We start from the raw sequence: 72,089 nt of genomic DNA on the forward strand, positions 1-72,089 counted from the left end.
CATGAAATACAATGATGTAGTAAAATGGTGTTCCTTGTATAAAGTGACAAATCCAGGGTTTGCTTATTGGGGAGATAGACATATGGCCCCACTTTCTACTCAATGCGAAATTAAGAGAAATTCCTCCTGTGTGATAAACTCCTGGGAGATTTCCTTTCCTGCCCTCTATAAATCCCTGAGAGCCCTTTTGGAAGAGAAGAGGAACCATATTCTTAGTGCCCAGGGGCTCATAATAAATAGTAATAAATTGCTCTCAGGTTGTTATTGAGAAAAATTTGAGACAAAATGTGCCAGAAGCCATTGGTCTGGCCAGGCAGCTGAGTCAGCAAATACCTTCATCATGACCTAATCAGTCACCTCAGGCTGCGTCTGCACTGGAGAAATAATGTGGTTTGACGTCACTTTAATTCCCCTGGCTCCATGCTATGGAATTCTGGGAAGTGTAGTTTTGTGAGACATTGAGCCCTTCTCTGTCAGAGAGCTCTGGTACCACAAACAACTACAAATCCCAGTACTCCCTAGGGCAATGAAATGCATTTTGGACTGCAGCTCTTTCATAACAACAAGATCTACACTGCAGAATCAACATGGTTTCTTTATTTATGATTTATTTGTTATCTGTATTTATATCCCGCCCTTCTCCAATGACTGAGACTCAGGGCGGCTTACAACATGAAACAACAACAACAACAACAACAACAACACAATTAAAAATATCCCAAATAGTACATTAAAATAGAATAAAACTACTACAATAAATAAAACAAAGTAGATGCTTTATATGCCACGGTTCCATGCTATGGATTCCTGGGATTTGTAGTTTTGTGAGACATTTAACCTTCTTTCTCAGAAAACCCTGGTTGCTTTGTGTGTTTGTTTAAGTATCTCTCTTTGCCTCCCAGTCCCTTCCCCAGTGCAATATAATAAAATAGGTGTGTGTTGTTGTTGTTTTGGTGTTTGCATGTACAGTCAGCCCTCCTTATCCACTGATTTTTTTATCCATGGATTCAAGCATCCATGGCTTGAAAATATTCAATAAAAGTATACATTCCAAGTAGCATACCTTGACTTTGCCATTTTATAGAAGGGACACCATTTTGCTATGCCATTGTATTTAATGGGACTCGAGCATCCACTGCTCTTGTTATCCACTGGGGTCCTGGAACCAAACCTCAGGGGATAACAAGGGCCCATGTACAATATAATAACAGGGATAAGGAGTAACAAAATAACAGTTTTGAAATACAAAAAAAATAATAATCTAGGGGTAGCTGTGTTAGTCATATAGCAAATACAGTTAATATCCAATGATACCTTTGCGAAGTGGAAGGCTTTCATTGCTGGCATCCATAGTTTTTTGTGGGTTTTTCGGGCTATGTGGCCATGTTCTAGAAGAGTTTGTTCCTGATGTTTCGCCAGCATCTGTGGATGCCATCTTCCCTGAAACATCAGGAATAAACAATTCCAGACACATAGCCCACCAAAATCTAACGATACCTTTCTGGGGCAAACCTACATTCCCAATTGCATGTTGCAAGTTTTCGAAGTCACACTGGCTACTGTATCAATCTGATGAAGAAGCCAGTGTGACTTTGAAAGCTTGCAACATGCAATGGTGCATTTTGGTTGGCCCCAGAAAGGTATAACTGTTTGGATGCCATTGCATAAAATATCATATTTAATGTTATCTATGTATTTAATATAATATTCAATGTTATTGGATTAAATATAACCTTTAATGCTATTTATTATAATAATTAATATAATACTTAATATAATATTTAATGTTATTGAATTGAAAGATAACATTTTCTTCCTCCTTATTCCTACTCCAACTCCTGTAAAAAGCTCTTACTCCTTTACTCCAACAAACCTAACAAGTTACACTTCCCCATAATCCCATAGCATGGGGCCAGGGGAGTTAAAGCGGCGTCAAAGTGGGTTATCTCTGGCAGTGTGGATGTCTCTTCCCCAAAAGCCCGTTGGAAAAAAGGGGGGAAGTCTTCTTTTTGGCCTCAGCGGTCCAATCCCGCTTCGATCGCGCGTTAAAGGATGCGTCCGCACCTCCAAAGAGCAAAGGTATTCGGAAGGCGAGGGGATTGGCTGTCAGAGCTGGCTGCTGCTGAGCCCTGATTGGATTCCGGGCTTCCTTTGTTCCATCCTCCGCCTTTGCTGCAGAAGCAGAGACTAGAGAGAGAGCGGAAGTTTGGCTGGACTCTCTGCAGAAGGAGGAGGAGGAGGGTCACTTGGAGCAGAGAGGGTCCAGCATTGCAGCAGAAAGAGCAGCCCTTGGACTGCACTCCAAGATGGATTTGGAGAGCAAGATGAAGAAGGTAAGCAGGGAGGGGGGAGAGAACCAGGGCGTCCTCCTTTTCCCGGACGCGTCCTCCATCCCCAGCCTGCTGTCCAGGAAGGGTTGTAAAACGTCCTTCATTTGGAGCATGACTTAAGAAGCATGGGTTTACATTTTTGTGCAGGGTGACCAAGACGCGTCCTCCATTCCTAGCCTTCTGGGTTGCAAAATGTCCTCCATTTGGGGCATGACTACATTTCTATGCAGGGGGACCAGACCTCCTCTATTCCCAGCCTGCTGTCCTTTCCAAAATGTCCTCCATTTGGAGCATGACTGAAGAAGCAGAGATCTAGATTTCTAGGAATGTTTTGAGCTCTTTTTTATATTATTTTGCCATGTCCTACATTTTTCTTGGAACCTCCTCCTTGTCGGTGAGGACCCCCCTGGTCACTCGCAGCTTGGAGGCTTGGGGCTCTCTGCAGGGTGATCAGCCACGTCCTCCTTTTACCGGACGCGTCCTCTCCATTTCAGCCTTCTGTCTAGGAGGAATGTCAAAATGCCCTCCATTTTGAGCATGACTTAAGTAGGGATTTCCATTTCCATGAGTGTTTTTGACAGCGCCTCCATTTTCCTTTGAATGTCCTCCATTTTGCAGGGCCTTGTCCTCTTTGGTGGTTGGGACATCTTGTCAACCTGGAAGGGAGACAAAAAAACATGGAGTGGGACAGAATCATTGTTTATGTGTACCTTCAAGTCCTTTTTGATTTAGGGCCACCCTACCATGGGGTTTTCTTGGCAAGAGCTTGTTCAGAGGAGGTTTGCCATTGCCACCCTCTGAGGCTGAGAGAGTGTGACTCGCCCAAGGTGGGCTTCCAGGGCTGAGCCGGATTTGAACCCTGGTCTCCAGAGCCCTAGGCCAAGGCTCAAACCACTACTCCAGGCTGCCTGTGGGTCAGGGAATCCATTGGCAAATTACCTGGATGACAGCCCTTCTGTCTTTTGGGTTCTTTCCATTGTTCTCTGCTTGGCTTTGGAAAATCCCAAACCTAAAATATATGCACACACAGACCTTTCCTTGCTGTCACTTTTTAAGCAACCTGACTCTTCACTTCCTTTAATGTCAGAGGACTGGGGGGGGGGGGGGGGTTGTTGGTTTACTTTTGGAATTTTAATTAATTATTTACTCATTTATTTATATGTCACCTTTCTCTCGGAAAGAGACCCAAGGCAGCTTACAGATAAAATAGTTCAATATTTATTTAGGTGAGAATTTAGGCATTATGTGGTTGGTTGAAGGCCTATTCCTGAGTAAATTGACTGGGGCGACGCTTAGCGGTTATTAGCCCTTTGGATGTGTAGTCACAGACTTAGATAAATGTTGTGTCTCCCTTATCTGGAAATGAAACCCAAAACGTTTTTCACAGGTGGCTGAGAGAGTGACACTTTTGCTTTCTGAGGGTTCAGTGAGCACAAACTTTGGTTCATGCTATTAAAATGTATGTAATGTGTATAAAATGACCTTCAGGCTATGTGTGTAAGATGTGTATGAAACAGAAATACATTTTATATTCAAATTTGGCTCCAAGGTAACACATTATGTACATACAGGTAAATACAGGTATTCTGAAATCCGCAAAAATCGGAAATCCTAATTGCTTCTGGTCCAAGCATTTTGTGTAAGAGAGACTCTCAGCCTTTACTACAAGGCTATGCATGCTTGCTTAGAAATGAGTTGTCATTGAGCTCTGTGAAGTTTATGACCAAGTTTGTAAAAGTTTTTTTGTTAAAAAAAACATACTGGGTAAATGTATGATGGAGAAAAAGCACTGGTACGTTATTTTATTTTATTTGAGTACTAGAGGTAATCATTTCCTCTCACATTCCCTGTCCCCTCTAATCTTTGGCCACTGTTCTCACAGTAGTTGGGAAAGAATGAGTTTTCTTTGCCACAGTGTAATTTTGTAAGCTGTCCCTATTGTAAAGAAAGGAATAGTGGAGGAACTTGGACAGCAAAGGTCTACTATTATTATTTACAAAAGACCTGCTTCTGAAGGCAGAAACTGGTAGAAGAGGTGGCATGGAATGAAACAGCAGCCAACATTTTGATACTCTTCTTTGGGGGGTGGCTATAGGGACTCCTGTGACGAGCACCTATGGCTGCATCTGCGCTGCAGAAATAATCCAATTTGACCCCACTTTAACTCCCATGGTTCAGTACTATGGAATTCTGAGATTCGTAGGTTGTTGTGCCACCAGAGGAATTCCATAGCATTGAGCCATGGTAGTTAAAGTGGGGTCAATCCCGATTATTTCTGCAGTGTGGATGCAGCCTACATCTCAGAATTCATCAGTACACTACCACATACCACAGATTCAGTCAACCATATTAAAATAAGATCAAATTGCAACTCTTCAATATAGTATCACAGCCCCACCTACTCATAATCAACAAGTGCTTCCCCACATGGGAATGTCCTCCAGGACAAATATTTCCTTATCTCCCCACCTAACATCTTAGGTTGGCTTTCCTGTGCCAAAATGTAAGGTCTTTTTCCTCTAGGTGGGCATGGCCTTAAGGACAGAAAGTGATCTGTGCTTCCTTGATAGCTTCTCCACTTTGTGCCCATAGGAGGGTCCACCTGGACCTCTTGACTCCTTTCAGGTTGTCTACTTTTAGGATATTGCTAAGCTACAAACAGCCCAGCTGTCCAGCATTTTGACATCATAATGCCAGTATTCATATCTTTTTATTCTTTTTTAAAAATAATCTTATAGTGATAGCAGTCGTATCTGAGGCTGCAGTCTCAATCTCTAGAGCTACTAGCTTGCTTGGGATGGAGGCAGCATGCCTGAGTTAACAGATGATAGCTCAAATGTGGAAAAGTACTGCCAGATGTGTCCCTATCAATAATACCTGGTGGAAAGGCCTCAAAATGGGGTACAGCAGGACACCACCAAGGTTGGATCTAAGCTATCCGAAGCCCCCATAGATCCACCACTCTCTGGCCTGACCTTGGCTTCTTGGGGAAGCCATTTGGAATGAAATACATATTTGTGGCTTTGACTTTTGAGGCTTTGATTATTTGCGGTTTTTGATTAATATGTTTTCTCTAGGAATCTCTAGGTCCTCCAGTGCAACTCTGCCAGAAGTTGGCCACAGAGATTTGCTATAAAACCTAGAAGTTCCTGGGGAAAACATTTCCATAGGCATATGTAGGTCCTCCAGCACGATCACCTTCTAGCAAATGTTGATCAGAGTTTCACTGGAGGACCTGGAGATTCCTAGCCAGTTATCCTCTCAAGTAAAAAGAATAGTGTTTTTTTTTATTTGTGGTTTTCTCCCTTTCATGGGGGACCTTCACCCCTAACCCCTGTGAATATGGAGGGACCATTGTACTTAGTTTCTCTTTCTCAGATATTACTAGCTTTTTTAAAAAAAAGGCTTCCTTGCAGACAACCAAATTAGAAACCGGTATGTTTTGTTCTACATATACATTTTCTCATACATTTATTGTGGACTCTGGAAAACAGAGAAACAGTTCATCCATTTGCAAGATAAATAATACAATATTGAACAGGGCTCCTCTAAAGCTCACAGATGGTTGTGTGTGTTGTATGAAACTGAGGTGAGTTTATTGCCATCTTTTAGTTTCCTGAAGCATAGCATATATCGATGCAAAATGTGGAAATGTGAATACAGTGGGCCCTTGGTATCCGTTAACCAGTTTGGTTCTAGGACCCCTTGGATAGCAAATTCCGTGGATGCTCAAGTCCCATTAAATGCAGTGTCGTAGTAAAATGGTGTCCCTTATGTAAAATGGTAAAATCAAGGTTTGCTTTTTAGAATATATATATATATATATATATATATATATTAGTCTTTTCAAGCCATAGATGGTTGAATCTGTGGATATGGAGGACCAACTCTACAACCACTTGCTGTGAGTGTAAGCTCATCATCCTGTTATGGATGACTTCAGCATTTTGTTCTGTTCATTTGTCTTAAACATTTAATTTTCCCAAGCTCTGAAGTTAAGTCAGGAAATGGAAAAATGGAGATCTTTTCTGCTCTAGGGAAGCCAAAAGTCTTGATGACAGGAATTTATCTCTCACTGTTTGCTCTGATGGATTCTGCCTGGGTGGCGACTGGGAGTTGGCGAGATAAGCTCTTTCTGAATTTATTATAGTTTTGTAATGCTACTGCATTAGAAGCAGCACAGCTGTTAAGCTTTTTGGCTTCTTATAACCCTGTTATTCTTATCTACAGCAGAGGCAGGAACTGAGTGTCCCTCTAGATGTTGGACTTCATCTCCCAATGACCTTTGCCAGCATAGGTGAGGAAGGCTCTGAGAGAAGCAGTCCAGCAACATCCGTAGAGATGCACAATTACACTACTCTTCTGTAGCCTTAAATCTGGTCTCACTGAGCTACCCAGTCTGTTGGGGTTTGGCAGCCTTCCTTTTTTTAGTGGGCAATCTGGCACAACTTGGGGGAACATGTGGCCCTCCAAATGTTGCTAGATTCCAATTCCCAGTAGTACTATAACTTGGTCAGTATTGGAGATGATGGGAGTTGTATTTCATCAACATCTGGAAGGACACAACATCCTGTTACTTCACCTAGTGTCTGTGTGTGGTATCAGCTTACTTACTGATAGCTAGTTGTACCTTAACTGTTATATATTCTTATCAAACATTTGCTTTGTGGATTCAAAAACCTGTTGGTGGAGCTAGACGTTCTTGTTTTTGAAACACAAAAACATGAAGTCAGCCCATTCTCAAGTGCTTTGAAATCTGGGCCCAGGAAACTTCCTAGCAATTCATACTGGTACAGCTCTGTGAGGTAGCACAAGACAGGCATGGTTTGTGGCTTGGTGCTCAAACCATTCACTCATTCTCCTGATGCAAATAGACTGAATTGGCACCCCATATCAATGGGAGTACAGACTAGAAGATCACACAGCCTGAGCATACTGACATGCACTGAACCACACTCATAGTTATATTTGCATGCTGATCCCTGCTGTAGAGAGAGCTAGCATGGTGTAGTGATTTGAGCATTGGATTAGAGACCAGGGTTTGAATCTCCATTAGGCCATGGAAATCCACTGGATGACCTTGGGCAAGTCACACTCTTCCAGCTTTAAGAGGAAGGCACAAAGGTGAACCCCCCTGAACAAATCATGTCAAGAAGGCCCCATGATAGGTTCATCTTGGAACTGACATAAGCCAGGAAGGACTTGAAGGCACACCACCACCACAAATTCCTATAGAGCTTGCAAATCCCTGGCTGTGTTTGCTGGGGTATTATTATTATTATTATTATTATTATTATTATTATTATTAACCTTTATTTATAAAGCTCTGTAAATTTACACAGCGCTGTACATATAATCTTTTTAATTAGATGATTCCCTGCCCTCAGGCTTACAATCTAAAAAGACACGACACAAAAGGAGAAGGGAGTGGTAGCCCAGAAAAGTACCTTGGGACAGAAAAAGTGGGCTAGATGAACTGTGTGTGGACCAGGTTGTGTGTACTTTCTTGCTCATAAGGCATTGGTATGTAAATTTCAGCTCTTCTGGTATGATTGCACCACATTTCCCATGAACTCTCATTGCCAGTGCCGGAAGGCTGCTGGGAGTTGTGATCCAACACGGTCTGGAAGGCCACAGAATGCTCATTCCTGTCTTAAGACATCAGGTAGATCTGGTAACAGTAAAAACAAAGCAATTGATGACATCACATCTTGATCTAAGACCAACAGATGTGTTCATGCCAAGTTGAGTTCTCTGAATGTGTGTCAGTGATGTCTAGATATAACAAAGGGCTTTCCTGTACCATTTGCACCAACCATTGCTTTCCGAATCACTACCATAAGTAGCTTGAAGTTGCATGACAAATCTTAATTGAACTGACTTACTGGAAGTTGAGGGAAATTGCTCAACATCCTTACTCACCAGAATTTATGAACATTAATCTACTGTAGTTATCTTTAAAAAATACCATTTTATTATCATTGTGCAGGAATACATGCCCATTACATAAATAGCATTTCTGCAATCATTATAGAGATGAACGTGTAATAAATGTTTGGATAACAGGAGGAAACTTGAAAAAACAGAAGTATATAAAGAGGTAAAAGGGAAGAAAAGGCAACTTAGATGATCAATTTCTGTAGAAAGTGGAAATACTCTGTTCTTATCTCAGATGGTTTTGTTTAGTGAAGTCGGGTAAGTTCACCGGGAAATGGCTTTGTCTGTGTACCTTCTTAGAAAGAGGCATGGATATGCAATCTTGTATACATTACATTTTCAGACAGTACAGCTTTTTGTTTAGTATATAAAAGAGGGCTGATATAATTGCCCATAATAGTGAAATTGAGGTGGAGGAAGTTTAATAAAATTGTGTTACATACAGCTTTGACTGGCAATATGTCAGTGTTTATTTTAAGGCAACTTGTGGCCCTCCAGATATCACTGGACTGCAACTTTATGACCCTCATCATTGACTGTGCTGGCTATGCCTGATGGGAGTTATAGTCCATTTGGAGGACCGTCTAGTCCTTTTACAAAGAGAGATCAGGTTTGTGAAGTCGAAGGCTTTCATGGCCAGCATCCAGTTTTTTTGTGGATTTTTCGGGCTATGTGGCCATGTTCTAGAAGAGTTTATTCCTGATGTTTCATCAGCATCTGTATCTGGCATCTTCAGAGAAAGATATCAAATTGTTCAAATTGAGATCAAGTGCAGACTTCCCTCTCCCCAAAAAGTGATGGTTTAGTGATGTAGCTATTTTAATATTTTTCTATTTCCCCAGGATATTTTGCATGGAAACATGGATCTGTTGATGAATAAATGTTTGCTTTTGTATGATGTCACAACTATTATGCATCATGCAGAATGAAGCAATGTGTTTTCCAGCTCTTATTGACTTTATCAGGTAAAGAATCTGGTGGAGGAAAGACATAAGAAATGATATTTTTAAAAAGAGTTTCTTTGGCGTGGTAATACCGCCCCTTTTATCTCCAGGTTGGGGCAGGGCAGCCTCACCGGCAGCCCTGTGGCCCCAATCCAGAGTTTTTCTGGACCATGGAGAAGCGGACCCTTTCTCCCCAGTGTCATTCCCGCAGCCATTTGGTGGCTGCAAGAACGAGGCGCACACCTAGAAGGAGCTCCATTTTGGAGCTCCTTCTTGCGCCGCACCGTTTGGATGCGGCACATGCATGATGTAATCATGGCGGCCCCCGTGTAGATGGGAATCCGCCATGATTACAGCACCGCTGCTACGTACTAGGGTTGTGGGACATGCGGACGCTCCGCACCCAGGCAACCCTTGTACATGGCCTGGCTAGTGCAAAGCACCAGTCTGGATCACGCCTTAGAAAATGCAACTTTTCTTCCACGTTGTTCTTGGGAGAATAGAAAATTGGAAGAGGGGCCACATATTTTTCTTGTAAATATATCTTCTGGAACACTGAAAAATGGCACTACTGAGGGAATATTTTCAAGCTTACCCATAGGAATACAAGTTGCTTATTATGGCAGGGAGAACTGATGTTGCTAGGAAGACCTTAAACAAAAAGGAAATTTATGAATGATATCTTTTACCTTTATGGTCAGCCACACAAAATTTCTGCATTTAGAAATAAATGAAAATGAATGTTTATGAAAAGGTTTAGAAAGCCAGTTCTGGAAGAATATAAAGTCTGGTAAGGATAAATAATATGTCAGCGTATGCATAAACAATAAGGCAGAAAAAAAGCACTCAAGTATAAGCTCTTCTTAATGAATACTGTCCTTGCAATTCACGGATGGCCAGCCTGTGGCCCTACAGTTGTTGGGATACAAATCCCATCAACTCTGGCCAGTAATGGGAGGTGCAATCCCACAACATCTGAATGATTGTAAGTTGCTTTAATTAATTAGAACGACCTTCCTTTTCTCCTTCCTAAATTTCAAGAAATATATTATGAAGTAGATTCATCCATTCCAGTCTCAGCACAGAAACACATCCAAATATTTCAAACAATGTTTGGGCAACTCTGGCTTTCTTTGTTAAAAATAACGACTCCAATGAATGTGGCTGGATAGAAAACGTTGATCCTCTGTAGCCTTTTTCCCCCCAGACTGCCTGGATATAGAAAAATACATAAATCTCAGGCTTCAGTGTCTTCTAGTTACTTGACCTCATGTAAAATTAGAAGACCCAGGGAAAAGTACATCTGGAAAACATGATTATGTTCCCCACCCCCAACCCTTTTCTCCCTTTTTTCTGTCTGGTTTTTGCCTTCATATCGTTTCCAACTTATGGTGACTTTGTCACAAGGTTTTCTTGGCAAGTTTCTTCAGAGAGGGTTTACCATTGCCATCCTCTGAGGCTGAGAGTGTGTGACTTGCCCAAGGTCATTCATTGGGTTTCCATGGCTAAGATGGGATTTGAACCCTAAGCTATATCACAGGGTTGTTTTAGTAGTTCAGACTACTACACCATGCTGGCTCACCAAATAGCCATTAGTATATGGTTCTCTATAGAACAGTCATAAATTATGGCTTGACTATTAATTCTATAAACTACAAGCTGAGAATGAGTTTTTTAATTGGTTTATGGTGTAACTGTAATAGTTAAAAGGCTTGACTGCGGCATGTCCCCATGGAGGCATGAAATTTACTGGCTGACCTTTGAAGCAAACATTCTTCAGATTGAACTACCTCACAGGCTTGTTGTGAAAATTAGGGCTGCTGCCACACTGCAAAAATAAAGCAGTTTTTTAAAACTATCATGGCTCAATGCTTAGACATTCTGGAATTTGTAGTTTTGTGAGATATTTAGCCTTCCCTATTGGAGAGCTTTTGTGCCCCCAGCAAACTACAAATCCCAGGATTTCACAGCATTGATTCATGGAAGATAAAGTGGTGTCAAGCAGCTATATTTCTGCAATGTGACAACAGCCAAAGTGGGATGAAAGAAAGTCTCATACACCACAGAAAAGCAGAATATGAATGTAACAAAGTTAAAACATGCATATTTTTCTAAGTGCCATTACAAAGAAAGACACCTAATTATCTCCTAGGCCACATTTAACTTTCATCAACTCTGGTTCTACACAAGAAAAGGAGAGGGGAGAAGATAGTAAAGCATGTGGGACAGATGGGGAGTAAAATTATCACTTTTGAAGCATTTGTCAAAGATATTACGCTGCTGAATAAAGAATGGGAGGGATGATATGAAGTAAATCAGCTTTTGTCACTGCATGGTTTGTAGTAAGTCAGTTTTTATCCTCTTTCTACAGGAACACTTAGGAGGGAGGTTGAAGTCTATAGTGCCGTGGATGCAAAATAATTAGTAATATCACACATATTAGTTACATTCATGTTTAGTCATACACACACCAGCTTTTTCCTTTTTCCAAGATTTGGGACTAAAAAGACACACACACACACACACCCTGTAAAAATGACAGAGTTCATCTGGGAGAATGTCAAAACTGAACTTCAGATTCAGATGAGGGATAAGGGTGTTTATATAGAAAGAGTACTCTTTTGTTGGGGGGGGGGTGGTTGATGTTATTAGGCCAGATCTTAATTACTAGTATACTATATTATACTTCAGTGCCTTCCCATGGAGGGATGAACAAATGTCAGCACAAAGATTAATGCTGGCATTGGAGGGTTAGGGGACTCAAAAACTTATACAGGATTGCTGCCTGCGTTACTTGAGTGTCTTTACATTTAAGCAGGCTGGAAAATTAAGGTCTCTTGAATTGCCTTCTCTCATTTACAGATACATTACTCCATGAAGACAAATGGCAAGGTATTTATCTTGGGCAGCATCTTTATTGCGGAAATAATCCGGTTTGACACCACTTTAACTGCCGTGGCTCAGCGCTGTGGAATTCCAGGGATTGTAGTTTGCTGTGGCAGAGAAGACTAAATCTCTCACAAAATGACTATTCGCAGAATTCCATAGCATTGAGCCATGGCAGTTAAAATGGTGTCACATTGGATTGTTTCTGCAGTGTGGATGCAGTCTTGGTTACTGATATAAAGAATGGGATGAGCTAGAGATTGAGAAACAAGATGTTTATCCATCACACTGCAATGTCATGTCATGCAAAGAAAGCTGGTTGAATCTTAATAATAAGCCAAAATCAAGTCTCACAGAAAACATCCTTTGTATACCCAGAACTAATTGTTTAGAACTAGCCTGCGGCTAAATAATTATGAATGTGTTATTTATTACTTCGTGCAGTGATTCACTGAGTGCATTAATGTGCTAGGAAAGCCTTTAAAATGAGTCATGCATCCCCTGCACAGATGAAATTTCATATTCACTGAAATCTTGATAATTTAAAAGCTGAAGTGCTAAGCAATGCTCTGAGTATGATGAACACTATACATCTTTGGCAGAGGCTGTAATTTTTCCTAGTGTCTGTGTTTCCCATTAACTTTGCCATGGAGAGTCTGAGAGGGATACAGTTCACGCTTTATGAAACCCCTGCTAGTGGAGCCTTTGTTCTTCACTGGAATTCGCTTTGCCCTGTCTGTGACACTGGTGAACTCCATAAAATGTGTCAGTAGGTCACAGACAGGCATGGCATTTGCATGCTGCAATCACAGAGATTGCCCCAGGAAAGGAGGAATTGGCACTGAGACATAGGATTCCTCTGTACATGAATTGTGGCATTTTTTTCTTTTGCAAAAAAGGATGAATGGGTGAAACAGGTTCCTGCTCAGATGACCACTCCAAATTTTAATGGTTGGTGTCTGCCTTTCTTATATAAAGTGTTTATATTAAATGTAGGTCACATCCAGGATTTCCCTGTCCAGAGAAAATGGCAGAAGGGCAAGCAAAGAAACAGACCTGGTATGAAAAAGAAAATTGGACTGCAAGCCATGCTTAGTTAGCATGCAGCAGGGAAATGTCTGCTCCATCTCGATTTGTTCACTGCCAAATGCCCCTTGATCCTTGTTCTTGTTGTGCATGTCTTCATACTTGTTATTTTGTAGCTGCTACCTTGGAAACCAGCTCCAAGTAAAAAATGGATCTCTCGTCACAGTTCTAATAAATCTTACAGCTAGATTCAGCACCCATCCTAGAGCAGGATGGGAAAGCAAAACCAAGTGGAAAACTCTGTTCTTAAACAATTTTAGAGTTCTTTCATGTGCAAGGAATGTTACGGCAGTGAAATTAACTCTACTTCATAAGTGTTAGAACTGCCGGTTGGCAAGGTAGACCTGAATTTACCTGTGTGTTTGGGGATTCTTTGAAGCAGGTCCCGATATTGTGTGAGTTATCTGTGGGGCACTTACTCAGCAGGGCGGTTCGGTCATAAAGTGACCTCATCCAACTGTAAAGCAAGAAAACCATATGGAATGTTTCCCTTCAACCTACACACCAAGGCAATCATGGTTTCTTCCCATTTTAAACTCTTGTCATTAAAAAAACCTTTTCTCTGTTCTGTTGGCATTGAATGTAATTGCAACAGACCTCTTAATATCATCTATAAAAGCCTCACATATATGTTCTCTCAAGCTGCATCGACACTGCAGAAATAATCAGTTTGTTATCACTTTAACTGCTGTGGCTCAAGGCTAGGGAATTCTGGGAAATTTAGTTTCAAACTGGATTATTTCTGCAGTGTGGATGCAGCCTTAGTGATGATTAAATGGCCCTATTGCAACAACCAGTGCAGTTCTTTTCCCTTCTACTGAAGCAGAAGGGTGCTGATCTGCCAATGTAAAGGGGGTTGTTCCCACTTAAGATTTGAAACGATTTAAAATACAAAGTTTTTAATAAAATCGATTCAAAATAACACTGTTCTTATCCCGCTATCCAAATCGCTTTGTTCATCGTTCCCATCTGGTTATTTAAATCGAAGTTTTTACCTGCAAGCGTTCCTACTTGGCATGAAATCGGTGTTTAAATAAAGCGATTCTTCTCCTCCATACCTTATTTGGAGCTGTCAATCAATAGTACGTCAGAATGACGTAACGTTAATCCGGAATATTTGGAAGCGATTTATCTTTTGGCATCGTTTCCATTTCATTGACTGTTTGTGAATTTAGCGAATTTAGGAAAGCGAATTTAGGAAACCCAAGCTCTTTCCAGAGGAACTATGGGATAGGTTTTGCATGACAGCATCCCCTCTTCATGTCTCCCAAGACAGCCAGGGAGAATCCCTTCAGAGAGCACAGAGATCAATGAAGGAGGCTGCTGGAAAAGCAGGGAGGGAGCACTCTTCCCAAAGATTCTCTTTCCAGGGTTGGAGGAGAAGGCAGATTCCATTTGAGAAAGGGAGGGAGAAAGGCTCTATCCCCCCCCCCCATTGATCAGAGCCCTTCCTTGCCTGGGCGAGATCAGATGCCTCCTCGCGAGGAGCCTTCCCTTCCCTGCCTGGGCGAGATCAGATGCCTCCTCGCGAGGAGCCTTCCCTTCCCTTCCCTGCCTGGGCGAGATCAGATGCCTCCTCGCGAGGAGCCTTCCCTTCCCTGCCTGGGCGAGATCAGATGCCTCCTCGCGAGGAGCCTTCCCTTCCCTGCCTGGGCGAGATCAGATGCCTCCTCGCGAGGAGCCTTCCCTTCCCTGCCTGGGCGAGATCAGATGCCTCCTCGCGAGGAGCCTTCCCTTCCCTTCCCTGCCTGGGCGAGATCAGATGCCTCCTCGCGAGGAGCCTTCCCTTCCCTGCCTGGGCGAGATCAGATGCCTCCTCGCGAGGAGCCTTCCCTTCCCTGCCTGGGCGAGATCAGATGCCTCCTCGCGAGGAGCCTTCCCTTCCCTGCCTGGGCGAGATCAGATGCCTCCTCGCGAGGAGCCTTCCCTTCCCTGCCTGGGCGAGATCAGATGCCTCCTCGCGAGGAGCCTTCCCTTCCCTGCCTGGGCGAGATCAGATGCCTCCTCGCGAGGAGCCTTCCCTTCCCTGTCTGGGCGAGATCAGAGCCCAAGCGGGCAGGGAATGCCTCTTCGAGAGGAGCCTTCCCTTCCTGCCTCTCCTCCGTTAGAAATGGGCTCTCCCCACACAGAGGGGAGGTTGCAAAAATAAAAATAATCCTTATCTCTTATTGAAAGACCACAGCGGACAAAGGGGTGAGGGAAGCAAAAATGGCGACAGCCATGACAGATGGGGACAGAAAGGGCAACTCCCCCAAGGTCCGCTCCTCCCATCCATCTAACACGATTCAAAGGCTGTCGTTCCTATTTAAATACTCCGGTTCCTAACTCGAATCAATGGAAAAACGTAGGTCGGACCCTAGTGTTTTTTTAACATGCGTTAAATGAGGAAAGCTCGAATTAAATTTCTATCCCACTCTATGATTCGATTTGTAGTGGGGACAATTGCGGGTTGCTCTAGAACCGTTCTAGGTTTAAATCGGATCCTAATAGGAACGCCACTCCTTGGATTCGATTCAGAACGCGGGGTTTCACCTAGTGGGAACAACCCCAAGGAAAGTGTTTTGGACTATAGGTCTTATCATCCGCAGACAGCATGGCCAGGAACTATGGGGTCAGTCATGCAGAATTTGTGGAGGCAACTAGGTTGACTACCTCTGGCCTAAGACTTTGCAGGGAAGCTGTTCCTTTTCCTTTAAAAAAATAACAAAAATAAACAAAACATTGAAAATAACGTTGAAAAGAAATCATTTTACATGCACATCCTTCTTCCATTCACAACTTCCTTCCTTATGCATTGGCTTCCACCCTAGCAGACCTTGCCAATTCATTTATACAGTTGTACTGTCCATTATCATGTGCATAAATTTGATTCTATCATAAATTTCCAGTTTTTTGTTTTTAACGCCTTGACACTGAGAGCATTATTTCTGCTTGTGCTGCTCACAGTCAGCATAATTTCTGTATAAAGTATTATTATTTTTTGTTACATTTATATTCAATGGTTCCTTAAGGAATTCACAGTTTTCCTTCTCCGTACTTAATCTGCACAAGACCTCCATGAGATCTACCTCTGGCTACCTGACTTGCCTACTCATATAATCACTAAATTTCCCTCTTTAATAGAGCTTGAACCCCTACCTTGTTAGCATGGCATTTGCCATCTGAAATATCATGAAATATATTCAGAAGTTTACATAGGATGTGGAGCCATATTAGGGTGTCAATATATGTCATGATTATCATCATTTCTCTTTGAAACAGGATATTTGCCTTGGTGGTTCAGGTGAAAAATCCTGTCTGAACTCACTGATCTCCACTCATTCAGCCATTCCTGGAAATTGTAAACTGCAACAGGAATACATTTATCAATAAGTAGTTTTAGCATTTTCCTTTCCCCTCTCCATCGTTTTTTCCTTATCTGCCATGTCACTGCAGGTTGTAAGCATACCAACAATGCTGTCTTCTGTTCATTCATCTTTGCACTGGTCTGGTAGTTTATATCATTGTTCACTCAGAGTATAAAAAATGCTCACTTTTGTATGTTTTTAATTGTACTTGTTTTTAAAATTGTACGCTGCTCTGAGTCCCAGGTGTGGTTTTTTTTTTGAGGGGGGGGAGAGAAGCAGAATGTAAATAAACATAATAATAAATGTATAACTTAAAAATGAGGTGCATTTTATAAATACATTATTTGATAATGTAGATTTTTTTCTCCTGTTATGTTGGTGTGGGAAACCTTTGGCTTTCTACATGTTGGACTATAACTCCCATCATCCCTATAAATGGAATTGGAGTCCTGCAGCATCTGGAGAATCACAGCACCCCCAGCCCTGTATTGATAGCTGATATTCAGCCTTTATTTCCTGAGACATTTGAGTGGCAGCAGGCTGTGGTTTGGTCAGTGCTTTTATATATATATATATATATAGAGAGAGAGAGAGAGAGAGAGAGAGAGAGAGAGAGAGAGAGACTGCTTTGACTCCCCAGAAACATTCCAAGTTGATTAAAACAAGCTTACTTTTTCAAACATTAGACTAGCCTGTAACCATTTATAACACTTGGCTCTGAAGTAATATTTGACTTGTGGAGGCACTGTGCAACAGATGACTTCAATCACTGTGCTTGTAATGCCTTTCATACGCAGACTGCCTTGAAAGCAGGCTGGGCATGTTTGAAATGCCAGATGTTTTAAAAGAATTTTTAGCAACTGACATACAGGAACCTCTTTTGGCAAAATTTCAAATGACCTATGTATCTAACATTCTTCTGTAATTCCATTTATGGAGAAATTGATTCCATCCTCCCTTTTTTAAAAAAAAATCTGCAGGGCAATTTATTATGGTTTTGAATAAATTGGAAGGGAAGTTTAGTGTTCAGTGTTGGGTGCTCAGAATTCCACATAGGTCCAGTATAAAATACTGTTTTTGCCAGTCTCAGCACATGCTTTTGGGGTAGGATAGTAATGATTATGATTAATGTAACACAGCCTGTAATTTAGTCATCTTGGGGCTTGTTTCACAGTGCAGCACTGGGATTATTTCTTGTGGATTAAAACCACATCTTGGAAATGTTATGGAGGGGGGGGAGACTTTTATGGCTCCCAGGACACCACTGACTGGGAGATTTGGGGCATTGCCTGCCAAAAGATAACTTTTCCAAGCTCTGTGCAAAACCTGTTCAATGACTTTTGCAGAAATAATCCAGTCTGATATCTCTTTAACTGCCAAAGCTCAGTGCTCTGGAGTCCTCGGATTTGTAGTTTGTCGTGGCACCAGCACTCTGTGGAGACAGTGAAAGCTAAATGTCTTACAAAACTACAATTCCCAGAATTCCATAGCATTGAGCCATGACAGTTAAAGCAGGAGCCCTGGTGGCGCAGTGGTTAAATGCCTGTACTGCAGCCACTCACTCAAAACCATAAGGTTGCAAGTTCAATACCAGCGAAAGGGCTCAAGCTCGGCTCAGGCTGGCATCCTCCCGAGGTCGCTAAAATGAGTACCCAGATTGTTGGGGGCAATTAGCTTACAGTTATAAACCGCTTAGACACTGTTAGTTCAGTATGAAGCAGTATATAAATGAACTATTGATTTATTTCTGTTTTCTGGTTTTCCACTTAGATGTGGCCAAAAGTGTGCCCAAGATGAGACTAACAATACAAAAATAGCAATATGTTGCATCATTGCAATATACTGCAGGAGTGGGCCCCAAATTGCATCCCATGGGACCCAATTTCTTGGCCCTGGAAGCCACTCCCACTTCCCTAAAGCACCATTTTTGGGAAAAACCCCTCCCCCCAAAAAGCATAATTTTGGAGCAATTTTTGTCAGACAGCTATGGAGAAAGCCCCTAAAACATGCGATAATACACAGACGTACCCACATCTCCAGAAACACAGAGTTCCCAACATTGCCTCATGAAACACCTCTTCTCACAAAAATGGCATTTCCTCCATTTTGAGAGGGACTGTAGACAAAAACAGAGGTATATGAGTTGTTGGGAAGAGCTGGGCCGCAGGGGGAGAATCTGGCTCCCAGATGCCACACAGTTGCTTGCCCTAATATACAGAATTGTCCCACTTCATTTCAAAAAACTAACACAGCAGCCCAGTTAAATAAAAGTTTGGTCCAAAAATGCCAATATCAATCATGCTTTCACTACCTGCCACTTCCTACAGACAAGCTCAGTTTGATCTAATATCAGCTGGTACCTCATAGTGGTTTGAGCACTGGACTAGGACTCTGGAGACCAGGGTTCAAATCCCAACATGGTCACGTAAACCCACTGGGTGATCTTGGGCAAGTCACACTCTCTCACCCTTAGAGGATGGCAATGGCAAAGCCCTTCTGAAGCAACTTGCCAAGAAAACCCCATGATAGATTTGCCTTAGGATCACACTAAATCAGAAATGACTTGAAGGGACACAACAACATCTATTATTTATGCCTTGCTAAAATGCATGAGCTAGGTACAATTTTTAAAGTGTACAGTCAAATAGTAACTATATAATCGGCAACCAGTTTGTCAAAAGGGTCAAACACAGGAAACAGCACTTATTTTAAGCTGTATTCCACAGAAACCAGAAGTTTTCCATCATTGTGTTGTGTAGTATTAAAAATAGCCATTTGTTTTCAAAACCTATAGGCCCTCTTTTGTGAGGGTAAGGATAGGGTTGCCATCCCGAGGACCTCCAAACCAGGACAAATGTAGGACAATGTTTTAAAATGTAGGACCTTTTTAAAAAAAAAATCCTGGCCAGGAAATTAAAAAAAAAAGGTCCTACATTTCAAAACATTGTCCAAGGCTTCGCCAGGGCCTGGGAGACAGTGTCTCCCAAGCCCTGGCGAGGCCTTCCAAGGCTCCGTGATCGCCGGCCCACGCTTCTTCCCAGGCCGGGAAAGAGGCGGGGGCCGCCCCTCATCGCGGCGATCGCCGCTGTGGGAGCCGGCCTCCTCCTCCTCCCTGGCCTCGCGGAGGCCTTGGAGGACCCCGCGGTCGGAGCTCCGACCGCAGAGCCACCTCGAAGGCCTTGCTGGGGCCCGGGAGGGAGCGTCTCCGCGGCTGGAACTCCAACCGCAGAGAGCCTTCCTAGGCCTCAGCAAGGCCTTGGAGCCGCCGCGGGGGCTGAGGTGGTCGCGGTGGGCGGGGCCGTCCCGGTTTGGGCGCCAAACCGGACCGGGACCGGGATGGCACCGCCCAAACTGGGATTGTCCCGCCCCCCGGCAGGAAATGGCAACCCTAGGTAAGGAACAACACTTGGGGAAATACTCAATTCAGAATGTGATGGGTTCAAAAGATTTGTATGATGAAACACCACAGTTTTAATCTGACTGTTGTATAGATTCTGCCTTGCCCTGACTTTTTCTTATCCCAATGCCTCTCGCCAGTGACTATGAACCTTATCACACATGGGGGGGGGGGTTGCAGCTCACATCTGCAGTCACTCCTGTTCTAGCAATGCAAAGCGTGATATTTTTTCACACCAGATCCAGAGTCACTCCTGTCCGACAATGTGAATTAAGGTTAAAACATGATGTTTTACCACACCTGGTTGCCTTTCCGCTGCCCTTCCAAACTGAGGGGGAAGCGGAGTCAGTTCTCTTCCAAGCAAGTCACGTGATGCGGATTCCAGCAATGGGGAGTGAGTGGACATTGTATTACCACAACGGGGGGTCGCTGAGGCCAGGATTGGGATGCAGGAAGAAGGCAGGGGATGATGGGATAGCTCGCTGGGGGTCGCTGGGGCCAGGATCGGGATGCAGGAGAAGGCAGAAGATGATAGAAATGATGGGATGGGTTGCAGGGTGGCAGAGAGGAGGAGATGGCATGAAGGAGGAGGAGGGGAATGACGGAGCAGGACGCAGGGGGCCAAGGGGGGTGACATCGGAGTGGTTTTCCACACCAGACCAATTTGCAGTGCAATCAAAGTGAGCCTGGAGACGAATCCTGTGAAGTCACTTTTTTCGGTTTTACCAAAGTGAGAGGTCACTTTGGAATCACTGCGGAAGCACCTCGCAAGGAGCTCCCATAGAAAAGAATGGCGTCTGAAAACACATTTACATTCTGACGTGAATACGCATCGTTGGAAGCACAGTCACGTCCGAACTGACCTGCAAAAGCTCTAAAAATCTCCATGTGATGAACCTGAAAGTAATGAAATGAATAGGCCAGACCAAAACATGCAGACCGATAGAACCATACAGTACATGTACTCTTATATAAGTGGCCAACATCTAGTGTAGGTGTAATAAATATATTAAATCTGTGTATTAAAATAAAGTGTTCCTAATTGGCCATTGAATCTTTTTGGGGGAAACCTAAATAAATAAATAATCCCTTTTCCCCTCTTTCTTCTGCCCCGTGCCCAGGCTTAGCAGTATTATCAAGAAGACACAGGGGTGTTAAAAAACTGCAAACATTATAATTATAATAAGCATTCACTAGTTTATTGTTGTTATAGTCATGATTATTTCAAAAATTGTTACGTACAGATGTGAAATAATTTGCTGTGAGAGCACAGTAATAAGAACTGGGTGGGGACTGAACTTGAATTTCTTGCTGTTATTCTTCATCACAATTTCAATTTCTTGATTGATAAAGTTAAAATTTAGTGGGGGATTATGTCAACTGTGGATGGTAGCAATGATAAGCCTTCAGGGCTCTCTTTGCATAGTTTGTGAAGAAATCCCTGTTTAGATTTTTTTTTTTTAAAAAAAAAAACTTTGTAATGTAGTACGCACTTACTAGTGTGTAAGATCCATGCGCCATCTTACACAGTGGAGCCTAATCCTGAGAAAATGTACATAGGTTTGTGTTGTAAATAATGAAGAGGGTATTGAAAAGCACATTAAAAGAAGAAAATGGTAAGGAGACATGCTCCATTTTTGTCATTTGTTATACTAGGGAAATACTTGGAAAATAAGTATAAAAATTCTAAATTACTCTAAATTATTTGGAATTCCTTGTTTCTTATTCCCACTCTGTTCCACTTTTTTCTTTAGATGGGCTTGGGACATGAAGAAGGATCTGGAGCCCCGTGTCTGAAATGTAAAGATAAATGTGAAGGATTTGAGCTGCATTTCTGGAGGTAAGAGGAGAAAGCTTCATTCTTTAATGAAATATTTGTATTGCAAGTGAACTCTGGGCAACAGTAAGCGTATCTCTAAGACAGAGATTTTGTTTATACAGAATGTTAAACTGTGGTATATATAGGTCCACAGTCAGAGAACAAACTTAACGTGAAGCCGGGGGGGGGGGGGGGGGGGGTGTTTTTAAGTCATGCCAACCTAGCCAAAGCTCATAAAGCTCAGGGTGAAAGCTCAAAACAGAAGCTGTGCCTCTTGCAGGCACAGATTCTAAATAGAAAAATAAAGTTGACTTACATTAGTATTGTCAAGGGTCATAATTGTCTAGGGAGATGAAACAGGATATAAATAACATATGTGGTCTGGCAACCTACTGCTGTGTACAGTTACTCAGAAGCAAGTCTTGCCAACTTCCATGGTCCTTGCTTACAAATAGGAATGGACAAGGCTTCAGTCTTACTATGTGGAATAATGAAATGCTGAGATTTTAGAACGGCTATGAAGTGTAGCTGAATAGCCAAATGGATGTTCACTATTGTAGTATGTATTTTAAATATATTTTATTGTTTGGGTTTTCTCATCTAAAGTCGGCATTTTCTCATTTCTGTATATCAGACTCATATCTCTGCATTCCTTTAAACACCATGCAAGCTTTCTCGAGTTGCTGTCCAGAGGATGTTTTTTGATTATACATCCAGTCATTTCCAGCCTGCAGGACTAGTGGTTGTCCTTAGAGATACAATCTTGTATATTTGGAGGCCACCACGTTGGTGGTGTTTGGCTAATCTATAGCTAAGCCATTGGGAGGCACCTCCAGCATGTATTCTGTGACTTCCCTCACCCTTTCTCTCCTTAGCTTGCATGCTATGATTCTCTGCCTCATTTCCTAATGGCTGCAAAAATCACTACTCATCTATAAAACAAAATTATTTATTAAAATCAAAGTATTTATGGAAATTGAAGAGTCAGTGTGCTGTAATGGTTAGAGTGTTAGACTAGGATTCCCAGAGACCAGGGTTCAAGTGCCTACTTGGCCATGAACACCCCTGGATGACTTTCGAGTCACACTCTCTCAGCTTCAGACAAATGCAGTGTCAAGCCCCTCTGAACAAATCTTGCCAAGAAATCCTCATGATAGGATTACCTTAGGGTCACCAGCAGTTGAAAACTACTTGAAGGCACACATCAAAAACATTTATTTTTAAAAAACTGGAGATGGCATTTTCTTTTTTTCTTTTTCCCTCCCCTCTACCTCAAGAGAGACTGCCTCTTCTATGAAGATTTCTGCTGCGAGATGCCTATATACACACGCATACATAATGTTGGGTAACAAAACGTTTCAGGGCTTCTGAATGCAAATGTAATCCATCAAGTGATGAGCCTAAGATTTCCATAATTAAGACAAAGGTGGAAATCATGTGGCCCTCCAGATCTTGTTGAACTGCAAATCTAGGCATCCCTCAACATTGTCTCTTTTGGATTTACACTTCAACAGCATCTGGAGGGCTGTATAATCCCTACCTTGCATGCAACAATGAAATAGTCAAGGATGACTTAAATTGGATGACCGTGCTTATCACATTTGTAGATGACACCAAATTAGGTGGAGTAGCTAATACCCCAGAGGAGAGGATCAAAATTCAAAATGACATGAATAGTTTAGAAAGCTGGACCAAAACTAACAAAATGAATTTCATCAGGGAGAAATGTAAGGTACTGCACTTAGGCAGAAAAAAAAATGAAATGTATAGTTATAGGATGGGGGCCACCTGACTTGACAACAATCCATGTGAAAGGGATCTAGGAGTCCTAGCAGACTGCAAGTTGAACATGGGTCAACAGTGTGATATCATAGCTAAAAAGGCCAATGAAATTGTACACTGCATCAATAGAATTATAGTGTTTTGCTCAAGGGAAGTAATAATACCACTCTGTTCTGCTTTGGTCAGACCTCATCTGGAATACTGTGTCCAGTTCTGGGCACCATAGTTGAAAAAGGATGTTGAGAAGCTGGAACATGTCTAGAGGAAGGCAACCAAAATGGTGGACAGTCTGGAAACCATGCCTTATGAGGGGAGACTTGGGGAGCTGGTTATGTTTAGCCTGAAGAAGAAACAGTTAAGAGGTGATATGATATTTGAAGGGGTGTCATATTGAGGATGGAGCAAGCTTGTTTTCTGCAGCTCCATAGAATAGGACCTGGAGCAATGGATTCAAACTGCAGGAAAAGAGATTCCACCTAAACATTAGGAGGAACTTCCTATGAGAAAAAGCTATTCAACAGCCTAATACACTTCCTCAGAGTGTGGTGGAGTCTCTTTCTTTGGAGGTTTTTAAACAGAGGTTGGATAGCCCTCTCTCCTGGGCTGCTTTGATTATGATTGCTACATGGCAAGGGTTGGACTGGATTGCCATTGTGGTTTCTTCCAACTCTTTGATTCTATGACCAGATATTGTCCCCACCTCCTTAAAACTATTTTTTATAAATACAATCAGAGTACAGATTGGCAATTCAAGCATAGCACTGGGGATCTGGAGAGCTCCAGTGCACAGGTGAACTCAGTGTAATTTGAATGGAACATTACCTTGTTCATGTTGTTATTATTATTATTATTATTAACCTTTATTTATGAAGCGCTGTAAATTTACACAGCGCTGTACATGCAATCTTTTTAGTTAGACGGTTCCCTGCCCTCGGGCTTACAATCTAAAAAGACATGACACAAAAAGAGAAGGGAGTGGTGGAGGGAAATGGTAAGAGGTCCAGCAGTTCCTCTCTACCTCCAAGGCCTGGACCAAGTAGAATGGAAAGGAGCATATGCAAGAGTCTGCAGTATGCCTCTTTTTCTCCAGAAGTATGTGTGTGTGTGAGAGAGAAATGTCTGGCCAGGTATCTGATGCCTGCAGTCTATGAATGTAATTCAGCACTGAAGTGATTCATGTCTTTCTCATTATTTGTCATTATTCACCTGCTCTTCTGAATTCATTCCTAAGGAAATGTGAGTCAAAGGACCTTTCCTGTAAGGGCTCATTATTCAATGCTGATATTTTCCTCTTGTGGGTGGAGGACATCCTAGTATAGTGGGTTGTCCTGCTCACCTGCTCTGATAGGCATACAAGTAAGTGTTCATAAGCCAGTCTAAATGTCTTCATGCTGTTTCCTCAAAGCAGAAGGAGGACTTGCATCCAACCCAGTCTATTGATTTCTTGAGCTGTTGCATGTCCTCTCTTTTTCCTCTTTCTTTTTATTCCCTGTTCTCTTACCTCTTTAACCCCCTTTACCACAGCTCCCCCACCTCTTTGAGGAGCATCTGCTGAACATTTTTATAGCATTTGTGGAAGGGGCCAGAGGGACTATTGCAGGAAAGAGAGAGTAAGAAAACCCACTTTCATTTCACAGGCCTTAATCTGGGGCCTATTACACTACATAGCTATAGCACTATCATTCCTCAAGGCTCTGCCAGCATGTTGTTGGGGTTTGAGTGCTGGACTATGGCTCTGGAGGCCAAGGTTCAATTCCCACCTGGCCATGAAGCCCACTGGTGACCTTGAGCATGTCACATGCTCTCAGCCTCAGGGGGAAGGCAAGGGCAAACCTCCTCTGAAAAAATCTTGCCAAGAAAACCCCATTATAGGTTCACCTTAGAGTCTCCATATGTCGGAAATGACTTGAAAGCACACAACACACACACAATTCTGGGCTTGGCATTGTGGAGAGGGACATTTAAAATTCTCAGCGAGTGCTCCCCTGCCTCATCGAACTATAAAACCCAGGATTCCATGAGACAGAACCATGACAGTTAGAGTAGAATCATAGCTGTATAGTTTTGTAGTGTGAACTGTTGGTCCCTCTGTTTCCTACTTCTGATGCTGATAACAGTGATTAAAACCACTTCATTCACTAAATACCCAGCAGTACCAGAATATTCCCAACAATATTATTTCAGTATTATATCATATCTGGGCAAGCTCACCAAAATCTGGCTAACTTTCCCATTTCAGGATGGGAAGCTGCTAACGTTTTACTGTGTTGTTTCTTATTTTAAAGAAAATTCCTGTTAGTCACCAAGTTCAAAAATGGTTGTCCTAGAATTATTTCCCCTTCAGTGTTTTGCTGTATGACATGGTCCACTACATGTCTTTGAAGAAGCGTTCTAAAAGAATCTATAAAAATGGAATGGGGAAAATAATAGTTAAGGACCTATCATACAGTTATTCCCTTTCCCACTAGATGGGAGTGTAACATCTCTGACAATATAAACCCAGCTGTGAGTGAAAGCCTATAATGCTTCTTAAGCCATGCTACATTCTTAACATACCAACTGGGAAATTCATATTACTGCTAAGCAAAAGTGACGAGATGATCATCTCTTAATGCAGATGGCCTTGACGTGTTTAAAGAATTGCTCTGGATCAAATTCTGATTAGTTTACATGTAACCTAGTCCAATCTGGAGCAAAAATCTCAGCCACAGTTTTAAGAAATGAATTCTAATGCTCCCTGCTACCTCTGTCAGTTAGGGAAGGGCCAACCTAAGATATTTTCCTGCCTAGAGAGCCAGCATGGCATAGTGGTTTGAGCACTGGACTGCAACACTGGAGGCAAGAGTTTGATTCCTCAACCATGAAACCCACTGGGTGGCCTTGGGCAAGTCACACACTCTCAGCCTCAGTGGAAGGCAATGGCAAAACCCCTCTGAACAAATCTTGCCATGAAAACCCCATGATAGGTGATTCGTCTTAGAAATGACTTGAAGGCACAGAAGAAGTTGAGATCCCTCTCCCATTCCATGTACAAAAACTGTCCTTGAATCCTTTTTCAATGCTGCCAATGGATCAGCATTCTCCACAACAGCAGGATAACAGGGCAAGTTCTGTGGCACTCCACTGCCTTGCTGCTGTTCCCCCAGCATCAACCTAAGGCACCCCCCCCCCCCACACTGTGATAATGGTAGGGCTGGGCCTGTACCCTGATCCCAAGCAAAGTGTGATGTGCAGCCTTACATACTGCTCCTTGGTTGTTGTGTGCCTTCAAGTCATTTCCGATTTATGGCAACCCTCTCATAGGGTTTTCTTGGCAAGATTTGTTCACAGGAGGTTTGCCATTGCCTTCCCATGAGGCTGAGAACGTGTTACTTGACAAAGGTCACACAGTGAGTTTCATGACTGGGCTGGGAATCGAATCCTGGTCTCCAGTGTTGTAGTCCAACACTCAAACCATTACACTATGCTGGCTCTGCATAATGCCCCTAGGAAACCTTAAATCAGCTAGTGCCACTAACAGGTTAAAAAAAATCATTTTTCTCAGTGTCAAAGGGTTGGTTGTAAACCCACAATTCCAGTGCTATACCTGTACACAAAATATCTCTGTTAATAAAGAGACACATACCTTGTGTTCTACATCCAATAGATTCTGCTAACCTCATCAAAGAGGATGCCAGGATGTATTCTACTACGGCCTATTCACTGTGATTTGGTAACCCAGAAGGCTACCATGGAATGGAAATGGACAGTGCGTCAGCATGTTAGCCAGTGTAGTATAGTGGATAGAGAATTGGACTATGACTCTGGAAATCAGGGTTTGATTCCCTGCTTGGAAATGGAAATCCATTGGGTGATTTGGGTGAATCACACACTTTGAGCTTTAGAAAATCTCATGATTGGGTCTCCATAAATTGGAAATGACCTGAAGGCACACAACAAGAACATATTATTCATTTTAAGAAGAGTACACTGTTTCTTCTAAAGTTCAGTATTGGTAAAAAAAAAAAAAACAGTAGATTACCTCTTTAATTGGGTACTCAAAGGACAAATATCTTCTGGGTATAAATAGAACCTAATTCAATTGTTTTCCAACAGTAGGTATTAACAGGGTACTTGATACCATTTTGGCCTTTTATTAATGTTTCATGCTTCTAATAATTACATTGCTTTGCCTCCAAGAATTTATTTGCTGAGATAGGATGAAGGACTTTTAGCTTCCTATTTGGAATGAAACTAAATATTCCTATCACCAAAGATGGCTGTTCTTTCTACTCCCCCTCCCTCCCCCACACCCCCTACGACTCAATAATAAGAGGAATAAGGAGTACTTGTGTGTAGAGTGGTGTTTCTAACCCCTTATTATACAAAAAGAGAAAATTTAGATGATGCTTCTGCTAAATGTTGTGTAAAGACCCACTAATGTACATACTAGCTCTCTACTGGTGGGTGCATCTTTCAACCTGGCAAATGCAGCTTCAGCTTATCTCATTTCTAGGGAGGGACAGGGATTCCTTCAGAGGTGTGCCTTGGTGATACTTTGTATGCAGTGAGACATCTCTCTCCCTTCTCAGAAAGACAAAGTATTACTTTGAAGATGTAGCTAGCAGTATTGGATGAGTTATTAGTCTTGGCCATTTGTTTTCCTATTGGGGAGGATGAGCAGAACAAGGAGAATTTAAAATGGCAAGCAGGAAGGGTTTAGGGAGAGACCTCTTTCAGACCCCTTGCATACCAAATTCTCTATATAAACAAGCCAAATTTGTCCCACAAACTGGAGGGTTTTCTAGACCAGTATTTCCCAGTGTTGGATTCCCTTGTGTTGTGGGCTACAGCTTCCATCATTCCTGTCCTGGGGTTGACTGGAGTTGCAGTACAACAAAATCTTAAAGGAATTAAGGAGTCTTAAAGGAAAGGCTTTTCTAGAAGAAGCAGATATAAACACTGGGATGCCTGTAAGAGTTAGGATGGTGTGGTGGTTTTAGTGTTAGACAAGGACTCTGGGAGACCAAGATTCAAATCCACACTAAGCTACAGAAGCCCTTGGGTATGTCACACACTCTCAGCTTTAGAGGGAAGCAAGGTCTTTTGAGTTAACCTTGCCATGAAAACTCTAGGATATGGTTGCCAGAGGTCAGGGTCAGCTTGAAGACGCATAACAACAGCAACAAATGCTTGAGTTGAATGATTCTCCTAAACGCTAGCAAAGAAGGGAGAATTACAGTAATTCTCCATTGTACTATCTATTTCAATCTACATTTTTGAAACTATGTCCTCTTGAATTAATTTACAAAGAAGAGGTTCCCCCCCCCCGCCCCCCAAAAGGAGAGACAGAGTCAGTGGCAAAACAATATATTTTGTGCTCAAGTATATTCTGTGTTCAAGTTAGTTTCATGAGGTATTGAAATGAGATATAATCTGGAAATCTGTGCACATCACTGAAGTGACAATCTCATATCAAAGCTGCATATCATTTTTAGCTGTCATTGTATAGCTTTATGCTAATTTCATACTTCAATCTGTTTGGATTTGTTTATATGCACACAGCTTAATAATGCTTTTCTCCACTACACTGCTAGAAAAATATGTCGAAACTGCAAGTGTGGACAAGAGGAGCATGATGTTCCCACCAGTAATGAAGATGACCGTAAAGTTGGGAAGCTCTTTGAGGATACCAAATACACAACCCTAATTGCAAAACTGAAATCAGATGGGATCCCTATGTACAAGCGCAATGTGATGATACTGACTAATCCAGTGGCAGCCAAGAAGAATGTCTCCATCAATACTGTAACTTATGAATGGGCACCTCCTGTTCAGAACCAGACCCTGGTGAGATATCTGAAATGACAATAAATTATGCTTCATTGTGAAGGAAAGGCTAAAGAGATGATTTAGGATAAGTGTTTTATTTTGTGTAGCAGAATCTATTTTGTTTTGAGACAGAACAGCTGTCAACAAATTGGTGCTCTCCAGATGTTTTTGAGTTCAACTTTTGTTGGTCCCAGCCACTTATGATCCATCAAGTCTTCTGGGAGCTGTAGTCCAAACATCTTGAGGATACCAAATTGGAGAATGTTGATATTATCTCAGAAGCGGTAGCTTATTAGTTCTGCTGAAACTGTAAATGTGGTAGAATTGGCTCTGTTTGTCATCTCTGCTTACAAGTCTCTAATAAAATAGCCAAATTTTAATTTACCAAATGCTAAAATGATCTTTGTGAAGAACAGAAACCTAATGGATATGTTTAGATATGCAAGAGAAGTGGCGTGAAGGAGAAAATATAGCGTTAATGGCTAGGATTAAAAATTGCATTAGAGACATTCACTGCCACTTAAGATGATTTATGAATTCCTGAACCAACCGTTCTAAAAAAGACTTCCAGAAATGGGACATTGCCTTGAAAAACCAGCACAATTTATGTCATTGTTTAAAAGCTAAGAAAAACACTCAAGCCTGCGCATTTTCTCTTACTGTATATGGTCTGGTCAGAACGAATTTGGAGTTGTCATCCAAAAGAAAAGCTCCCTTTGGTTTATTAGCAGTTCATCTAGATGAGATAGTTGGATAGCTTTGTTGGGATTTTTTTTAATGTTTTAATCTTGAGTCAAGTTTATATAATGTCAGGCTGTGTGATCTAAAGCAGGAGGCTGGAGAGCTGAGTGTGTATGGCTTGTAATCCTAGGAGGGCTTTAGGGGGTTCTTTGTTGATAGATATTTATCAGTTTTTAATTAATACAGTATACCCCTTGTGTTTTAATCAAAGCATTTAAACAAATTAAAAAGTGCTAGTTGTTTCCTTACCATCTCCCCCCCCACACACACATACATTTTCTTTATGGGGGGGGGGGGGAACCAAAAGATTATTCATACACTGTAACTGTAGTTATTCAGTGTTAGCTAAACATTGCTAGAGCTGTCACTGAACTGAAGTAAACAGAGGCATTTATATTGTGAAGCATCAAAATTCAGCTATGCTTGTAATCAGTACCACTTGGATGCTTCCAAATCTACATCTCCTTCCACCTTTCTATCCACTCCCACTGAACCATCACAGCTATTGTGCTAAGTGCTCCTAAATCTGCCTGTAGCCCTTAGCCATTTTTCCTGTTTAGGAAGCTGGAATCCCAAGCACATCTGATAAGTAATGCTAGCAACCCCTTTTGGACTTTTCTCCTAGGCAAGACACTATATGCAGATGCTTCCGAAGGAGAAGCAGCCCGTGGCAGGCTCAGAGGGGGCTCAGTACAGGAAGAAACAGTTGGCAAAGCAGCTGCCTGCTCACGATCAGGATCCATCCAAATGCCACGAGCTGACTCCTAATGAGGTGAAGCAGATGGAGCAGTTTGTAAAGAAGTACAAGAACGAGGCACTCGGAGTGGGAGATGTTAAGCTTCCAAGTGAAGTAGAAGGGAAGGCTGGGGAGAAGAAAGTCCCGGCGAATGGAGAGAAGGGTACCCCAGCCACTGTAGGAGCCATGGAAGGCAAGGTGCCTGGACAGAAAGCATCTCAGTATGTAAGTTTCGCTCTCGCTTTCTCTGTACGCACATTGCAGATGCATGGTACGAAACCACAATATTTTTATTCTTTATAACACAATGTTTTGTGCCCGTCTTTTTCATGTTCACTGCTTTATTTATTGAGAATTTTAGGGTCTTCTCATTTAAGATCACATTGTTTTAATACAAGCTACCATTAACAGAAGAAAATTCTCTGGGGGCTTTGCTGACCATAAGTCAGCTGTTTCTAAAATGGTAATGTCAGAGGGAGAGGGGAGAGATTGGAGGTAATTTCTGGAAGAAAAAGGTAGGAAATCTGTCATTTTTTTCCAATTACTTCCAAATATTTAGAATCATAGACTTTGAGGATTACTTTATATACTCATATATAAATCTAGAACTTTAGGTTAAAAAATTGACCCAAAAAAACCTGGATTGACTTATCCATGGATCAGTGTAAATACTCTATTTTAACTCATATATATATGGTGAAAAACAAGAGTTTAATCTGTCCTGGAAGCACTGATGCCCTTCTAGTCTCTCATCCAGACTTTAGTATGAGCACAAATAGCTATGCCTGCTGGAATTTTGTAAAATTTTTGGCATTGTTTTCCTTTGCTTCATCCACTTTAGGTCCTTTGTTACATGCCCCTAGGTTTTGTCCTTGACTTATCTACAGGTCATATCAAAATCTATAATTTTGGCCCCAAAACTTGCCCTCGACTTATATTTGAGGTCGACTTATAGTCAAGTATATACGGTAAAAGGGATCTTTGAGAACATCTAGTCTAGCCCCCCAGGATCTTGTAGGTGTTTGTTCAGTCTTCTGCTTAAATATCTCAGGAAAATGAAGAGTTCATAACCTTCTGGGTCATCTGATCCATGACCAAACTGAGGTCCAAAACAGTTTGAGACTGCTTTTAACTGCCTTGGCTCAGTGCCAAGGAGTCCAAGGAACTGTAGTTTATTGTGGCACTAGAGATCTCTGACAGATCCCATATACCTGTCTCCCAAAATTACAGTTCCCAGAATTCCCTAGCAATGGGCCAGAGCAGCTAAGGCAGTCTCAAACTGGATTGTTTCTGCAATGTGTTTTGGACCTGAGAGATTTTTCATCATGTCTTGCCAAAATTCCCTTTCTTGCAATTTTCACCTATTGGTTCCTGTTCCAACCCTTTGAAGCAACATGGGGTAAACCTGCCCCATTGTTTAGGTGGCAGTCATACAGCTGCTATCCAAGACCTTACAGTAATATGCCTCACTCAGTACCTGCATAGAGATCAATATTTTGTCTCTGTAGAGACATTGGGTGAGTGTGCTATATTTAAACAGAGCCCATTAGTTGTCAGAAGTACGGTGGTGGCGGCGGTAGTGGTGTTTTCATTTCAAGGTGAAAACCAATGAACCCTGCAGGAAAACAAACCTCCACAGATGAAAAGGGAGGGAGCGACATGCTGAGTGGGAGCCAGGGAAGAAGTGGAGTCTTGTGTCTTCATTCCCACTGTGAATTTCAATGGAGAAAAGCCTCTACTTCAAATGAGGAGGCAAAAGGCAGAGGTGTCAAAGCTTCACTTACTATTAGCTGGAGCAGTAGAGCTAACAAGAGTCTGGACACCAGGATGAGTCCTGCTACAAACAGTGTGGCTCCAGCTGAAATATAATCCTAAATGGAGGTGGGTATTCTTGCAGTCCTACATATTTCTTTTTGGCTCCCTAGCCAGCATGGCCAAATGTGAGGAATACTGGGACTTACAGTCCAGCAGCATGTGAAGGACTGAATGATTCCAGTCCCTAGGCTTTATAGAAGTGTATGTGAGAGAGAGAGAGTGTGTGTGTGTACATTTATTTACATTTAAAAGAGATTTCAGTTACATACAATAATTTTCCAGTATAACAAAATCAGGAAAATAAAAATACAAAAGGAGGAAGAATTACCAGATTAGTTGCAGGTTTCTACAAAAGCTGACCAAATGTCAAATATAAGTCCATCTGTAAATTTCGACTATACATCATTCTTTCAAATGTTGCAAGAGTTGTTAGATCTAATATCCACTGGATCACAGGTAGAGAGATTTATCTTAGGAACCCTGGTGGCGCAGTGGTTAAATGCCTGTACTGCAGCCACTCACTCACAAACCACAAGGTTGTGAGTTCAATACCAGCCAGGGGCTCAGGGTCGACTGAACCTGGCATCCTTCAGAGGTCACTAAAATGAGTGTCAAGCTTGTTAGGGTCAATAGGCTTACACATTGGCCTGTTACAGACAGCCAAAATAAAGCTGCTTCGAGTCACAGTGGAGGTATGGCGTTTCAATGATGTGTGCGTCCTAAGAGTCCAGAAGCCACACCAAAGCCACACTCCAGTCTTTAGGGCTGGAGCATGACTTTGGTGTGATTTCTGGACTCTTAGGACGCACGCATCATTGAAACACCATACCTCCACTGTGACTCGAAGCAGCTTTATTTTGGCTGTCTGTAACAGGCCACTGTAAACAGCTTTGGAAGTGCATAAGTGCGTACGCTGAAAGTTGTGAGGGAACCGCGTGGGGACGCAAGGGGTGGCGCATCCCATTTAGATGAATGGGGCACATGCCCGAAGTGCGCATGTGTTGCTGCGCTGCCCTGCCACCACATGCACGAGCCCCATTACTTTCAATGGGGCTCAAGCATACGCTTTTTTTTACACGGGGGGGGGGGGTGTCCAGAACGGATCCTCCATGTAAAAAAAAGGGTGCACTGTATTACATCTCCAACAGTTCTGCTGATTTAGGAAGCCCTTTCTTGAATAGACACTTTAGTGACCCATATATCTGAAAGAGCAATTTCTAGTGTATAAGAAGTTGTTTGAGATCCAGTCCCTAAGCTAAACTTAGTTTAATGCTGCAGGAATGTATTTCAAGAAGCCTCAGACTTGCATGCTACCCCTCCACAGTCTTCCTCTGAGGGAGCAGCTGCTTCCTGGCTCAAATTGGAGTTTCTTGTTATATGTCAATTAGGAATTCTGGTTAATTTAAACCGTGGTCTGTTAAAGCAAGCCAGGATCAGGAACTATGGTTTTACTAGTTTTTACTGAACTATGGGTTTCAATAAGCCATAGTTTAAACAAAATTCAGTTTGTTCTTTCGGGTTGTAGTAACAAACTATGGATACTCTAAAAGTGCATGAGGTTGCTTCCAGTCTCCCCCTTGTGGCCACTTATGAAAAGAGGAAGTATTACATCAGAATTTTGTTTTTCCCTATTGCTAATTTACATTTCTCAGTGTTCTGGATCTATGAAACTATCAGCCTCAGAAAGCTATAGGCCTAAACCTGATCCCTAGTCCCAATGAAAAGAGACCTGTTGAATCAGTGGGGTATACATGACTGCTGACCTATTATTGTCCTATTGATTCGGTGGGTCCATTCTAAAACTTAGGGCACAGATCTTTTAAAAACTACCCATCCCTATTGATATATGGCAAGCTAGTTTGGAAGCTGCTGGAAGTTCTGTTCACAAATACAGCATGATGCCAAGCTAGGCAGGGGGGGGGGGTAGCACCATACTATATCACACACACACACACACCAAAAAACAAATAATCACGCCTGGATCCCAGTTATTGTCAATATTGTCATCTGAAGCAAAAAAAAAAAAAAAAAAAGGAAAAACTGAGAAAAGTTTTTGTGCTCATGGAACAGCTGACAAATATGGAAAGAGAACTATCCAAAATATCATGTGAATCAAGCACATCACCTCATCTTGGAGATATGGTCTGTGGACAGTTTTTAAATGAGGCCAACACCACCTCAAATAGCCTGAGAAACATTACACTAAAGTATTAAACAAACTTTTTAACAGAAGGCATGCCTTGTCCTTAAGTGCTGAAACAGATGGCCCTAAAGGGGCTTGACATTACCCCTGTGATTGCCGGATCCGGGCTGCAGCAACCACATGCCGCAGCCTCAATCCAGGTTTTTTTCCAGTGCAAAAAGAAGCTGCAAAGTGCCCCTCCTTTTTGTGCTGTAAATACCTGGCCTTTTCCACCACCACCCTGGCTTTTTTGCTGCTCCTACAGCATGCAGTGTCTAAACACTGCACCGCCAGAGTGCCGAAAGTGGCGGAACAGTGTAACGTTGACTTCAAGGTGTGGGTCATCCGTACGCCACTTCCCCATGGGAAGCAAGCGTATTGTGCTGGTCTGTAATGGCCCTAACTGGCTATTGGGCCAGTTTGGCTCAAGGCTAGTGAGTCCTCCAGGTGTCAAAATTCTTTCAGGTGCTTGTTTGATGAAATAAGTTCTTTCATTTTCTATTTTTCTCCCAAAGTGAAAGTCCTAAAAAATCCTCCTAATTGACAGAATGATCTTATCTTTTTTAAAAAAAAATGCACAATAGCTAAGAGATCCTCTACCTTCTCTTGATTTTATTGAAAATAAGCCATGGGATTTTTTTTCATTCCATAAAACAAAGATTAGTGTTAGTGAAATTCTCCCAGATTTTATTGAAATAAGAAGTTGTTTTATGTCATATATGGGGCTGTGTCTCTCTGTTGCTTTTGGAATTTAGAAGCCTTTTGAACATGGGGTCATGGGGGAAGATGCTTTAGCACAAAAGTTTCTTTGCAATGGCAGTAGCAAGTACATTTCTATACTGCTCCTTTGATCTTTCTTTTCTGTCACAATGGCCCTTTCCACAAGGGCCTTTAAGTACGTACCGTGTACGTACTAGGGTTGCCCAGGGGAGACCACCTTAATCTGATGCTTCACATTGGAACAGGGCTGATCAAAAGCAAAGGGCATGGGGGACAATTTTTGCCCCACACTTTTGTAGCAGGCTGAACTCCAATCCCCAAAACCCACAGCTGATAAAGAAGAGGATGTTGAAGGGGAATTCCTAAAATATCCATCACTTTGGATGCCTCTGGGAGGGATGTTTTATCAAAGTTGGGCAACTTTCACTTAAAAACAAAATTTTGGAAGCTGCAACAACAACAAAAAAACCCGCCCAGGGGACCATAATACTCCATGGGCCACAGTTTTGGGGATCTGCAAGGAGACATGAGCACATATCTTGATTTATATTGGAATATGTGGCCCTCCAAATTGTTTGTATTCCAGTACCCATCAAACCTAGCAAGATGGAGGCAGATTATGAGAGGTGTAGTCCCACAGCATCTGAAGGGATGAAGGTGCCATCCGGATACTGTGTTAGATAATGTTCATATGTTCATTTGTTATTAATGTTATTTATTTAATTAATTAATATCTTGCTTTTCTTCTGTTTGCAATCCAAAGCAGCTCACATCATATGTTGAAACAATACAGCTAAAAACAGTATGGAACACAAAAATGTATAATAATTATAATTATCTTAAATAAAACTTTAATTTCAAAACAATTAAAAGTGCATTCAAACCTACCTATGATATTACCAATAATAGCATTAGATAATGATCATAATAAAGTTGGACATATATTGAATAGCTGAGGTTGAAACTGACTTAGACAATTGTATGTATATTTCAATTGCAACTTATTTTGGAAGCAGAAGCATCTCCTGGAGATTCCTATATGATTCTATGGTTTCCCTTTAGTTCTGTTTCCGATGCAAACTGAACATGAAAGAGGGTGACCCAGCCGTCTATGCTGAACGAGCCGGATATGACAAACTCTGGCACCCTGCTTGCTTCGTTTGTTGTACCTGCAGTGAGCTTCTGGTGGACATGATCTACTTCTGGAAGAATGGGAAGCTATACTGTGGCCGACACTACTGTGACAGTGAGAAACCCCGCTGTGCTGGATGTGACGAGGTAAGTGAAATGGCCCTCATGGAAGAGACCTTGGAAAATATTAGCCCATCAGAATTACCTGGATTCATCATTCCAGGGATCCATGCTGTCTCCAGTGGTCACTAATCAAATGTCTCTAACATAAAGATTATTGCTTTCCTGTTTATCCCAGTGCTTGATGTTTACATCTCTGAATCTTTTGTGCTGGAAAATATGAGAGATAATCAGGCATCTCTCAATAGAGTAATCAATTGGTGCAGTAGAAACTGAACAACAATCAGTCCCTCCACCATCACCCCATGCTCAAGGTCTAACTAAGAAAGGAAATAAACCTAAAATTGGTAAATCATCTAAAATTAACTTTATTTGTTCATAATTAAATACATGGTCTTACAGAAGAGAAGATGGAACAAAGAGAAAATGGCTGCTGGTTACAGTAATGCAGAAAAAGAGGGTGGAAAAGCAAACTGACAAGAAGGCTGCACACTAGCAATTTGTGACTAAACATGCAGAGGGTGCTAACTCTAAAACTTTCAGTACGATGTACCTTTTGAACTTCTTTTGGTTCTTGATAAACCTCATATGCACCCCAAATACCTCCATTTTCCTCTGCAGTTCCTTCCCAAATAGTGTAATTGCTTCTTGTCACCATTTTGATAAGGACTGCAGAGGAAAACTGAGCTTACTATGGGAGCATGTGGCCTACAGGGGTTTGTGGGAGAAATTATCTTCTTGCTCTCCCCTGCCATACATTGCCTGTATGGACCCAAAAACAGGGGAGTCTGTGCCTGTACTGAGCATCTGTGCTTCCACCTCGCCCCTTTTTTCTTCTTGAGAGATCTTTTCTCATTTGAACATAATGCAGTTTGTTATGTTCAACAGGGGAAATCCTACAGTTCTTCTTCTGTTCAGATTTTAATCCATGAGAGAGATGGATTGGGTGGCTCATGATGGGATGACTATCCATTTGAGGCAAGCTTTAAAGAGATACCTAGAGATACTTCACTGGCCTCTCTGGTTCTCTGGTTCTTGTGCTGAGCACTAAGCAGGCATGACCCTCTTGATTTATGAAATGCTATAGCAGAAACATAACCCTACAGAGATATTAATCCTTGTCTTTCTGCAGCTTATATTCAGCAATGAGTATACCCAGGCAGAAGGTCAAAGCTGGCATCTGAAACATTTTTGCTGCTTTGACTGCGATTGTGTCTTGGCTGGAGAGATCTACGTCATGGTCAACGAAAAGCCTATCTGCAAGCCATGCTATGTGAAGAATCATGCTGTGGTAAGAAAAACAACTTCTGTGTATAAAATGCACTTTCCCATGTCTTGCCTTGAGGAGTGTATTTCCTGAAGGGCACAGAGTTTGCCTTTTGTCACTCAGACATCAAATTAAAACAAAATAATGCTTAGATGGCCTGTTTCTCTATAAGATAAAGAACATGCCAAAAGCCTTTTGATACATTATGTAAAGCAATAAATATCTTTGGGGCCATTTTTAAGTGTGCGTCAGTTATTACAGAATCTTGGCAAAGTCTTCTGAGAAGTTATAGTCTGGATTTAAGAAAAAGGGACATTAAATATTTGATAATGCAGTAAGAACAATAATAAAGGACTGACAGTGGGGAATTTTTTTTGCTAGCCGCCAGGACCAAGGATTTGAAAATCCATACAAATAAGAGTGTGTATGTATGAATGTGATTGAGTTTGGTTTTGTAATTATTCTTTTAAATATAAAAAGGGGCAATGTAAAGAAGAAGGGAGTTTTAGTTGAACAGTTTCTTTAAGCGATGAAGTTCACTTCCTCAGAGTTTACTTTGCAACTTCTGCCCAGGTAATTTAAAGCCTTGAGGTAGTTTGTGTGTTTCTTTTTAATGACTTCCATAAGCTTCAAAGGCTGCTTCCCTATCACTTGCAACTTAAGTCAAAACAACACATCTGATTTAGACATGTAGAATAATTTAGGATGTTTATGCTTGCCTTGTATTGTACCTGCTTCTGCCCATGGAGTAGTGAATCACTTCCTGGCTTTTCAGTTAGCTGGAATGGGGAGTATGTGTCTCTTCAGATGCTGAACTCCAACTGCTGCCATCGCTCATTATGGGTGATTCAGTCTGGGGCTAATGGGAGTTGTAGTCCAACATCTGGACTTTACATTCCCCAACCGATACAAAGGATGCAAAATCAAAGGGTGAGCCGTTAGTGCATTAAAAACCTATTTGGAATCCACTTCAATTTGTGCAAATTTAATGACTTCCTCAGGATTTTCTTTGATCTACCTACACTATTGTTTTAGTATTTATATATCTTTTTTAAAAAAGCTGGATGTTTATTAACATACTTCAACAAACTGTTGCTATTTGGTTTTTCTCCTAGTAATGAGTGCTTTTCATTGTTTGCTTGGTTAGCTTTAAAAAAAATCTGTAGTTCTTTTAAAAGACTTTTCCCACCAGCAGAACTACAGTTCATTGGAGTACTTTGTACTCTCTTCCTCCTTTTTTCTGCCCTTTATCCGAAATGAACCAGCTTGAAAACACTTCCTTATATTTCTTTTCTGAAGAACTTGCTGGTGCATGACACTGCATGTTTCAGAGATGAAAACAGAGGAGCCTGGTATTGAAGCTGTAGCAGGAAGCCTTAGCAGGAAGCATGGCCCAGTTCTCTCAAACAGTAGATGAGTGGGTTGAAACTGAGGGCCAGCTATACAACTGCATGTGTGTGCCAGTCCTAATGTAATTGAATGATGTTTCATGCAAACAGATACCTGCATTATGAAAAGCAGCATGTCACAATGCCCCTTTTCAGGCATTCTGTCCATATGTTTGAGGCTGTTATTATCTACATCAGTGTGGGGAGTGTGTGGCCTCCAGATGGCTCCTTGCTGGCCCCAAAAGTCTTCTGCCAGTCTCCCAATGCTCCTCAAACCTCCTCAAAAATAAAAAGGTTCAATTTTCAGGTGACTTTTTGTCCATAAATTGTACTCAACCCCCTGGATGTGCACAAACACACACATACACACAAAAGCCTCTCCCTGCACCCACCAGAAGCATCGTACCTTCATTTCCTTTCCCAAATGGTGATAGTAAGTGACACAACATCACTTCTGATCTCTCTTATGGAGAGGAAGAAATTTTGTTGTTGTTGTTGTTGTTGTTGTTGTTGTTATCCTGCCCCTCTGCGGATCACAATTGGGGCAGCTTACAGCAATTAAAATATACAATCCAGGTGTAAAGTAAAGTAAAGGTGTTTTATATAGCTATAGGGGCTGCAGCTGGTTATGTAAGCTGCTGCCAATCACAAGAGCTGCCATGTGCACTGCTTATTGCTGAGCCCAAATATTACATAGTATTAGCTGCTTTTTTACAACCCATCATGTCAAATGTATGGTTGTCATTTGTGCCATCACAAAGCTTCAACAGGAGAGGAAGAAGTAGGCAGGTACCTTTGGCTGCTAGCAAAACATTTGTGTTGTAGTTCTATACCTGCTTATCTGAGAGTAATCTCCATGGAACTCAAAGGGACCCATGTTCAAAAGACTGTGCTATTTCCTTATTAATTTAATTTAATTTAATTAAACTGGGGAAGGTACAGTATGTGGCTACATGATTGTAACCAAATCTTCAGAATCCCATGATTCTGCAGAAGATTTGTCAACTACAGTTGACAAAAGCCTCTTTTGTTCATAGGGAACTCTTAAATATTACAGTTTTATTATTAGTCAGTATCTGTCCAGAAGACTGGAATAGGGTAGCTGGTAGCAAATTTGCAAAGGTAAATATTAGCTATGAATGAATGATTGGATTTATTTCATATATTTACTGTGAGTACTTTGCTCACATTCTTTCTTGCCACCCATGTGTTTTTATTGTCACACTTGCTTTACTGTGACTCCACTCTGACTTTTTCATGAATCTGTAGGAACTGAATGTAATCGATTGAATCCAGAATTTCCTGAAAGACGAAACATTATTCAGACAAACCAGTCCGGTGTTTCCAGTTTACCCAATACTGCCACCAAGTGGGGCCTCCTGAAAGTACTCAGCATAGTGGATATAGAACTGCATATAGAACAAAAAAGAATGAACAGGAATGGACAAACTAAAGATTTTACCTGTTTTGTCTATCCTGCCACACTGAATAGGTGTGAGAAGATTCTACCTCCATTTCCTTGTAGAACAACTTCAGAGGCAAATTCAGAGTATGAGTGTGCAAACGTGTGTGAACTTGCTAGATAGACAAGAGAAACATGGACCATCATGATCCTTACATTTGGCAGTAAAGATGACCACAATACAAGCATAGTTTGAATACTTCTGAATGATCTTGTGGATTTTTTCCACTCCCTTTCAACTAAGTGAACTCTGATAGTTTTCTTTTCTCCAACTTTTCCATTTTGTTACGAAGAGGTCCTTTGAGCCACAAGCACATAGACCCAGAGAACAAAATAAGAGCCTTGGGCTTCTTATTGTAAAACAGTAGACCTGCAAGTTAATGGTTAAATAGGCATTTGAAATATGAAAGTGCTTTTTTTAACAAAACATGGGATGAGAGTATGTCATCCTAAGAATTCCAAAGTCCATATTGTAGTCATATCTTCATTAGGTCAACCACTAAATGCACAAATTGTGTGCAGGCTTTCTATATTAATCAGCCATTTCTTTATCAGAGATACAGTATACAACCAGGAAAACATAGGGAGGAGTGAGGACTTGACCTTTAAGTCGTGTAGTCTTCATATTATCATGAAATGAAATAAAAATGAAAAGGTTGGCAACTTCACAAATGGGACTCATCAAACAATGTAATTGTATGAGGCTACAACCAGAATAGTCCCAAGACTTGTTAGAAATAGGAAAGACAATTTTGAAAATATCACTGCAACCATCCCCTCAGAAGCTTAAAACTATTGGTGCCCTGTTTGACATTTTTGGGCTCCTGCAGCAGTGGAGAACACCAAGTAAGTAAGCAGTCATTATACTGACAATATAATTGAAGCCAAATTAGGTAGCTTTACTTGTAGTTAGAGGGAATGAACCCTTGCATAGTTCCAACAGAAACACAAACACATTTGCATACACATAAACTTGGAACCACTGAAAGAGCTCTTCTTGACTTAGGTGTGGTCTGAATCAGGGAAGAGGGAGAATGACTAATATGAATGGGTTCATTGTGACAAGTGATTTTCCAGCTGCAGCCATAACATCATCCCATGTTCAAACTTGTAGGCTTTGTTGTCTCCTGAAAGTAGAAAATAATGCTTTTCTTTCTTTCTTTTACTCACTAGATCTGCCAAGGTTGCCACAATGCTATTGACCCAGAAGTTCAGCGTGTGAGTTACAACAACTTCAATTGGCATGCAACCACAGAGTGCTTTCTGTGTTCCTGTTGTAGCAAGTGTCTTATTGGCCAGAAGTTTATGCCAGTAGAAGGAATGGTTTTCTGCTCTGTGGAATGTAAGAAAAAGATGGTGTCCTAATGGGAAGGAAACAAAACAAAACAAAACCCAAGCTTCATCTTATTTCCAAGTCCTCTGCATTTCTACTGTACCGGGGCATTTTTAATAAAAATCATAACTATTAATTGGCAAATTCCAAAGATTTTGACATTATTGCTTGTGATTAAAACTTTAAGCACATCTGTACTCTTCTCCTTTTGATTACTTGTTCCAAAACATTAATGAAATGTAGGACTCCTACTATTTGTTATGTAATTTGAAAAGACTATATACTTTACAGTAGTCATTTTCTGTATACAACATTTTAAAACCAAAATATTTGGTGGCCATATTGTAATTAATGTGCATTAAATGGGGAATATGTGTGCACTTCAGGTATTAGATTGTAACTCCCATCATCCCTGGCCTTTGGCCATGCTTTCTTGGACTTCTGGGAGTTGTAATGTACCAGAGATTCTGCTACCTTGCCTTAAATGAAGGACAAAATATGCTAATAGCAGGTCCACTATATGAATCTGATGCTGTACTATATAAAAGTGGCAGAAAGCAGAAAGCGTTTAGTTCTTTGTGCTTAGAAATCTTCTGCGCATAGCAACTTAGCATATCAGGTGAAATGCTAAGAATCTTCCTTGTTACATGTTAGTTTTGTAAATGCAGAGATTTTAAAATGTGAATTAATAGTTGAATGCCTTCTGCCTGGAGCAGCACGATCCATTGCCTGCTGCCCATGTACAACAGCCTTCAAATAGATTTAGGCTATTTCTTTAAAAGCCTTCTGACACTCAGCATTGTAAAATATGAGTGCAGCCTTTAATATTTGCAAAAGGGGAGGTCCTTCTTTAATCCATGGATTTGAACTAAATACATTAAAACATTTTGAACTGGATGGTTTTAAAGTTGAAGATATGTAGAAATAGACATCCTCTTTTTTCTTTTGATCCCTGTATTTGTCCTGTCAGATTTTATATTCCAGTGTGGTTGGTCCACAATACCATGTAGTAAGATTTATATCTCCCAGGACCCTACTACATGAATGAACTTGGTACTATGGACCAGCATCTATCTTTTCTCCCTACCTTGGTAGGCTAATTTCCATGACTTTTAAATCAATCCTTTTCTGTACCTGTTCTGAAACAGTAATAGCCAAATTGTACCATCCTTTCTGAAGAATGGGACATGGGTTGCACAATTCACCATGAGTGTTGAAATCATGAAGAGAGCAATTCATTTGCAGAAGCCATGTATTGTTAAGTCCACATAAGACCTGGGAGTCAAGTGATAGAATAAAAACAAGCCCCTGATCTGGTGTGCTGAATCTCATGTGATGCAAACTGCATAAATAAGAAAAGTGATGACTGTGCACTCTGGTCCTGCCAGCTCCATTGTATCATGTCCGTTGCCCCTTCCATGCACTGAAAGGTCAACATCTTCAGCACAGAAACTGCTATTCTCGATTAGGTACCTATACAGTTTTGAACCTTAATTATGCAGGTTTGTAAGTCTTGTGGGAAGGGTACTTGAATACATCCAGCTCCTGGTGGCAATGTTTTCATGGCAGCACAGAGTTCTGAACGTGATCAGGGCCGAATTAAGAAACCTGGTGGCTGTCATGTCAGTAGGGTGGTGAATCCACCTTAAGTTGGGAGCTGTCTAATGTCCTGGACATTAGTGTTCAGACCCTTGGAATAGGTTTTTGCACCAAAACTCAGTATGGATTCCTTACCCCACTGACATTGAAACTACTAGCTGGTAATTATGAAACCTTGAGCTGTGTCAAAGTTAAGGGACTAAAACAGCATTACTTTAATGTGTATTATTCCAGCCATTATGTAAAATGGGAAATTTACTAATTTCTGTCGAGATCCCACTTGAAATGTAGCTTGTGCATACATCTGATGTTGACCATGCTGTTGGGTTGGAGTGAAGCCGCTCTAATAAATGATTTGTCTTCCCTTTCTACTCTTATATTCTACCATATGTGAGTGGAAGTCACTGCATTGTGGCTAAAGTTGTTGGTTAAAATGTGGTTGTTGTTTTTTAAAGTCCAAGCACTTGGCACATGTCTCTCCCATCAGAACCACAGTGGTGTTTCCTTAGCATTGTGCCTTAATTTCAGTACAATTCCAGTTTTACCAAAGGCACTTCCAAATCCTCATCCTTATGAGGCCTAGAAATAAGACCTGTATTTGTTGTTAGAGCATATGGTATGTCTACAAACAGTTAAAAGTTCAATCTTAACATCTCCAGATAGGACTGGGAAGATTTGTTGTGTGGGAGCAACTGTCGGTCAATGTAAAGACACTCTGAACTAGGTGGACCACCAGTGGTACATGTTGCTATCACTTTACACTGAATGTAAGAAGATACCTAGAAAAATGAACTGAGTGGTGGGAGAAAGGAAGACTGTTGGCTTTGTAAACTATGCAATCTCTTTCAGTCCAGCTTTTCTAAGCCTAAAGATATCTGTATACCTAAAGTTACTACTCTCTAATAAAACAATTTTCTTAAACCATTTCGTAGCTTTAGATAGCATCTATTTCATTTTGCCTTTCTGTCAATGCAATGACTACATTGTTCCAGCAGGGGGAGATAGATTCAAAGGTTCTTTTCAAATTGTGTATTCAAAGTTTTCAGCTTTCATAATTTTATACACTGATGCTGCAGCTTTTGGGAGTTGAAATCCAAACTATAGGAGAGCCAAAGTTTCCTCATCATTGCCTTGAGCCATTTTATGCCACAGCCACAGATTTTTATGTAAACCTCTGTGGTAGGTTAGGCTGACAAATAGTAACCGACCCAAGACTACTCAGTGAGGTTTTTGTCCAAGCTCTCTTAGAGTTTGAAAATGTTACTTTTTAAGCTATAGCTCCCAGAATCCCCAAACCAGCATTGCCAGACCAAGATCTGGACTCCTTTATTTTATTCTTGTAATCAAACTGCTACAGTTAAACTGAACATCTGTTCTTTCTCTTTACTTTACTTTTTATCATTTCTCGTTTTTCTTTTTAATATTAAAGCATCATTGCTATAAAATCTTTGTAAGTGTTAATCATTATCGGCATTATATTTTTACCCCGAGTCTTTGTTTTCTGTTCAGATGGTTTTCAAATGTTTCTTTCCATGATTGTCGTTGGCATGGATATTTTATATCTTTTTTGAAAGTAATTATCTCAAGCTTCCTTCCTAAAAAATTTACACAATTTCTGTAACTTTGTAAACATTTGTCATCCTATGTTATTCTGCATGCTTTTAAACTTCCACTGTTTGGGAAACTCAGCATGGTTTTCATACTTGTGTTTGTCTAAGTATTGCGTCTGTCTCTTGGTTTGTAGACCTAAAGTAATGCGTTTTCAAAGTGGATATTATGCACAGCCCGCTCAATGGCATTCATCATTTATCTGGTTTCTTTCTTCCTTCCTACTATTCTCAATAAACCTTTCTTGATTTCTTATCCCTGCATCCATTTTTTACAAGGCTGTAATCTGTTTCTTCCACTTTTTGAAAATATTATTATGAACATCTGATTTATGGTGTATCGTTACGAATACCTGGTTTACGTTTCATTTTTCATTTGTATCCAAAATGTGTTCTTTACAGTTGTGTAAAATGTACTTTTTTATTTTAAAAATATTAAGAAATCAATTTTTATCAGATATTTTTGCTCTGTATGTGCATACTATTTGGGGGGTGCATTTCTATCAGCAGAGTTAGCCCTTTTTTATCACTGTTATAGACAATAAGGTCTAAACATTCTAAAGGCCTTTAAAGACAATAAATTGGCCATCTAGTTTTTTAAGGCTTGAAGAATTGGTGAGAATTGGCTACTGACAGTAGACAGTTTTTATGCATGACCTGAATAGTGATTTAGTGGCACACTATATATGAGTTTAAAGTTGCCCCATATGGTATACACACACACACACACCATATGGGACAACTTTAAACTTTAATCTCATATACAGTGTGCCTATATCTTATAATACCATATTGTACAATAACTAAATGACAATTCAAGCAGCCACCTCTAAGATTGTTGTGATGCTTGCAAGTCTGATATTTTAAAAATAGATATTAGTTGTCATATAGCAATGCTTTCATCAGGCTGGTAAAAGGGGCAACCCCTTCCTTCATCTGTTTGCTCACCAAAAATAAAAACAGCCATAAGCACCATTGACAGTTTTCTCTATCTCTACAACTAATAACTATGAGGGATATTTTCATCTGGGTTGCAGTGGGGGACAAAAAGGTTTCTTTGCACCATGAGCAGGTCATTGGTGAAAGAAGGCCTAGATATCATGATCCCATAAAGTCTCTGCTCATCTTAGATATTTCGCCTATAGCCCACACCTGTATCCCCCCCCCCCCTTCCTTCATCTGCTATGTCCATAAGCAGAATATTGGCAAAATACATCATTTCAATCAGTAACTTGACATCTTCAATCCTTTTCTCTGCAGGGTTTCTTGCTAGCTAGTTCTTTTTCCCTCGTGGACTTCTTGCATAGCCCTACATGCTACAGCATGGGTAGGGAATCCTTCGCCATTCAAATGCTTTTCACTTCATTTCTCAAAAGCCCCAAACAGCATCATCAATAGTATGATATTTAGAAAACTGAAATCTTATACGTTGATGGCCAAGGGTTCCATACTACTTCTCTGCTGGTCTTTGCATACTTAAACCTTTCCCATTTATTGATTGATTGATTGCAATAAATCTCTGGACATATTAACACTGATATTTGGTCTTTTAGAACTGATGGAAGATGCTTGTGGGTAAAGTCATATAGATTGTGCTTCCATATGGATTTATTGTTTTGAGAGCAATTTATTTATTGCTTTAAGGGTTTTGATAGCAATGAGCTCTCACACACAGTATAGCTCCCAAAAGTCAATTAAGGTTTCAGTGGAAAATAATTATTTAAAATGACGAAAGGGTGGGGGGACATTGCAGTGTTATCACTAGGATTGGTGTCAACCCCCAAGGAATCCTTGGGATGGAGGTGCAGATATGGAGGAGAATTTCACCTCAGGGAACCCAGCATCCTGCTGCCACCGCCACTTCCAATTGAGACAGCAAAAATAAGAAGTCCCCCACCCCGGCAAGAATAGTTTTTTTAAAAAAAATTACAAAACATTTCCATCGAACCCTGGTCTCCAGAGTCGCAGTCCAACACTCAAACCACTACACCATGCTGGCTGATAAACTAAAAATGTGCTGCAATTTTATTGCACCTAAAATCAGATGCCGTGTATAGCCACATCTGTCACAGAGGTTAGTTTCACTTAAAAAATGAAACAAGGGCTGAACCACACCCAAATTACATTTTGGGAAGCCTTGAAACATATGTCTCTGCAATGAACCTTTAGAATGGACATTGTTAGCTGCAAGCTGGAACAAGGTGCAATTACCTTTCCGAATACCAAATGCTGGAAGAATACCAGGCGTGTTTCTTCTTGATTGTGGAAAACATTTGAAAGCCTAGGGCAGGGGTAGGCAACCTTTTTGAGCTGGGGGCCGGGTTGCTGTCCCTCAGACAACTGGGGGGCCAAAGCCAAAAAATAAATAATTAGATAATTTTTTAAAAAAATTAAATATATAAATAAACCAGGACAAATGTAGGACAAAATTTTCAAATGGAAGACACTTTTTTAAAAAAAAAATGGAGGACACGCGAAAAAATTTGCTGATTTTTTTAAAAATGTTAATATAAATGCATGTTTCTGAGGCTTCTATAGACAATTGCCCCCCAAAGGCCCCGGTGGCAATCGGCAGCAAGACCGGGCTGGGGCCGGTCCCAAGGCCTCACTGGGCCGCATCCGGCCCGCGGGCCGCAGGTTGCCTACCCCTGGCCTAGGGAATTAGAAGCTAACATTAAGATGGGTCCGTTCTCTCTGAAGCTTTTGAAACAAAAGCAACAGCAACCAATCTAGTTCAAAGGAGGTGAGAATCAAAAGCAATAATTATGTCTCATTCATTCCCTTTTTGTTTCTACCATTATGTGTAGAGTATTTACAATCCCAAGAAGTTTTGCAGATCAACTCATAAATATAATAAAATAACTAACTATAATGATAAAAGAGACAGTATGAATAGGTCTCACTGAATTGAGTAGGGCATAGTTCTGACTGACTGCACTATCACTAATGTTACAAACAGCAACAGATAAAACCATTATTCAAATGCAGTGCAGTAAATTCAACCAAAGAAAACTGCAGAGTTTTAGGCCTCTTTGACAAGCAAGCAAAGGAAATCTTCAGAATGTTTTCCTCCCTTTTTATAAGTTTAGAAAAGCACATGATGTGAGAGGCAGAGCTGCTGAGTACGTAAGGTTGCCAGAAGGATTCCTGTGCCATTTTAAAAACTGGATTAAAAGGAGAATTTTGTCCAGTGTCTAAATAGCCTCAGGCATAAACAGCCTATCCACTGAAAGAGGAATGGAAAGGATGTTTTTTTCTTTCCAGCTGGAGTACTTTGCACCATATTGCATCTTGCTTCAAAATTTTCTTAGCCTTTTTCCCCCCATAGTGTTCCTGTGTGGAAAGAAACTTTGGCTGAGCCGCTTCATCAGACAGCTATGGAGAGGTAGCTGTATTCTTGATGCTATCCCTTCAAGCTATCCCTTCAGCAGCACAGCCCACCCACCTACCCACCAACACAGCAATTTCCATGATACCAGAGAGCAGGGGGAATGAACATAGACATGTCCAACCCTCTTCTTGTAGATGTAGGTGCAGAGATAGGCATCTGCAGGAACCCTATAGGGCCATCCCCCTGCTCTCCAGCAACACTCATTCCACCACTCTGACAACTTGGAGATGGTCATGTAGGAGGGGGTTCCACTGCTAAAAGGGTAGCTTTGGAAGAATGTTTGCTTGTTACATGCAGCGCAACCATCAAAGTGAATTGCAAAGGCATATGACAGACTTACATCACAGTTACTGAACGGGATGCCAACCTTTGTCTTCTGGAAGTTCAATCTTTCTTCATTTGTTATTTGATTTTTAACATTTATACCCTGCTCCGTAGCTGTGAAGTGACCTTGCTTCTTGTAAAGGTAAAGAAAAAGCAAGACAATCCCTTATTTATGACATGAAACCCTCTGCCAGGCTACTACTAATTATTCCTTTAAAATAAACTGTCTCAAAAATAATGTTTTGTGCACTGAGTGACTCTTGTTCACAGATCCACAGTTTAAAACAAGAGGAGGCAATTGTCAGGGTTGGTGGGGATGTATTGCCTATTCAGGGGGTCAGGTTACCCTTCACCCGCCTTAAAATTGTTTGGGTTTGGTTTTATTGTTGTCGTGGCCAAATGCCTCCCCCTCCCCCCTTTGAACTCTAGAAAGTGTGGTGGGAAGTGTAACCATCATACCCTCCTGCAGTCCTGAAATAGCAGGGATGTTCCTGATAAAATAGGATTATCAGGATGGGTTTAAGTCTTGATAGTCCCATTTTTCATCCTGCCACTTCTCCCTTTGCCCTCAGTTACTACATTTGCTACAACTGATGTCAAAGTGCAAAAGTAGTTTGCACTCAAATTACTCAGCAGGGAAGAGTGAAGAAAGGGGATGGAGTCTTGTTGCTCTTTCCAGTAGACTCAATGAAAAACAAACTGCTGCAGTGTCTTCTAGCATGTGTGTTCTTCCTCATTTATAACTTTTGCTATCTTGACCATAGTCTGATGCTGCTTGGCCCCATGTGTCTTGTTTTCATCTGTGAAATGTGGGAGGATATGAATCACTGAGCTATGCTTTGCAACCCAGGAAGCTGTTGATGGGAATTAAGCATGGTTACAGCATGGGAACTTGATGTACTGGAAATTTCTTTTGTGAAGATATGCATGGTATATATAGAGTTCTACTTTGCATGTTTGGTAGAAAAAATATCCAAACTAACGGGAACTACATCTGAGTCCTCCCACTTTGTCCTTAACCCGTCTACAGCTAGAATGCAGCCCCCAAAACAAGATTCAAATTAGAAGTTGGAAACTCCATCCTTGTCTTAAATAAAACAAATCTTAAAGCTCCATTCTCATACCAGCCTATTCCTGACTACCAAGCTAAGGAGAATTCCTGGCTATCAGTATATGCTTTTATTTATTCATTCATTCAGTCAGTCAGTCATTCCATTTAAATGCCACTCTTTTCCCAGAAGGGACCCAAGGTGGCTCACAGACAAAAACATTTTTTAAAAAAAAAGTACGATAAAATTTAAAACAGAATCATGTCAAAACAGTATAAAAACAGCATATGTTTTATTCGGTTTCGGGAGAGAATGGCAAAGCAGAATCCGAAGCTTATATTTATAAAGCTTTGTCATCATTCCATGAAGTTCAAGATGTTTGGCAGTGCTCTGGAAAACTGAGGAGGAGGTAATAAAAGGTTACTAGCAAGAGTGCAGAGCGGCCTTGTATGGTTATAAAGTGTACACTAGTACATATTTCAGCAATACACTGTGCCTCTTATATCATGGGTTGGGCCTCAGTTATATAGCTCTTACTGTTTAGAAGGCACCACAGGATGTAAATATTCCTTTAATAAGAAAAGATTGTACAGCCACGAAGGAAAGCTGTGAAGTCAGAAAGACGAGAAAGAGTTTTTGTCCTTGCCTGAATCCTTTATCCATAACCCAGATCTAAGTGGATGAGATTTCAATCCACCCAAAAATGCAGTGGACTAAATAAAATGCAATGGCAGGATGAATTCCAGTTTGCTGCAGCAGACTATTAAGCTCTTTTCAGTCACACATCTTCTGGCTACAACAACAACATGATTCTTACAGGTCAAAGCACTTGGAGACAACAAGAGTTATGAAATGAAGTTTCACTGGGTTATTTGATCATATTTTGCTCAAAATACCTCTCCAGTAGGTGGCTCTCCTGCATGTAATCAACGCATTCAACAAAAGTTTACACCGAGCTTGGAAAAAAATACTTCTTGTGGGAAATTACCTTTCTCCAAACATTCCCCCCCCCACCCCCATCCTCAAGCCAGTACTATCCCTGAAAGCTTCTCATTCAAATTTGCCATTTGGTGTTTCATAATAGATCAGTACTGTAAAAGCTGAAACAAGATCCTACAGCAGGGATGGGCAAAGTGAAGTCCAGAGGCCACATTTCTGTAGTCCACAGACTAGAAAGCTGGGACAAAGCTAATAATGAAATTCAACACAGAGAAATGTAAGGTACTGCACTTAGGGCAGAAAAATGAAATGCACAGATATAGGATGGGGGACACCAGGCTGAATGAAACTACATGTGAAAGGGATCTGGGAGTCCAACTAGACCACAAGTTGAACATGAGTCAACAGTGCGATGCGGCAGCTAAAAAGGCCAATGCAATTTTAGGCTGCATCAATAAAAGTATAGTGTCTAGATCAAGAGAAGTAATAGTGCCACTGTATTCTGCTCTGGTCAGGCCCCACCTGGAATATTGTGTCCAGTTCTGGGCACCACAATTCAAAAAGGACATTGAGAAACTGGAGCGTGTCCAGAGGAGGGCAACTAAAATGGTGAAAGGTCTGGAAACCTCGCCCTATGAGGAATGACTCAGGGAGCTGGGGATGTTTAGCCTGGAGAAGAGAAGGTTAAGAGATGACATGATAGCCCTATTTAAATATTTGAAAGGATGTCATATTGAGGAGGGAGCAAGCTTGTTTTCTGCTGCTCCAGAGAACAGGACCCGGAACAATGGATGCAAGCTACAGGAAAAGAGATTCCACCTCAACATTAGGAAGAACTTCCTGACAGTAAGGGCCGCTCGACAGTGGAACACACTCCCTCAGAGTGTAGTGGAGTCTCCTTCCTTGGAGGTCTTTAAGCAGAGGCTAGACGGCCATCTATTGGGGATGCTTTGATATGGATTTCCTGCATGGCAGGGGGTTGGACTGGATGGCCCGTGCAGTCTTTTCCAACTCTATGTTTCTATGATTCTATGATCCCCAAAAGTCAAAAATGTTCCAAAATGCCTCAAAATGCCATCTGGGGATACGGAAGGCATCTCTACCAGGTTTGGACCTCCTAGGTCCTTTGGGGTTACAAAAATGCAAGTCAAAAATGTTTTGCCCCAAAATAACTACTGGGGTTGGAGGCATGTTTTGGGCCCCTTGGACCTATTTATGCCCAAGAAAGGCCTTTTTTTTTTTTCTTTTTTTGGAAGCAGGAAGTGAAGAAGTGACTTCTGTTGTTTAAAAAGAACTCATCTGCACCTAAAATGGCTTAGGAAGGCCCCAAAATATGGTGAAAATGTCCTCATGTCCCCTTGAGGACATCTGTGGGCAAAAATGATTTGGGCGGGAATGGGTACAGTGAGGATTGTGGCTTTCCAATGTCTTCTAGGGGGGCTAATATCTCCAATGTCTCCTAGGAAGAACCCTGGTCTTACAGAGTTGCCCATCCCTGTCCTACAGCACTGTATGACACCATTTCCTAAATAGCAACCTCTGGACAGATCGAATCTTGCTACTATTCATATATCACATTGGTTTCAATATGATTTCATTCCATGCACTGTGAAGATTTGGGATGGAATGCTACAGAAAACTTCTTGTATTTCCAGTTTATTTCAAGAGGTCTGAGATATATTCTCAACCAAACACTTAAGCTATGGATTGCAACAAAAAGGGTGGAATCAAAGTAAACAACATTTCAGATAGCTCAGTGGATATTTTTTAGACTCTGTGTGGTCTTTTAAGATTTTTAATAAATGCTGTATGAAACAAGACAGACTGCTGGAGAAATCTCTTAAGCACTGACTCATTTCTGGGCCAAAATATTTCTTAACCCTAAGAGCATTTCCATATTTCTTTTCAGTGGTAGCAACTTGCAATTTAAATAGTGTCTATTTCACTTCTAACATGTTCTACCTATTGATCAAAACTAAATACTTGAACAATATGACACAAACAGAATAGAAGATGATAATAATAATATACTCATCAGTGTCTTGATGCTCTGTGTCTTGATACTCTGTGCATTTTGTTGTTATCTTCAAGTCATTTTTCACTTTGGTGACCCTAAGGTGAACCTATCACAGGGCTTTCTCAGCAAGATTTGTTCAAAGAGGGTTTGCCTTTGCCTTCCTCTGAGGCACAGAGAGTGTGGCTTGCCAAGGTCACCTAGTGAGTTTCTGTAGCCAAATGGGGACTTGAACCCTTGTCTCCAGAATTGTAGTCCAGTGCTCAAGCCACTATACCATGCTGGTTCTTGGTTTCTAGCCCTGGGCAGGAAATCAGGCTTCTCTGGAAAGTAATGGATGTGTTACCCACAAAAATTATTTTTCATAAAAATACATATACATTCCTTATAGATTTATAAATGAGACAGCACATTTTTTTAAAAAAAAGTGCAAGCCTCCATTGTGTTATCTTAGATAGCCTTTTAGATATTTAGCTACTATCTAAAAGGCTAGTGGTAAACTGGTGACTTCAATGTCATCAAGGCAGTGAATATATTCTGGATTCTAGATTGAACTTTAAAGGGGCTATGCAGGGTGCTGAATCCTGTCCTCAGATATATTCACTACTTCAGTGACATGGGAACCACTGACTACATAAGGGTAGCAAAAAGAAAAGGAAAATCTGGGTCTTCCTGTCATACTTATTAGGGCCAATCGTATACGTGTCCATGGGTTTTACTCCTTCCTAAACATGTATAGGATTGCAGCCTTAATTTTGTTGGGCGAAGGGATTATGGAAGAGACCTTTTTTTAACCTCAAGTTCCCAAACAAACTACCATTTTCCAGAGAATCCCAAACACCCATACAAAAATGTACACTTCAAATATTGGCTTGCATTTTGGTTAGCTTTCCTTGCCAATATCTTATCTTCCCTTTGCTAAAACCTCAGTGCTGGAGTTTTAACAAACTAACCTGCTTCCCTCTGATACATACTGATTTCAATCACACCCTTCCCCTCAACGTTTGTCTAGGCAACTGATAACACCTATGACTCATCTGAAGCCTGCAGTCTCCAGGCTACTCTCAAATATTCAGAGAAATCTGAAAATACTGACCCAATGTCATTCTGGGTAAATCCTTCAGCAAAGGCAAATCATAGCATTAAGGGCACTCTCTCTCTCTCTCTCTCCTCCCCCATCCCAAAAAACAAAGCAATGACACATACAGGTCTGGGTAGGCAAAAGCCTTCTAATGTCATTCTTACATTAGTAATGGAATTTCTGTTGTCCTGTTGTTTTGATTTTTTTTCCATACACACAATATGTTGTTTGTTGCTGTTTCTATGTACAATGCCTTAGTAGCCCAATCAGACCAGAGGTCAAGAGATGTTTGCTAAGAAAATATGTGCATGCATCTGACACCACATGCCTTTCCCCAACATGCGTTAAGTGGAGCTTGCTTGGGTTCAGAGGTTTATTGCACTATTTTGCACCCAGCACTATACTGGCTTTATGGAAGTGCTACTACATCCTTGGGGAATTCTAGATAATCTCCACCCCATCACCTTTTTTTTATTTTTTTGCATTCTGTGGTCTAATCTGCACTGCAGAAATAATGCAGTTTGACACCACTTTAATTGCCACGGATCAATGCTATGGAGTTTTGGGATTTGTAGTTTCATTCAGCCTTCTCTGTCAGAGAGCTCTGGTGCCACTTGTTGTTGTTAACCAGCCACAACTCAATCCTGACCCATGCCAATCCTGTGGATGAGACATCTCCAAGACTCCCTGTCCTCCACTGCACTGCTCAGTTCCTGCAAACCCAGATTTGTAATCTCCTTAATAGAGTCTATCCATCTAGCATGTAGTCTTCTCTCTTTCTACTCTCCACCTTTCCTAGCATTATTTTTTCCAAAGATTTGTGCCTTCTCATGATGTGTCTGGACTCTGAAGTACAATAGCCTCAGTTTTGTCATCTTGGCTTCCAGGGAGATTTCTGGCTTGATCTGTTCTAGGACCCACTTGTTTGTCTATTTGGCTGTCCACTGAATCCTTAGCACTCTTCTCCAGCACCACATTTTGAATGAATTCATTTTCTTTCTATTTTTTTCCTTAACTGTCCAGCTCTCACATCCATAACATGGTAAAAGGGAATACAGTGTCTTGTATGATTCTAACTTTTGTGCTCAGTTGTATGTCTTTGCATTTTAGGATCTTTTCTAGTTCTTTCAAAGCTGCCCTTACCATTCTTAATCTTCTTCTGATTTCCTAGCTGCAGTCCCCAACAAACTACAAATCCCAGGATTCCATTGCATAGCCAGTTAAAGTGGGATCAAGCTGCATTATTTCTACAATGCAGATGCAGTCTTTATGAAATGTACATGCTACAGGAATGATTTTCTAACTTTCAACAAACCCACCTCTGTTTGGGGAGTGCTTGGTGAAGGCAGAAAGACTGGTGGGAATCTGAATCTGTGGCCCCTTCTATGTCTACTTTAGGTCAGGTCCTTTATCTATTACCCTATTACAGCTGGACATTTGACATTTATATTAGATGACTGAGAGTTTAGAGTTCACAAGAACAGTCTGAAATGCCATGCAGCTGCACTTCATTCTTTACTGTGAGAGTCTGTTATCTTAGACCCTGGAACTGGGACCAAATGTCTTGTGCCCTTTTACCCGTGTTTCTCCAAACCCCTTTCTATTCACTGCCCCTTCTGGCCCTCTGCATTTGCATTTTCACAATGGTCAGGGCAAAGAGATGCATGTGAGTTCAGTTGCATGCCCTTTTCTATTTGCAACACACAGTAACACCCCAAGATGTGATGTCTGATATGAAGCAGAAAATCCCACTCCCCTGTCAATGTACACAGTACCCAAAGCCAGCAAAGGTATTTAGATATGTAGGGCAAAAGATGCCATTCCAGAGAAGTTTCCCACTCCCAACAGGGGCATCAGGTCTGGAGGCGCAAACTCCAGAGAAAACTCCAGAGTTTAAAAACTCTGCAATAAGGAAGGATACCCCAAATCTGAGGCAGACAGGCCAAGTGTTGTGTGGTCTTATCACTTTACCATATATACTTGTGTACAAGTCAACCATGTGTATAAGTTGAGGAAAGGTTTTAGAGCCAAAATCATGGATTCTGATATGGTCCGTGGATAAGTGGAGGGTAGAATTTAGTAGACAAGTTTTAAGATCAGATTCAAAGTGGAAGAGGAGGGAGGGGAGAGAAGCTTGGTTTTCAGAGGAAATGCAAAGAGGAGGAGGATGAGAAGCAAAGATTTAGAGATTGGCTTGAAAGTGGAGGGTAAATGGGGAAATGCAAAGAGGAGGAAAGGTTTGGATATAGGATTGAGAGGGGAATCACTGCATGCACACTCAAACTCATGCCTCACAGCTCTTTCAGCAATTACTGCCAAGTCACAGAGAGTGGGGCATCAGGGCTACTTTTTAAAGGAGCTTTATGAGCAATATTCCTGTTTGTTGTTGTTGTTAACTGTCCTTCACTCGATCTCAACCCATGGTGACTATATTGACCTATATTTAATTAGACCCCAGATTTTAGGGTCAATTTTCGGGCATAAATTTATCAACTTGTAGTGGAGTATATACGGTAGATTCAGGAGGAGGGTGACTTTTTAATGGGTTTTTCAGCAGTATAGACAAGCCCTATCTGTTGGCTCTCTTTTCATGACACCCAAAATACTAATTGAGGCACTACCTTACTATGTATAATTGCAAGGCTGGCTCTAGTAGCATTGCCATGACACAATGAACATTGTTTGAATGACAGGATCCTAATACAGTATTTTCTCTGAAGAGCTAGGCTCAAGTTTGTGAGAGTTTATGCTTCTGTATATTTGTTATTCATTGATGTGCCACATCACACTTTGCTGTTTCTGCTAGCATGGTCCATTCACCAGTAACTGACAAAATGAGTTATTCTTCCCCCTTTCCACACCCCTTTACTCAAATCTAGTTATATTTTGGGGTGGCCACTGATGGCTGGTGGTTCCCATGTGTGTTAGTCACAATATTAAAGGAGCTTTCCAAAGAGCCAGATCTATTTTAGTCTTAGAGTTCAGCACTTTGGAGAACTCCTTTAAAATGTGGGACAACTGTGGTGGATTCACCATCCCACTGACATGGATGTAGCTGTAAAAGCAGATTGGCAAAACTGTAGCCACATAATTATGTTTCAGTGCAATTGCTACACAACTTTAAGTAAGTGTCTCTATTAAATCTCACTGCTGAGGTAGTGCAGAAAGAGCTGGAAGGAGTGATAAATTGTTTTAATATTTTCTCCAAAGCACAGAGTAATTTGGATGTGCTAACAACAAATATGTGCATGATAAAAACTCCTACAACAAAGTATTTGAGTTACTAAATGATCCTTCTTCTGTTGAACTCACATTTAAATACTGTTTTTGTAATTTAGGTATTGGGGTGAAGGAAAGGCAATTCAAAAAATAAATAGCAAATTTATAGAGTATGTGTGTGTGTGTGGTTAAATTTCACAACAAAATTTTAAAAATCTATAGTAGCTCAAAATCCAAGTGACAGTATAATAAAAACAATCATATATTTCAGGTAACACATTAATGATGGCAGGTGGATATAGCTGCTGCTATGCAAGTATTTTTAAAAATCAGGGAAGAGTGTTGCTTTTTTCTGTTTCATGGGGAAATGTGCCCCCTGCCCATCTGACATGTTGAAAGATGTATATGTTTCAGTGTAATTGCAACATACCATTATACTTCCTTAGGGCAAATTCTATCCAGGGAAGTAATTGCTAAATCTTCCATGCTTTAAATGGAAGTGGACCTACAGCTCAGCCTTCCAAACAATTTGCATTAGAAGATGTTTTGATTAAATAATTGAGCCTCTGCTGCAAACTCTGTGGGAAAGCATGGGATGGGAATCCTCCAGATAGATAGATTATTTGTTCCATCGTTGACAGAACACACAGGTCAGATTTACAAAAAGAAGCAGTTGCATAGAAAGCTGCTTTGAAACAATGATCAAAACATGACCAGAGCTTGGACAGTTTTGGACTGCAGCTCCCAAAATCTCTCAAGCAGCTTTTCTAGGCTTGGTACACAACCAGCTGTTCCTCTGTGGGATTTCTAACTGGCTTCTTCAAGACCAATTCCAACATCTTATAAAGCTCCATGGTAGACAGTTATACAACTAATAAGAGATCTTGACTTGTAATACCTTTGAGACTAACTGTGTGAAATAATTTGTAGCAGATGCATCTGATGAAATGGACCACAGGTTCATTCACACTCACGTTTTTGTACCAAGGAGATCTAGGGAGATTTGATGGTGTGACATGAATCAAAGTTCCCACTATGTTTACCATGATCGAATGTCTCCATGGAATTTTAATCCTATTAACCTTCACAATACAGTAGTATCAATTTAAAATGGATCCTCCATTTCTCCTGCTCAATTATGCTTCTGTATTGGGCAGTCATGAGGAGAGGGGCAAGAGGGAAGCTTAGGAAAGTTACTTTCTTTAGACTACAGCTCTCCATTTGCCCCAGTTTTTGTTCAAATGCAACTTCCATCATCAGTTATCACTGACCCAGCTGTGTGGAGCTGATGGGATGTGTAGTCCAACAACATTTAGCTATAGCATGCCCACGTCATACGCAGGTTCGCTTTAAGCTGCGCAGGGAGGAAGGGACGGCACATTCCATAAGGAGTAATGGAGCACGCACCACCGCACTGCCACACCGCCACGTGCACAAGCCCCATTCATTTAAAGTCATATTATTTTTGATATATCTTTTTAGGAGCTGCCTTGGGTCCAGTTTGAGAGAAGGGTAGCGTATAAATATAATTAATTAATTAATGATACTGAAACCAGCAAAATGCTACAGAGTTTCAGTATATATTTTATAACTAACATTCAGCATACAATTGGGACCCATATTTGTAAGTCTGCCTACTTTGACCTTAAACAGGGATGGCTGCTGACATGGAAATGTTATTTGTTTATAGCAACCTGATTCTTGAGTGTTCATTATCAAAAGAGGGTAGGGTGGTTTTGGGTTTTTTTAAAAAATTCAAGTTGGTCTAACTTAGCCTAACAAATAAATTATTTGGCCCCATCTCTTACAACAGCACCAGCCTGAATATGCTAAATTCCAGACGAGTGATTCATAGACAGCAAAGCCTGATGCTGCTGAAAGCTCACACAGTTAGGAACATGGACAAAGATAATGTGAAGGCAGGCCTCTTTCAAACTGATGCGGCTAAGCTAGACAGTTTTCCTCAAGGTCTTTGAGGTGTTTCCTCAAAGCAAGCAAAACGTTTGAGAATCTGGTCCCATGTAACTCCCAGCTGGAGAAGTATAAAGCCTCTGGATTTTTTTCAGGGGCAAAAATCATTTGATTTTTATGATAATTGCTTTCACAATAAATATATATCTACCTCACTCCTCCCAACAGAGCCATAAGAGCAATTATTCATGTCCCGGGGAGACCCAAGCTTCACTGCCCTATAAAAATTAAAATGGGAAGGATCCAGTATTGAACTGCACATGCTAATTAAAGACAGATTTGGATCCACCCACCAATTTGCTCTCATCTGGTTTTAAAGCACTGAGGAGTTAATGATTTCGAGGCAGTTTATTCTTAGCCATGGCTAAATTCTTTTAGCTCCTTTCTCATTAAGCAATCAGTTTGTAATCCCTGAATGTACTTGGAACCTCTCTTAGCTCTGTCATTTGCATTTGCTTCTTGGCCTCAGTCTATGGCTGTCCTTGAAAAGATTTCAACATTCCCATCATGTGCCCAATTTTTTTTCCAGAACAATTTGTCTGAAAAATATTGGTAATGTGGCATTTATTATTTCTCTCATAGCGTATGAGATGTTAAAATGTTTCTCGCTATTGGTTCAGCAACAGGAGTTTCAATGTTGGACACATATGAAGGTACAGGGCCAGTCCAGCCATTAGGCAGAATGCCTAAGTAGTGCCTAAACAGCTGATGCTGTGTGGCAAAGAGCAGCAGAGAGTACTTGGAGGTAAGACGTGTATGTCTCTCCTCTACCACAAAAGCTAGCCTGCTGCTTCAGGTCTAGTGGAGAACTCTCCACCTTTGCCAACATTCAAGAAAGCTTAATTTCTCAGTCTTACTGGTTTCTGTTTGTAGATTGGAACAGGGACCAGCTTGCATTAAAATATCTTTGGCAAGCCCTTTGAAGGACTCACAGCAAGGGTGGGTAAAATGAGTTCCTCCACATGGTGCTGGACTGAAATTCCCATCAGACCTATCCAGCAGAGTTGATGCTGCTAAATTTCACGGGAATGACAGAGATGCCATGGAAGAAGGTTTCAAGGAATATGGGAAAGACTGAGAAACAATGCAGCTCTGGAGAGAAGGGTGGAAGGGGAGGAAAATAACTACAAAGCTGGAGGCAGAAGGATCCATAATTGTCTGCTCCAATGAATGTACAATGTCTTTCTTCTTGCCAGAAAATATCACCAACTATTCCTGCAGCAAGTGCAAATTGGTATCCCTCTTAGATCAGTGCTCTACAGCTGAGTGTTGTGTCCCTTTGGTGCCTAAAAGGACAGGAGACCTTCCTGGGTAGAATACAGGGAGAACTGATCGTACAAAACCATCAAGAAGAGACTAGCAAGGAAAATGAAGAAGCCTGTAATAGTAAAGAAGCTACCTGGAGGAAAGTCAGAAGCAGACCATAAAGAAGGGATTCAGAACATCCCCAACTAAGCCATAGCTTCCTACATCTTCAGGAGGATAGCAGTAGTGAAGATGTTCAAACAGGAAACGAGCAACAAGGGATGCTGCATGTCAAGGAAGGAGTCAAGGTAACCAACAACCACAGCAGGAAGAAAGAAAAGTGCTGGTGGTTGGGGTCTTAATGCTCAGGGCTACAGAGGCAGCTATGTGGCTAGCCTGCCAAGATGAATCAGGAAGTGTGCTGTCTTCTTGGCGCATGCATCTGGGATGTCACCGACAACTTGCCAAAATTCATCAAGAACACAAATCAGTACCTTCATCTCATTATTCATGTAGGTACCAATGACATAACCAAGAACAGCTTTGAGCAGATCACATCTGACTATGAAGCATTGAGGCACAGGTGGTATTCTGGTCAATTCTGCCAGTGAAAGACAGAGGACAGGAAGATACTAAATGTGAACCACTGGCTATGTTGATAGTGTGTGCATGCATAAAACAACAAAAGGATTCCAATCACTGTCTTCTGATCAAAAACATATTTGGCACAAAAATATTGTAACCCACCCCCCAAAAAAAAACTTACATAAAAAAAGAATTGAAAATGCAACAAAAAAGTCTTAAAATCTAGGTTGGTTGGTTGGTTTTAAATTCACAGAAACTCTGATAATGTTGGCCAGTAATTTTTCTATAAGAGAACAAAATAAGCCAAATTAAATCCCTAGCTGGGAGTTGCAGTCCTACAACATTTGGAGGACTGGATTGTACCCACCTCTGACATTGCATTTGTAGGAGTGGGACAGTCCAAGAAACTTACAAAGGAATTTTCCACATGGGATAGACCAGATAAGGCAGCCAATGCAGACAGAATATGATTATTATGGGGACAGATCTGAGAGTATGTGATTTGCAACTAGGCTTAGTGTAGACTGCCAAATGGAACTGTGTCTGTCTACATTTTTGCATCATTCTGTTCAGTTTCCTGATGCCAACAAAAATCAGTTTTTCCCTTTCACCAGCTGAAAAGGTCACAAAACAGACAGTTCCTTTCTGATTACTCTAAATAATTTTTAAAGTCTGATTCAAAGAGGGGAAACAATCAGTTGCCATCTGTCAAGCTAAGAGAGAAATAATAAATCTGCTTTTCCAGCCACAGATGGTTGAATCACTGGAACTGTGACTAAGATCAATAAGAATGCAAAACGTACCTGCTAACAGAGCTCTTAAGACAATATAATAGTTCATGTTCCAGTTCTGTAGTCAAACAGGTGTTAAAGTAGTACGCCATCCCAAATCTGCAAATAAGACAAATTACTACTGTATATCTATAGCAGTCTTGTACAGACAGCCCTATGTATCCATGGTTTCTGCATCCACAGATTCAACCATCTATGGCTTGTAAAAAGAAATTTAATTCCCAAAAATAAACTTTGATTTTGTCATTATATATAGGGGATATCATTTACTTATATCATTGTATTTAACTGGACTTGATCATCCACAGATTTTGGTATCCACAGGGGAGTCCTGGAACCAAACCCCAAAGGATACCAAGCAATAGCAATAGCATTTCTATACCGCTTCACAGTGAACTCAGCACTCTCTAAGCGGTTACAATCTATAAGCCAATTGCCCCCAATAATCTGGGCACTCATTTTGCCTACAAAAGGATGGAAGGCTAAGTCAACCTGGAGCCCTTTGGGATTAAACTCACAATGTTGTGGCCACAGTACCAGCATTTAACCATTGCCACGTACAGGCCTTTTTTCTTATTTATAGGGTAAAACTATCCCAGCAAATCAATTCCTCTTTGTCAGTGACTCACACAAACAATGCCACTTGTGGTTAGAACATAATGCAAAGAAGTTAGTGCACATGTTTGGTGAGAAATACACCCATTCCCTGCTCAAAGTTGGGAGGCCAGAAAATGCTAGGAAGAACCTAGAGGAAGAATCAAGAGGAGACACTAATGTAATGAGAGGCAGGAATGGAAGGATTTAGTGCAGACATCCAAATACCCAAACACCATACAGAAAATGTGGTCTTGGTTCTCCATTAGAAGCTTGGAAAAGATGGAGCCAGCTTGACTTCTCTTCCACTACCAAGGTGCCAGTCCTGAGAAATCCCTGTCTCTTCAATTCACCAAGTGGTTTTGTGAGATATTTAATTTGTAGTTTTGTGAGCTATTTAGTCGTCTCTTATAAAGAGCCCTTGTGACACAACAAATCTCAGCTGAGCCATGGCAGTTAAAGCAGTGTCAATCTGTATTATTCCTGCACTTCAGATGCAGCTTTGGAGTGGTGCAATATACAAGACTTCTGCTGTGGATCTCAGATTCCAGTCAGGTTCAAATTGAGGTAGCAGTCTTTCAGGTATTATAAAAATCTAAGTAGAGCTTATAGAGATGACATGACACAACTTTGCAGTTGACAAATGTGTTGGACAGCCATAGAAGCAGTCATTTCTTTTTTAAAGAAGGTCCTTGCTCTAACAGACCTGAAAAGCAATGGCTAGTTGACACAGGGATGTACGTCATTTTATCTGTCATCACTTGCTTATATGTAGTTACTGTTATGAGCACAAAGGGCTAAGGAAGGGAAGAAGGATGTATCCTTAATTTAAGCAGATGTATGTATATCTCTATGATAGTCAGATAAGATTTGGCTTCTCAAACAATGTGTTCTTCAAATGCCAATGTAGAGTACAGGAAACCGGGCAAAAGGTGATATATTTCATAAGTGTCAGACCTAAATAAATTATTCCATACTCACAAATGCCAGGAAAATATTCAGGGGGTGAAGAATGTATCCTAGAAGCTAGTGATAAATTCTCTGTGTACTTTAGAAATGAATCTTGATTGGAGCTCACCCTATTTTTCCATTCTTCTGTGCTCTAGTTTACTTGCTTTCTTAAACTTGCCCCTCCCAAACTTTCCTAAGCCTACAGTGCTGTTCATTTGTTCTTCATGTTCTATAAACCAGACAATACTTCATTTCAGATACATAGTCACAGAACATATAAGGGAGCACAGAGAACAGATTTGAAATTTATTTTATGTTTATGGACCTCGGTTAAAATAAACAGATTGTTTCCCTGCAGAGATACCAAATAGTCTTTCAATATTAACATTTAAACACATTTAGATATGGAGGAGGGAGTAAAGTATCCTTCTTTTAAAAGGAATCTTATGGCATTTTAAAGATTAACAGGCTTATTATAGCCGAAGCTTTAACAGATATGGAAATTATTACACAAAGGGGAAATTAGCAAGAAAAAGTATGAGCAAGGTATAATTGCGCAATTGTGGAAAAGATTTTCACACAATGTCACACTTATCCAGGGCTTCTCCTGTTAAATCCCCAGAATCCTCCAGCAACAAGTCATTCATGGGGAAATTCCATTAATTTGTTGTCAGTTGTGAGAATGAGGCACAATTGGGCAGGTGTGAAAGTTAATTGTGTTTCATTCTCGTAACTGGGGAAGCATTTACCCCCGATGCATTCCACAGGTGGCACTTCCTTCTCATGACTACGATCAGTGTTGCAGTAGATTTAGGTCTTATTTATGAGGCATGAGACATGAATTTGTTTCCACTGGCTGAAAGTGATATGCAAATTTTAATTTGACTTATTTTATTGTGTAGAAGGGACAAAATTGGTGTATACATGTGCCGTTACGCCAAAATGGCACATGCATGAAATGACCATAATAATGCTTTATTGATGGGTATGTGCAGAACACAAGCAGGAGACTATTGGGCTTTTGTGTTGCCATTATCTCACTATTGCGCTCATGTGTGAAAATATTGACCGCTATAGCGGTACTGTCAGATTCTCTTCTAATGCCGTGACTGTTGCTGAGCTAGTTCTCATGTGATAATTTCCAGAGTGGAGCCCATAGACTAGAGGCAAAATCTTATGCCATTTTACATTTCAGAGGTGGGGACAGTACAGCTTATAGATTGCATGCAGCCCCCAAAGCCATTTTGTACTAGGCCTTTTGCACTCACTAGGACTTAAGTTATCTGTGGCTAACTTAAGCCTTGTCTGCATGAGACAAATAAATGTCCTCCCCCTGCCCTCTTGGTGGGGAGTCCAGATGATGCATAACTCAAACCCCAGTTCTGAGGTAAATAGTCTGAACTACATCTAGCCATCTACATTCAGCACCAAGCCCAGGTCCTGGAAGATCCAGATCCCTCAGTTGCAATGGTCCCTTCCAAGTATTAACCAGAGCTGACCCTGTTTAGCTACCAAGATCAGGTGGGATTGAGTGGCAGAAGCTAATTACCACAGCTGAAATAACTGCATTATTAAGTACTCTCAGGTTTCCAAGTGGTAAGAAGTTTGGTGAGAATACTAAAAACTTTTATATCGTTTGGTAGGGAATAGCTGATGATTTATGGAACATTTGGAGTTTATTTGATAAATATAGATGTAAGCATAATGAAAGCAAAAAGACTAATTCTTTGATCGTTGATCATCCTTCAAATTTACAGGAAGCAAATGTGTGGATCTGATCCTAAGGTTGGGCCTGTCATTAGGCAGAGTGAGGCTGCTGCCTGAGGCAATAAATGCTCTGATGTGTTACAAAGGGTAGCAAAGTATGTCTTATTTAATTTATTCTAATTTTATTTCTATTGCCAGCAACAGGGAGAGTCACTTGTGGGAATATGTCCTTTAGATATCAAAATAAATTGGCTGGGTATTGGTTGTACAGGGGAACCAACAAATTGGCTGGGTATTGGTACCTACAGGGGAAATTTGGAGAAGGGTTTAAATATAGATGTAGAATCTAAGAAAGCCAATGCAATTCTAGGCTGCATCAATAGAAGTATAGTGTCTAGATCAAGAGAAATAATACAGTCGGCCCTTCTTATACACAGATTTTTTATACACAGTTTTAAGCATCAACGGTTTGAAAATGTTTTTTAAAAAGTATAAATTTCAAATATCAAACCTTGATTTTCCATTTTTATAAGGGAAAACATTTTGCTATGTCATTATATTTAATGGGACTTGAGCATCCATCGATTTTGTTATCCATGGCGGATCTTGGAACCAAACCCTAGCATATAACAAGGGTCCATTGTAGTACCACTCTGTTCTGCTTTGGTTAGGCCTAACCTGGAATACTGTATCTAGTTCTGGGCACCACAGTTCAAAAAGGATGTTGAGAAACGAGCGTATCCAAAGGAGGGCAACTAAAATGGTGAAGGGTCTGGAAACCATGCCTTTTGAGGAGTGGCTTAGTAAGCCAAGTATGTTTAGCCTGCAGAAGAAAGATTAAGAGGTGACATAATAGCCATGCAATAAATATTTGAAAAGATGTCACATTGAGGATGGCACAAGATTTGTTTCTTCTGCTCCTGATACAAGAACACAAAGCAATGTATTCAAGCTACAGGAAAAGAGATTCCGCCTAAATATTAGGAAGAACTTCCTGATGGTAAGAGCTGTTCAACAGTGGAACAGGCTGCCTTGGAGAATGGTGGATTCTTCTTCTTTGGATCCTTTTAAGCAGAGGCTGGATGGCCATCTGTCAGGGGTGCTTTGATTCTGTGTTCCTGCATGGCAGGGGATTGTAGTGAATGGCCCTTGGGGTCTCTTCCAACTCAAGATTCTATAATTCTATATATGGGTGGGCAAATCTACTGCAGGCCAAATGTGTGGACCTATGTCTGAGCCTAGGTCTTCTATGCCTACGCTTCTGGTTGATTTCATCTGCTGACCACACACACCAGCTGCCCCAGTCTGACAGGGACAGTGCCTTTTAATCTTGTCATCCACTTTTCAGCTGCTTTTAACTTCAATTGCTGTAAACTGAGGTCAACATGCAAAAGTAGTTTTAACTCAATCACTGGGAGGTGAAGAGAGGACAGCCTTTACAATAGGCGCAGGCAAAACCCAGCTACCTCAACCTCTTGTGGCTTGTCTGTTCTTCCTCATTAATATTTTTCTCCATCTTGATCATATTCTGATGTTGCTTGGCCACACACATCTCTGTTTGGATTTGCTGAATCTCAGAGGGTATGGATTGTGGTTGGAATCTGAGCTGCTGCCCAAGATGGAGGGTCATGAAAATAACCCTGATGCCTACCATCCACATGATGCACATGAGGATTTTCTATCCATGGTAATTCAGGGCTGAGGGAGTGTTTTCCTTACTTTTCATAGTTTTTTAATTGTTGCCTGTTCTCACTCTGTCTCTCACTTCCCCCTTTTTACTAACTTTTTATTATTCTATAACACATAAAGGAACAACGGACTTAATATGTACTCTCAAACTGGTGGGGCAAAGGAAAATTTAGGTTAATATGTTATTTCCAGTTTAACTTTGCTATAAAGTTCATGGCAAAGCAGGACATTTACCTTTCTGAGGGTGTATTTGTTGGCATGACAACAGCAAGGCTTCCAGAGAAAGCTGGCACAGTCTACCACTATGCCACATTTCCTCTCTGGTCACCAATATTTTTAAAGAGCATCCTTTGATATAATCCTCCCCCCCAGAAGTATGGTTAGATTTGTCAGCACTTTCCTGTTTGGTCTTAATGTGTGGTGGGTTTCATCTCACCATATTTTGAAAGAAACAGTATCTTCTTCACTATACTGAATTCGTAAAAACCAGGGAGTATTTTCTGAAGGAAAGATAGATCTGAACAATTCCAAACAAAATTGTTAGCCATACACAATTATTAAAGTTATCTCTTGTGAATATTAATAATCATTCTTTCTTTCATATATGTTAATTAAAAGAGTGGATAATTTGTTGTGCCTAAACTTGTGAACTGCACACTGACCTTTTGAAAGACAACTTTTGAAACAAAATTGAACAAAAAGATTGACGCAGAATTCAATCTGTGAATGCTTTAAGCACAAGACTTCCTAAACTTTCAACTAATTTCTATTGTTCTTTATTAAATATTGTGATATAATATTAAATATTATTCAATGCCAGCTATCCGTTACAATAAAATATGTTACACCAGTGATGTCAAATGATACGCTTATCATATGAAATGGCTTCTGTGCTTGGAAACTTGGATTCTATGACAGGTTCCTCAACAGATGTTGATACGAAAAGTGTTGTTTAAATGTCAAATTTCTGAAAATGTTTGACATGTTATTGCATATTAGTTATGATAACATTCAAACATTCGGCACCACTGCATGTCAACTATCAAATACAGATAAATATAATAGATACCAAATATGAGACTTAAATATCAATTGGTGTCAAACACAGCAATCAGTTGATCAAAGACTATATCTAACATCTGTAATGTGTCCCTTCAATTTTCAACTTATGGCAGTCCTAAGTTGAACCTCTCATGATGTTTTCTGGGGCTGAGAGTGTGTGATTCAGCATATTTCCATGGCTGAGCATGAAATCAAATCCTGATCTCCAGTGCTCAAACTACTAAATCATGTTGGTTGCATACACCCCCTAAATGCCTGGCTGTTATGTAAAAGCAACCTTATTTCAGCAATAAATAGGTCCATTACAGAGCAGCATTCACGATTTAATGTATGAGTACAAATTTCATCCCAGTATTTGTTTCTGAATAGTTTTATAGCTTGTTCAGAGAGTTATTTCCCAGTCGCTCCCTATCCAACCATGTTAGTAAGGAGATACATTTCTTATCCTAAGAATAATTCAAGGGGCTTGTTTGAGATCTCTTCACTTAAGCAATCCCTTCCGATCCCCTTTCCTTACTTTACAATGTATTTATACATTTTATTAATATGTATGTCAGCCTTCAGTATGAACATTTCTGGTGTAATTTATGGATAAAGCAATAAAATAGAAAGTTAATGGTAAGAAAATGGGCCACTAGTCAAAGCAGCATAAAACACTGCTTAGAAATTTTAAAGTTCAGGAAAAATGATAAACAATTAGTATTTACCTGCAGCCTATTCATACTGCACAATTATAATGCTATTAATATACCTCCACTGCCATGGCAACATCCTATGTAATCTTGGAGTTTGCAGTTTGGTGAGCCAGTAGAACTCTCTGTCTGACAATCCTAAATGCCCCTGATGTCAAATAATTGAACCATGGTAGTTAAAGTGGAATAATAACACTGTAATTCTATAGTGTGAATGGGCCCCTGATTAAAGAAATGTATCAGAGTAGATGCCAGGTAAGTGCCCTTGGAAAGAACATTTCACTCAAGCAGAAACTACAGAATGCAGGCCTCGAAGGATGATATCAATTTATGGGGAAAGAATCCATGGTGGCGAATGCAATACATCAGATACACTCCAAGATATTTTGGGCTTTAAAGGCCAACACCAATATTTTGAACTGGTGCCAGAAATGTGCTGTACGTCTGTGGAGTTGTTTAAATTCTGGGGAGATATGTTTTTATTGTCCTAAGGTAGCAATATAGCTAACAGCTGTATTTTGAACTAACTGTGTTTTACAAGGAGTCTTCAAAGACAGCTCTGCATAAACAATTTTATAAGATTATAAATCAAAATGGTGAGGTTGTCTCTGACCAAGTGGAGCTACAGCTGATGCACCAGCCTTAATTGGTAGAAGACACTCTGCCACAAAGACCACCAATAATAAGGTTGAATGTAGGATGGACGACCCTCAAGCTGATCTGCTCTGTTAAGAAGAATGCAACTCCATCCAAACAGGTTGAACTCCATTTCCGTGGACACATGAACGATGCAGCCAAAGTACTTCAATTTTAATCCTGCAGGCTTCTATTCTGCCATATGCCAGCCACACTTCATGTTGGCTGCATGTGTAGCAGCATTTTCAAGGAGCTATAACCTCTTGACCGTTTAATAAAATTTCATAAAATTACCAGCTTGGTAGATGAAGGGAATGCTGTGGATGTAGCATATATTCATTTCAGTAAGACCTTTGACAAGGTCTCCCATGATTTTCTTGTAAAAAAGCTAGAAAAATATGGGCTAAACAATGCTACTGTTAGGTGGATTTGTAATTGGTTGACCAACTGCTCATCAGTGGCTCCTGTTCATCCTAGAGAGAAGTGACCAGTGGAGTGGTCACTGCCCTGGGCCTAGTGCTATTCAGCATCTTCATCAATTATTTGGAAGAAGGAACAGAGGGCCTGTTTATCAAATTTGCAGATGACACCAAATTAGGAGGGGTAACCAGTACCCCAGGGGACAGGATCAAAATTCAAAATGACTATATTAGAAAACTGGGCCAAAACTAACAAAATGAATTTCAGCAGGGAAAAATGTAGGCTACTACACATGAGCAGTAAAAAATGCAATACACAGATATTGCCTCAGATGCTGTTGCCAAATAATCATGGGAGACCAATCTGGAGGAAAGGCCACAACTTTATTAATAGCAAACAATCGGTAGGATTGGCACCAAGCATGAGGTCAGGATCTGCAAAATCAAACAACCCCATGTTTGTCTGATTAGCAAAAGCCTGGTACCCACCAGGCATTGGGATGACCTGGGGCTAAGAAACACCGCTTGACCGCAACTCTGCCATGCGTTCACATATTCGCTAAGCCCCTAGTCACCAGGAGGCGTCTTCGCGTTATGGCCCCCGCAATGGCCATACGCCTGCCCTATTCACCCCCGGGTCCCGAATGACTCCCAAACCAGAGCTCCGTAGCCCTGGTACCACACTGTGCAGATCCTGGCCTATGCTGCTGACACCAAGTTGTGACAAAACCCACAATACAAGCGGTGAGTGGGTGGGAGAAGCACTCCGTTGCCTCCTCCCTTCCTACTTGGCTCCGTCTCGCACGGAGCCAAGCGCCGACTAGGGGCCAGAGCCAGCCGCGCGGCCTTAAATAGGCCCTGGCTCTGCCCCCAGGTCACCTGATCCAGGAGACTCCTCCTCCAGGGCAGCTGACCAATGAGCTGCCCTGGAGGACCAGAACTCCCAGACCATAGAACCCGGCCCCTAGAGTGTCGCGGGGCAGAAGCGTCTCCACTTCCGCCCCGTGCATCAATAAGGGGGCGGGGCAAGCCCCAGAGGACTCTGGGGCTTGTAGTTTGTCGCCGCTTCTAGCGGCAAAGCGGCCTGCCCATCCAGCCGGGCGGCCGCTTTTAGAATGGGTGATTCCTGGCTTGACAACAGTATATATGAAAGGCATCTCGGAGTCTTAGTAGACACAAGGTATACATGAGTCAATAGTGTAATGCAATGGCTTAAAAGGCCAGTGTAAATCTAGGCTGCATTAATGAAAGTATAGTGTCTAGATCAAGGGAAGTAATAGTGTCACTCTATTCTGCTGTGGTCAGGCCCCACTTGGAATACTGTGTCCAATTCTGAGCACCACAATTCAAAAAGGATGTTGAGAAATGGGAGTGTGTCCAAAGGAGGGCGACTAAAATGGTGAAAGGTCTAGAAATCATGCCCTATGAGGAACGACTTGGGGAGCTGGGTATGTTTAGGCTGGAGAAGAGAAGATTTTATGATAGCCCTGCTTAAATTTTTGAAAGCATGTCATACTGAGGATGGAGCAAGTTTGTTTTCTGCAGCTCCAGAGAATAGCACCAGGAACAATAGATTCAAACTACAGGAAAAGAGACTTCACATCAACGTTGTAACAACTTCCTGACAGTTAAGAGCTGTTCAAAAGTGGAATATGCTGCCTTGGAGAATAGTGGAATCTCCTTCTTTGAATGCTTTTAAACAGAGGCTGGATATGAGAGTTCCACCACGACATGGCTGCCTGAGACACAAAATGAACCATTTTAACCATGTGATATCCTTCCTCCAGGGTTTAGTGAAGTTACATCTCCATAACTATTGAAGTAGCTTAAACATTTCCAATACACCACGAGAGGAGTGAATTTGTACCTCATTAAATTACAGTAGTAATGCAACATAGTTATTGGGGAACACAATTCATTAGAAGGGAAAGAGGAGAGGAAAACCAAATTTTCAAGTGGGTTGATTCAGTCAAAGAAGGCACAGCCCACAGTTTGCAAGACATTAGCAGGACTGTTAATAAAGGTCTATTGGAGGTCTCTCATTGTTAGGGTCACCATAAGTGAAAGCTGACTTGACAGCAGTTGATTTGACAATTCTATAGTAGATTTTTTACTTTTAGGACTGATTTGGGTCTTTTTTTTTTAAGTCTTCATGTTATTCTGACTGAGGTGTTGCTCTGTGGAAAAATGGATTAGGTTTACCATTTTCAGTAGCAAATATAGTGATTGTCCATAAGATTTTTCTTCCTGAAACAAAGCTCAAAGGATCCCCCATCCTGTACTAGAACAC

The 72,089-nt window shown here is 41.0% G+C and overlaps 1 protein-coding gene across 1 annotated transcript; it reads left to right on the plus strand.

Annotated features, from left to right (window-relative positions):
- Positions 1–2,204: 2,204 nt before the first annotated feature.
- Positions 2,205–45,710, plus strand: LOC149312279 (testin). The gene is made up of 7 exons (XM_089524325.1): positions 2,205–2,333; positions 21,682–21,767; positions 29,105–29,357; positions 30,706–31,041; positions 36,596–36,811; positions 37,917–38,075; positions 42,075–45,710. The coding sequence occupies exons 1-7, from the start codon at positions 2,307–2,309 to the stop codon at positions 42,264–42,266; spliced, it is 1,269 nt and encodes a 422-aa protein (XP_089380451.1). The 5' UTR covers positions 2,205–2,306; the 3' UTR covers positions 42,267–45,710.
- The last annotated feature ends 26,379 nt before the right edge of the window (positions 45,711–72,089 follow it).

The sequence above is a fragment of the Sceloporus occidentalis genome, unplaced genomic scaffold (genome assembly GCF_023333645.1).
Source record: "Sceloporus occidentalis isolate IW3139 unplaced genomic scaffold, rSceOcc1.0.p SCAF_5, whole genome shotgun sequence".
NCBI lineage: Eukaryota > Metazoa > Chordata > Lepidosauria > Squamata > Phrynosomatidae > Sceloporus > Sceloporus occidentalis.

Excerpts from the sequence above, each read along its gene's own strand:
- LOC149312279 (XM_089524325.1), top strand. The coding sequence starts at position 2,307 with ATGGATTTGGAGAGCAAGATGAAGAAG. Across the intron at positions 21,768-29,104 it reads TTTGAGCTGCATTTCTGGAG|AAAAATATGTCGAAACTGCA; the intron begins GTAAGAGGAGAA and ends CTACACTGCTAG. Across the intron at positions 38,076-42,074 it reads ATGTGAAGAATCATGCTGTG|ATCTGCCAAGGTTGCCACAA; the intron begins GTAAGAAAAACA and ends TTTACTCACTAG.